The following is a 69,584-nucleotide window of genomic DNA, read 5'->3' as shown; positions in this document are numbered from 1 at the left end:
CCATAACTTTTATATTTCGTAAAAACTCGATATCCAAAAATACACATTAGATAAACTGGTTCTTTTAGAAACTTTTACCTCTCTAGCAATTTTCCTTTAAAACTTTTCGTTTATTAATAAAAAAATAAAATGTACTACCATTCACCTCACACCGTATATGATTGCAATCAATCAAAGAAAAACTAAGTGTGCTGCTGTCATGCCAGTTGTCACAATTAACTCTTCTGTAAGTTGTCACTGTTATCAGCTAAATACTTTTTGGGTGTAAATTAACAAGAATTATGCCAAATTTTACTAATGATGAATATCATCTGCATCTGTATTAGTAAACTACCTGTAAAAAATTTGTTATTTGTACCTCGTTCGGTTTTCAAATTACAGCCAATTTTCATAATTTTTTTGGAAACTTTGATGGCCCATATCTCTTCAGGGGTGAACATTTTAATAAGGAAATTTTTTGCAGATCGTGTTCTTTTGAAATATAGATTCACTGGTATCATTTATGCTACTCCATTCAAAAACACCCTGTATTTAGACAAAATTTAAAAAAATCAGTTTTAACCCACATTTGGTCGTTTTCTCCCAAAAATTTCACTTTTCTCCGAAATTCATCGGCAAGTCATTAATTTTTTTTGTATTTCTTCGTAAATGATATGTGGTTTTCTTGGATTTGAACTTTTTTTGTGAGCCCGTGTTATCTTATATTCTTATGTCTAATAACTACATCACTTTGAACAAAGATCAACAAAAAATTCTGCTGTGGTAAATAGTATATCCTATTTCCGCATTTCAAAGGTCACTTTTCAATTGGCCTCCTTTTAAGGCGCGTTTAAACTGAACGAACATAGAGCTAGAGCTAGAACAAGAGCATTCTTTCTCGATCTTTTAGTGTAAACGAAAGATCGTTCTTAGCGTTCACACCAAAATATCATCGAGCAAGAATGAAAACCAAGAACTAGAATTCTTGCATAGATATTTAGATCAGCCGAGCGAATGCTCATTGCTCATTCGTGTCAATTCTGTGGTTGGTAGTGCTTCGGCTCTGACAGCAATATTATAATTGCAAGTGCTGCATTTATCATTCCGTCTCAAAAACTCAAAAAGAAAAGAAGGAAGAGACGTTGGTTGGTGACAAATTTAATGCAGCGAAGGATTTTGGATAATGTAGGTGGAACAATGACGGATATGCAAGAACAAGAAGAAAGTGGTCAATTCCAAAATTTCTGTAGAATGGCGTCAGAAGATTTTGACCATTTATTATCTCTGATCAGCCACAAAATTCCCACAGACATCTGGAATTTCGGTAGGCTTCTATCATAAATAGACATTCTTCTTGAGACCAATCCATAGTTGAATCGATGAAATTCAGATCGCTCGAACACAAGAACACTTTGAAGAGACCGCTCCGGGGAGTGAGCACGCCCGAACACGAAAGAACGCTCTAAGCATCTGTTCGCACGCTCTAGTACCGCTTACATCAAGCCAGCGAGCATTCTTAGAATATTCCATAGAATCTTTGCGAACGCAAACAAAACAATGAAAGAATGCTCTACGTTTGTTTACACTAAATGAATTTGATACAGTGGGGATAGAATGAGCATTCGCTCGTCTGATGTAAATCGGCCTTTAGAATAATTGTATTAAATTATGCGATGAATAAAATATTGAAATCGTTCACGGAGTATCGCCGCTTCCCCACGTTTGCGTTCGTTTTCGATGATGTTGAAAGAAGATATTTTCTATAATCTTGCGAGTTAACGCGAAGATTTCTATTCCACCAGATGAATTATTCGATTTCTCGCGGGCATTTGCGCGTAAAAATTGAAAATTATGATAATAACAGTTTTCTAATGCGGCGCCCGTGCTCCTTAACGTTACGATTCCCGAGATAATGAACTGTGGAAGAGTAAAAACATTGCACACCCGTTCGGATGGATTGGTTTTATTAATTCGTGTTGCAAGATGTTTAACCGATGGGAAAGATAAGGATAAGATTTAAAAAGTGGCCTCTGGCTAAGAGCGTTCAAGCTTTTGTCACGAAGATAAGATTTAGGTGCTATTTGCCTCCACTTCTTAAAAAATTGTTGATAGTAATAATAATATTATTGATAATAATAATAATCTAATAGAAATATTCATTCCAAATTAAAAAATGGACAAAAGAAGATAGGAGAAAATAGAAAAATATATACAACAAGCAAAAGAAATAAAACAAATGTGTCACCACGACAAAGTAGAAAAATACCAATAGTGATATCAGCCACAGCGGTCATGCCGCAAACTGTCCACCAATCACTGCAAAAGTTAGAGCTCCCTCTAAGTATTTATCCAAAAATATCAGTTCGTATCAACTGAACACGATGTAAAATTTAGTCATGACCTCGATATTTGTCAGAAAATCCCTTATTTGGGTGAAAACTGGTTCAAATATGGATCAAAACTGACTTTTTCCTAAATTTTGTCCAAATATATTTTTTTGTAGTATTTTGGCCAGTTTTCACCTAAATAGTGGAAATGTGCTATTCTTAAAAAACACTACACACTTGCGATTTTTCAATACAATTGAGTTGTTGCCCTTTTTGCTTTTGGAAGTGTAGTATCCCTTTTTGACATCGGATTTATGTTGAGCGACCAAAAATACATAAGAAAACGCAGCTGATACTTATTTTCTCGATATAATTGTGTTTTTGCGCTTTTTCGCTCTTTTTGTCCTAAAACCGTTCGCCAAGTTTGGATTCGTGTTCAGCACCCAAAAATTCGTAGAAAATCAGTCCTCTGGGTTAAAATCGGGATAGGATCGGTATTCTTCATATTTGCCAAAGGTAGTATTGAGATAACTGCATATTCAATATACAGGGTGATTTACAACTTATCCAAAAAAAATTTTGGAAATAGATGCGTCATGGAGTCACTGTCATAAAAATAAAATTTGTAAAATCCTTATAGTTCCGTGAAAATAATTATTGAAGTTGTATTTCCAACCTTTACATCGTTGAACTACTGTAGTCTCTAGCGTCATTCGTCCATGTGGCCCAGGCGATTCCGAATACTGAAATCCGATTTTAGTATTATCGTTGTTGCGATAGTGTTTACAGTAGTTTTTCAAGTATCATGTAAAATAGCTTACGGAATTGATGGATATCGTTTTAATTTATGGTGAATCAGGTAAGGTCAGGTTTTACAGTGCTGTGCAGAAGTGTATTTAAATCGGTTTCAAATTGCTCTTTTTATTTTTATTTACAAAATTGTATTTGTAAAAATCCCCTGCATATTCAAACTTTTTTTTGATAAGTTCTGAATCACCCTGCAGAAGAGACTTGATTTGCTAATTTTACGTAGGCACAAAACGGCGAAATTCAAAGATTTTATTTCATATACAGAGTGATTCAGGCATAATGTCATTAATTTTGAGGGAAGATATAGAAAAATCAGTAGAATACGAATACGAGATTTAAAAAATTTGAAAATGTATATTTACGATGAAAAAAAATTTTCAATTCATTGTTAAACCCCTTTTCGAACCGCTCCTGACCGCTAACCCACAAAGGTTTGTCGAGAGTTAATACTGACCTACCGTATTATTTGCTCACTAACCTAGTTTTTATTGCGGTTTTAATAAGTAGTGAACGACAAGATGTAAACAGATCTTTTTAGACACGTGAATGAATAAGATATTATTTTTTACATTTTAAATATTAACAAGTATTTGTTAATAAAAACAAATGTAGATATAAGGATAATAATTGTTTTCGAATGTTAAGTTATTACAATTTAGACTTTTTAATATCGTTAACCTTTTCACTTTGTTTTATAATTGAATATCAGTTTTTAATATTATATTCAATTAATTATTCAGCTAGTAGTACATTTACCTAGTGACTTATTGCTTTTCGAAGAGTAGTATGGTACCTACCTATTTAAAATGCCAATACAGCTAAAACAACACTCAGCTGTCCATAGCACTCTGCTAATAAAGCTGGGATCCGCTACGCTTTGATTTTGAAACCAATTGCAAAAATCAAGACGGCTTGGGAAATCTGCTGTTTCGCTTCAACATTCGAAAGCTTTGTGATCCGCGCGTTTTAAAAGGTAGAGTAATTTTTTTATATTTTCTGTCTTTATTGCCTCCCAAATAAATACGTGGTTAAAATTAATGACGTTATAACTAAACCACCTTCTAGAGGTTTTAAAAACTACACAATCATCTTCTTGGATGTATAAAAAAAAATTATCTTTCAAAATCAAACCCAAATAAAAATGTAGGTAATTATCCATTTATCTTTTTCTTCAATTACTGTATTTGCCGTGTATTATAATCTTAATTATACCATATTGCCTTGAATTTTTTTATCCTTTATCCTATAGGTGCATGCCTATATCAATGTCTTATGGGGTCAATAAATATTGTTATTACTTATTATGTTTTTTTAATAGCAATCTCCAAATGGTGGAAACAACTGACTTATATAATTAAATAATATTACGTGGTATTTTTGGGACAATTCATACACCCCGTAGGACATTTAATATGAAATTAATGTTAAAATCGTATTTTCCGCGCCGATTGACATTCCTCCCAGAACGATCAGATAAAACGCGACTTGATTTTGTGTCATTTATTTCCAATAGATGTAATGACGCCTTAATAGCAATGTCATGAGACAGGAAAGAGGCCTGACTAATTTGGAATTTAACTTGAGGAGATAAAGATGTTGCTCTTGCGAGACTAATATATCAATTTAGGTAATTGCCGCTTAATAGGTCTAGAAAAGATTTTGCTTTCCAGGGGGATTCGTAACTAGACACATACACGAGAAAACGTCGAGGTAATTTGTTGGAAATCGCCAGCATTATCTCTTTAAATGCATCTAAATTGGTACGACCGCACTTGCGCAATCAAATTTCTCGTTATTTTATATCTCGATGTCATTGGCAGCATATCAGTTTATCAGCGCGATAGTTACCAGAAAAATTAGATGCTATTTATTTAGGTAGTACTAACAAATAATTGTTTACTTCAATTTTAAATCCGATTATAAAAATGTTTTTATTTTTTGTTGTTGAAATTGAAAAATTCGCCGGATCAGAACAGTGTCATTTTATCTACTGAACCAAATGATTTTGCAGTAAAGAATGGGCCCAATTTCGCCCCTAATTCTATGAAACACATTAACTCTCTGATTCCAAAATATAGGATGCTGAAGTTAAAAGAAAATCATAATTTTAGTCAACAGGAAAACCTACAGAGTATTTGTTTTTTTAAATTTTATGTATGAGGTAATAAAAGTAATAAATGTTATAAATAACAATGATAAACGGGTAATTTCTCAAATCTAGGAGTGCCGATCGCAATATCCCCTGGTTCCTGAGGGTCTGTAAACGTCAAAATTTGTAGGCCAGTGTCAGTTCCTATTTGACTTATTTAATATCGTGGCTTATACCTAGCGATGCAGAACGATTGAAGCTGTTAATATTACCAATGATATTAAAATTTACTTCCATCTGATCAAAATTGCTTTCCATTTTCTTATATTTCCGACCGACACGATCTGTCATCGTTCGTATTTTCCATGTGTTGCTTGCTGTTGTATTTATTTGTGTTCGCCGATTGTGTTTTTATTTGAATTTATCGTTAATTTTCTAAATAATCAGTGTTTTTCAACGCTGATCCTCCGTTAACTGTTAGTTTTGTGGTAAGAAAGCAAATACTGATGGTTTCTTCGATATGAAGGACTCAGGCTTTAGGTTACAAAATAGTCTTTTCGTTAGAAGATGATAAATTTAATGTAGAGGCCTACTTTGGGAGTGGACAACGAGATGAAAATGGATGGAATTATTCAGTCCATTCATGTTTTTTGTAATTCCAGGAAAAGAAAACATGAAGCAGCAGATTCAATAAGTCAATAAATTGTGATTAAAAATATGAAAAATTTGTATTAATTTCAATGTTCAAATAGTTGTTAGAAATTATGACTAATTAATTAAAAAATATAATAAAACAAATTGTTAATACTAGTAAGGACAGAATGTTGGTCAAAATTAAAAGTACATAATTCACTTTGTTTAACTTTAAACCAATGAAGCAATTATTTTAAATTTTCTTATAGGTAACACGTTCTTTTTATGTTATAGTCGTTACGATATCAGTTGCAACCGCATAAAAACATTTAACTCATAAACTCTACGGAATCCATAGGCGTTCAGAAATATTTTGTCCTGTCTAGGTCTAGAAATACTATATTCCGAGCTATATTCCTATTTAGTTGACGATATTCTCGAATTTTTTGTAAATAATCTTCCCGAAGCGCAACTATGCGTCGTAATTCCCTAAATACCATACGAACGTCAAGTTTTTTATGTTTAAAACTGCATTGTAATAAAACATGTTGTAAAGTATCTAAAGATTTATAATTATAATCAGGATAATCGCTTAATTTATCTCGATATGTTTAAAGTAGGAACTTTATTTTCTTTATATATAAAATTGCGTGCCGAATTACATCTCTGGTAAAATCGTCAATATTCTTGAAATTTGTATTTTTCCGTTTCATCTTTGTACCGTGATTAATAACTCTCGTTCTTTAATTACGCGATAAATTGTCGTTTTTGATATCTTCTTCTTCTTCTTCTAGTGGTTGGTCCTAATAAGTCCCATAGCACTGCGGCCTAATTAGGCCTATTGTGCGTCCCACTACTAGTCCTATTCAGCAAGTAGATTTGTTTTTTTTACAAAGTCCAATAGCTTCCTTGCTGACACTTCTCTCAGTTCCTTGGGTTCCAAATAGGGTCGCCCAAGGAGCACCATTCTGCTACGTGCACTCGCCCAGGATATGCAGAGAAGTTTCATCCGCCGATTCGCATCCTCGGCAGACCGGACTGTCTACAAGCTTTAGCTTATGTAGATGTTTCCTAAAGTGACAGTGTCCCGTTATGAGTCCTGTCACTCTCCTGAGCCCGATTCTGTTCAAGCTCAGTAGATCATTCGCTTTTTCCTTCGAAGGATACTCCATGAGCTCCTTAGAATGGCTATGCCCTGGCCTTGAAGTCCAGTATTTCCTGTGTTCTATCTCAGTCCATTTGCCCATAGCCCGCCTGACCACACTGGGAGATGTGCCACAGAAGGGCTCCGGGCCAATGAACTCTGTCTCAGATCCCTTCCTAGCAAGTTCATCTGCTTTCTCATTTCCACAAATGCCTTTGTGCCCTGGCACCCAACACAGTCTGACTGTATTGTTGGCGGCCAGTTCAGTCAGCATTTGTAAACAATCCCACACCTGTTTTGAACTTACCTTGTGTGCGGCTAAAGCTTTAATTGCAGCTTGACTATCAGAGAATATATATATATGAGTTTACGTCTATAATCTCTACGTACATTATCTGCCAGACACGCCATTATCGCGAAGATTTCTGTTTGGAATACGGTAGGGAACTCCCCCAGACTGTAGCTTGCACTCCATCTGGGTCTGAGTCCATATATTCCTGAACCCGTCCCTCTGGTCATTTTGGAGCCATCTGTAAACCATACTAGGCTCCACCTTTCCAGGGTATTAAACCTTTCCTCCCACTTGCTTTGATCCTCTATTCGAGTCTCAAATGGCTTGTGGAAGTGAAACCTTGGAACCATCTTGTCGGATACCATCCCAAGAGTTGGTTCCGACATAGATGTGTCTATGATCCTGGAGTGGGAACCACCCCTCCAGTCATTGTTATTCCTGAGTCGATATGCTGCTAGCCGCGCTTCTCTTTCCACCACTATATGCAGCGGTGGCAGATTTAGCATGACTTCTAGTGCAGCTGTCGGGGTCGATGCCATCGCCCCCGTTATACCTAAACAGGTCAATCTCTGAATTCTATTCAGTTTTTCCCTCGCTGTGGTCTGTCGTGTTTTTTGCCACCATACCACAGCGCCGTAAAGAATCCTAGGTCTTACTTTTTGATATCTTAGTTAATTCGCTAATCCGTTTCCTAATTTCTTTATCACATTGTTCACTATTTTCAAACATTCATATATATATTTACTGTGACTTTGTACGTGTAAATTTTTGTTTTTAAACTCTGAGTTTGTTTCGATGCTTTGGGCAAAAACCGGCTCGACTATTTGGGGATTTTCCCGGGTTATTCCGTTATCTTACGTTTCAAAGGGTCTCCAGAAAGTCATGCTAAATTACTAGATAATTACATATAATATTTATTTTAATAACTATTACCCTTTACTGGTTACGATATGAACAAATAATAAACTAACTAATAAATAAAATACGTATTATTTCAACAATAAATATACCACGCCAAGCACTGCTCTCCACGGCAGTGACAATTGACAAAGCCAAGTGAACCTCGTTCGACACCAAACTAATTATAGAATACCATGCAAAAAATTATTTACGACCTAGTGGGCCAATACAGGTTTGCTTTGACGACCAGCGCGCCGCCGTCGATTCTACATCTGGCAGACTAGTTTACCAATACCGGACTCGCCGAATTGCTATTCGAGTATAAATTACGAGACACATCATGGCTAAAGCATAGGAAGAAATTTCAAGAGAACTGCAGACGGTCCTGTAATTTATTAAGATATCGTAACAACTATAGAATTTATGAAATTTTAAATCGATTTTTTATTCTCATTTCTAAATGAGGAAAAATTCATTTAAAAATTATTGCTTTTACATTGAAATTCGCATAAAAAAGACAAGATAGATAAATAACTGTTAAAAATCGATTCTTATGTTAGTTGTGAGGTTAATAATAATAATATCTAAATCATTCCTTTTGCTAATTAATTAATACCAACATTCTGCTTTTTGTGTGGTATTTTTGTGATTGAAATGAATATGTGACCATATTGCTACTGCACTTAACCCGCCACTGAACGAAGTAAATCACTGTCAGTGTTGCCAACTACGAACAGTGACAATAATAGGATATAATCGTTCTGGATCTCTAGGTATAACCAACGGAAAAAAGTTCCTTTTTTTTCTTTATATTTCCTCTAGTCAATACAACAATTGAATAGGAATAGTCAAAAGAAAAGTACATAAAGACAAAACTAATTTACAACTTAAGATTAACTAACAGAAAGTTGATTAACAAAATATTCTTCCACAGAATAGAAACATTTATCTACCAAGTATTTTTTCAGAGTCTTTTTGAAGCTATACACAGAGGTACAAATTTTAATATCATTAGGTAATCTATTAAACATTCGTATACCATGACAGGTGAGTTAAAAGGCAGATTACACCTACCAAAAGGTATACTAAAATGGCAAGACTGCCGTGTATCAATTGAATGAATCTGATTTCTGTAGACAAACTGATTTTTGTTGACAAAAATATAAAGACACATTTCATACGACAAAATAGAAGGCATTGTTAAAATATTGTAACAGACGCCTACAAGATTCCCAAGCTGGCATTCCGAACATGCACCTAATTACACGTTTTTGAGCAACAAATACATTATCAGCGTGGCAAAATGGCCCCCAAAAACAGATACCATATCGCAAACGCGATTCTACCTGGCAGTAATATAGTTTCAATAATTATTCAATGGTCAGGACTTTTCTGATATTTCGAAATTTATATAATACTGAGTTTAACTTCATTACTAATTCGTTACATTGATTATTCCAAGTTAGACACCACCATATTGTGGATTTTCTCAAATATTGTATAAAAGTTTGATACAATTTGTTGCTATCACAATCCCAGGAACAAATGTGTGGATTTCTCGGTTGTTTTTCAGCATGTTGACTTATTATCATGATCGAAAATAGTTGTTTATGTCAACTGAGACGGTTTGAATCTCTCAAAGGATCAAGGATCCTTGTACCAGTGTATCGTAAAATAAGAACTGTTTTCTTTTCCTCTGTCGGTTCTTTATTATGGCGAGGAGGTGCGATTGGCCAACGGTTCATTTCGCGTGTTGTAGATGGAAAAAACTCAATTGGGTCACGTTTCCGCCCGCGCAGCAGTATCTCGCTACCTAGATGGTGCCTGCACTCCCGTCTTAACAGCCTACTAAAAATTCAATGCGTTATTTATGCGCTGTTTATTGTCACCTTATACGTGCCTGCCAGAGTAACTGTTATGTCTCTATTGTTTTTTTATATGATTCAAGAGATAGGATTCTAACGATACCGGCGGCCCTATGTATCTTTCTCTTGTTGTGATGGCAGGATTATTCGTCCCGATCGTAAACGGCGCATTGTTTAACGCCTCGACATGCGGTGAATGTCTCTTTCGACGGGACCCCCCGCGAAACGGGGCGCTGCATTTGGGGAAGCGGCCGCTTCGAAGGTTGAGGTTTTGGGAATTCGATGAGGTGGATACGAGATGCGAAATCTACGAAGGATTCACAATTAAGTAAATAGCTCGCTCTTTGCATGACAATCAGCGCGGGTGAGTCAAATTCGGGTCTAGGAAATCTTCGAGGTACGCAGAGTTGGACGAATGACGTTCGCGTTGTTTCCACTTGTTAGTTACGGTTTTCCGCGTCCAATTTTAAGAGACTGTTTTCTTTTATAAGCCTTTACCCCTGAAGTCCTCTTTCTTGAGATGATGTGGGGTATTAAATTAAAAAAAAAACGTAATAGATTAATCAGAATACATAAATCTTAAGAGCGTAAGAGAATTTGTGAAAAGCAGTAAATTGTTACAGTAGTTTCGATAACAGAACTTTATTGACTTATAATTCTATCTCAACAAATATTGTACGGGCTGTACTTTTATTACATTTTGCAGTCATTTTTAAATCAGCTACATGATGACGAATTGCACAATGGTTACTATCAACAAGATGGGGCAAACACTCGCATAGCTAACACAACACTGGAGTTTCTAAGAGAATTTTATAACGATCGCATTATTAGTCGAGGCTTATGGCCTCCAAGATCTCCGGACTTAACTCCCTTAGATTATTATCTCTTTGGAACATTATAAAATTCCATATATGGTAAACCGTTTACACACAGTGGATGAACTAAAGGACGCCATAAAAATAAATTGGCTAATATTACAGAAAATGAATTACATAATATATTTAACAGTTTATAAATAAATTGTGATTAAAAATATGAAAAATTTTTATTAATAATAATAACACTTTATTTGTCCAACAGTATAGGTAAGCATTTACAGGACAATCCAATACAAGTATTAAATTGAAGAAAAAAAAACAATACGTAACAAAATAAAACTGATGGATGCACCTAGAACACAGCATTACTCAAAAAAAAAAACAAATTAACAAAAACTAATTCATGCAAATATTCTAATAGCTACCATTAGATATAATAACAATTATAACAAACAACAAAAAAAACAAATTATAACATTAATTAAAAATATATAATAAAATAAATTATTAATACTGGCAATGGCTTCGTTCTTGGAATACTAAAATCTAAACGATCCTACTCAAAGGTCAAATTACTTGCCGTAAATGTCAATTTTTTTTTATCCTCTGACATTCGTAAAGAACTCTTAGTTGTTGAATTCAAAAGCGATATTTCGCATCCTAGAATAAAAAATAAGTATTTCCTGTGGCCTGCCATTTTTGAGGAAAATGTAACCAGCAGACCTCATCCACTGTTATGAGCTGGATCTTGGCTGCTTTATTCGCGTTGAACACCTAGTATCGTGAAATTTCTGAAGCCATAGAACTTACGGTTGATATATTTATACTCCAATTCCAAGCAGGTATTTATTTGTTAATTAAATAAATCATTATCCTAAGTTTCTTCACTTTAGATCAGACATCTTCAGACATATTTTAGAAAATGTGAAATATTTTTCAAATTTTGCACAGGAAAACAGCATTTCCGGATATCTCTTTTTGGTCGTACAGATTTTAAGTTTAACCAAATCTCAAAAACATCATGAAGAATTAATTGAAGAAAACTTTGCACCAGAAGGATCAATCAAAGTTTGGTTTTTGTTAAAAAAAGCTACTCAATCAATATGTCGCTCTACAAAAAACAGATGTAATTTTATGTAAAGTTTTGACAACGAAAACAGATAGTTTCATCAAAATAATGTCTTAGAAAACAAGCAATAACTGAGACTTTTGACTGAATATTTTCAATAATTTTTGCACAATTTTGAGAGTTCTACTTTATTTTCCTCTCTAGTTTGCATAGAATTAGAAAAACATTTTACAAGTTATAAAAAATTATGTAGTTTTTTCTCATCAACACTGTTTATACTGACAGCAAAAAAAAGAAGCAAGAAGCTCACATCTACAGATTTATTACGATCAAAACGTTCTTAATTAGCGCCTGAGAAATTAATTGGTAATTATTTATGAATAATTTTAAATATTACCGAGATAATTGCGCGTCATTAAAAATACGTCGCTAAAACAAGCAACAGGTGTCATTTTTGAGAAAAACGAAGCATCTGTACAAACCTTGGCCACTAGGTACGTATATTCGATAAAAAAATCTCCTTTATTAACATTGGCACGCCATTAAATGTTCTTAATTAAATTCATCTTGGTTAACAGCAATTTAAAAACGCCTTTATTAAATATCACAGTATGTACGTACAGGCTAATTTATACCAGAAGGCGAAAAATTAAATCATCCGGTTTAGGATTCCATTTAAAGCAAAAAAAGATGAAATACAATTGTTTATCTATCGGGCTTCTTTTTCAAAGTTGACAGCTTTAAAGATAAATTTCAAATTTTACGAAAGTAATAGTAGTAAAGAGAAAACATTATTACATTACAGGTTATGTTCCAGCCACAATGCATATCTGGTAACTCAATTCTATCAATTAGCACCAAGATCTTTATTAGTTTGAGATTGATGTATAGCATTCGTAATTCTGTTCTGTAGCTGTACATCAGTTTATTTTTTCTGAATAAACTACTTGTTTTATGTGACCTTAGAAGTAATAATCAAGTGGATTAATATCTGGCGCTCTAGCAGGCCACTCAATTGACCCAATTCTGCCTATCCAACATACACTAAAATGATGGTCTAATCATTCTACAATATATGCTGGAATCCCATCGTGGGTTACTTGGTATTAATAGTAGACGATCGTTGAAAATTCCACACCACGTATTAATAGAAAATCTCTGTTGAAAACTGTGTCTCAAAATGCGCGAGATTTTTGTATCGTAAATACATGCTCATTGTGAGAAGTCATTCGAGAAAAAATCGTAAAAATGCTGATTTTCGCACACCATCTCCTGGTTGTGACACGCTAGTATTGGTAAGGGTGCAACATTTTCCTAAGGTTTTTCAAGCGAAGTTTTGAGAAACTTGTTGAAGTATAGCAAGTTCTCCTTGTATCAATACCTAAAAATGGTAAAAAAATTTTTGATAACTTACATCAAACTTACTTGCTAAAAACTTAGTTTTTCTTTCACGTAAAAAACTATGACCTTATCAAACGCGGAAAAATTAATGAACTTGAATTATGCAAAGTTAACTTGATTCTTGAAGTTTTATATGCAGTATAGATGCAAGATCTAGAAAATTTTTACCATCATTCCAAAATTATTCTACACTATTATATTCTATTCTACTTATTCTACATGAATTGAGTAGTATTTTCCGAAAGGTTCATAAAATTTTATTAATTTTTAGAAAATTGACAACAATTTTAAGAAAAACATCGACTTTTGTCATTTTTTTATTGATTGCAAAATAAAATCGCTTTCTTCGCAGAGTGCGATCCAACCGAGATATTGAAGAAAAAAAAAGAAATCACTTTTTGGGACGTAAATTGTTAATAACATTTTTCCTTACTGTGTGACGCTCATGCATTTTATTGCGTAACAGATCTGTAGCCGATTTGTAAAAAAAATTGCGGTCTATGGAAATTAACCATAATTACGTTGTTTTGGGCATGACATATAGCACTGTTGAAGTATATGAAAAGCAAAAATACACTGCGAAATATTTTTTGATCTCCCGACATTTTTCTAAAGATTTCTGTGTAAAAGCCTTAAACAAAAATAATATTTGCTACTCTTTGTTGATGAACTACATTATCAAAATATCATTTCCTTTTTGTAGTAGTAGGTAACAATTAAAAGCGACAAGCGCAGTAGCGAGAATTGTCAAAAACTGATAAATAACAATTAGATTACTATGTAAATTCTGTGTTTTTTTATTATATAACCCTTACTTACGTTGATTAAAAGATTTTGTTTACATAACCTTCCGCAATATTTTGTTCTTTGAAAGCTCAATATCTGAAAAATAAAGCTCAATTGAAGAAATAGTTATTTATGTACCAAGGGAAATACAGGGATGATTACCGCCTAAGGGCATAATCATCCTAGTATTTCCCGTGGTGCATACAACGTTTTATTTTTTTACTTAGACATCTGATTTCATATTTATTTTAAATTTAATAATTAAATGTAAATGAGAATGAATATACAAACGATGTGTCCAAGATGTATCTACGACACCCGCAAATTTGTTGTTTTTGATAGTTTGATGTTTGAATCTCAGGAAACATATTGAAAAGGCAGAATGGATAATATTCCAGTAATAGTTGCTGATAGAGTGCTAGAGCCAATAAAGCCAATTACTGCCTAAGAAATCTAAATTACTTTATGATAAAAAATATAAATGTTTTGAGACTTGGACAAGCAGAAATTTATTGACAGCTGTTAGTGAAACTATATTAATGGGATATTGGTGTGTATTACAATTTATCACTGTAAAGAAATATTTATAATGTTTGATAATTTATATTTTTTATATATCTACCTTTTAATTAGAATCATTCAATACATTGTGGACAAAATATTCAATGTTGAAGACCACATTATTAGTACGCAGGAAAGTAAATGTAAGAGAATATCATCGATTAAAGGCTTATTTGAAACAAATATCGAAAGGATATATTAAAAAAAAAGATATTGACAAGAGGGATATTTTGAAATTTAGCATCAGCATCAAGTCATACATATGTATTGGAAAAGGTAGTAAGCAGGAAATAATTGGCTATATTATTGCATGTACTTAACAGATTTTTGTTATTGTAGGTTGTTTTGGTGATGAGTGTTTTTGGAGGACTAAGAAGAGATGAGTTGGTAAAGCTCTCGATAGATGATATAGATGACAAAGGAATCGTTGTTGTAGTAAAAATTAATTATACAAAAACTGGAGTACCAAAATCTTTTACTATTGTGATTTTTTCTGACATCTCGGAAGTATTGCGTAACCAGTAGGCAAAAATACTTTCGGTATAATAGCAGGAGTTGAAAGAACTAGTGATGACAATTTTTCTGAATTGATTATAAGGAAAAATGAACAACATTTATTCGATGGCAAAGAAAATTTAGGTAGTTTTTCTGACGTTACTGTAAAAGGTTCCTTCTCAAATTGCACTTTCGTTTTTAAAGACGATTGTAAATGATTTTTGTTATTAATTTAAAGCAAATTATTTTTATATATCAAATATTAATGTTAATAAAAACTTTGTACTTTCACTTGTCTGCTCCATTTATACAAGGCATATTTACCATTCTACCCTTGCAGAAAGGGTATTTTCATTTTTCGCCGCATTTCGTAAATCACCCTGTATCGTCTGAGTTACGAAGTATTACATAAATTGCGTACATTCGATGCAAATTTTTTGCAAAGTGTGCAACTTTCTAAGATCAAAAAATCCACGAAAATATCGCGGCGCGCGTTGCACAACGCGTTATTACACCAAACGCCACCATTATCATAATTATTAATTCACAATCAGCCAACTTTCCAAAAGCCATATTTCACATTATCATACGCTAACAGCCAGTTAGCGTTACGATATCTAGCCACCAGCCACCGCATCTAAAAATCCTATAAAAACAAAACGCTATCGGCAAACAGCCGCGCCGTTCTCTCTCGCATCCTCGCTCCGGCCCGTATGCGTTCTCTCTCCGTCACCTGTCTCTCACCTGTGCCCCCACCAGCGCGCCGCCGCCAATGGCAGCAGAGACCGCGGGAGCCAGCGAAGAGACTTGATCTTTTTAACTCACTCTCATTCTGTGTCACGACGTCTTGGCAGTGTTATCTTATTCTCCACCTTTGCTCTCTTTTGTTTTTAAGTTGAGTGACGTTTTCGCTTGCTTGATCGCAGACCGTTCAGTGACTCTTATCTGTTTCCGAGTGGCTTTTTTGGATTGCTTATCTGGCGTAGATGGCCATGCGTTCCTGCCGCAGTGATATGGATTATTTTCCGGATTGTTTAAGGTAGGGCTGGATGATTTCATCTGTTTATTTCGTCGAAGGGGCTGCTCAGACAGGTCACCGCTTGAAAATAAGATGAATTGACCTGTACGTTTAGATGATCTTTCACTGATGTTCCAAATTTTTTTTTAATACAAATTTGCGACTAGCAATTGCCAAATTTCTTTAAAATTCATTTTGTTCGTAATATTGTTATTGTTTTGTTATAGTAGAGTCAAGGCGGTTTCATTAAACTCAAATATAATGAAAAACTGTAGCCTGGTAAAATTCCTGGTATAAAGAAAAATTTTAAATGGAATTTTAACGTTTGAAGAGAAAAATGTGTTTACCTGGGATTCCCCTAATTAGTATTTTACATTGCATCTTCAGCAGGTAAAAGTACCTTTAAATAACACTTAATACGTATTAAATACCAATTTCTTAGAGTCTAGAAAGCTACAGTCGATTTTCTACTTTATCTTTAACGAATACAATAATCTTAATTCCATAAAAAAAACAATAAGAAAACAAAAACTTGAGAAGCACAGTATGTACCTACTAGACTTAAAGAAGTACAACACAACAGTGTGTTTAAGTTAAGAAAAACAATAAAACCGTAGCAAACCGTCTGGTGGCAAAAAAAATTTCTTTAAGTGATTATCTAAACGTATTTATGTGCAGTAGGTATAGTTTCAGTTTTCCTTTGTTAATTAGATATTTTGTCACCTGTGAAAAAACCTTAAATATGACTAAATCCATGTTCCGAAAATACCAGCTAAAAGATGTTTCTGCTCCTTTTTTTCCTTGAAAACCAAACGTCAATTCTGAAACGAAAAATATTTTAATTTTTGTCTTAACGACAAGTAATTAGCGATGCACGGTTTTTGTCTAGTTTTTTCAGTGTGAAGTTTTTTTTTAGGCAAAAGCTGTATACCAAGAACAATCCTTGACGTATCCTTATAGCGTAATGGTTGTTTACTTAATTAATTTTTTAATTTTTTTAAACGGGCGGGAAAAATATATTTAAATATTGTATTTATACAAATTTAAAAAGTGTATCCTTATATTCTAAAAAATGGATTTATCGAATAAATTTTTACATGCAAGGAATTTTCAGAAGAAAATTGGAATATGATTTAAAAAAATTGTAATAAAAATAAAATACATTCTATTTACTATTTATTATAATTAATAGCAAATAGTAATTTTTTTAAAAACCTTAAAACAAAATGCGTTTTAATTAGTTATATATATATATTACACAATATAGGTACAAGTTCATTGAAATTTTTGAAAATTTAATAGTTATATCAAGAAAGGTTTTCATATTAAGAAGAAATATTTACTTAATTCACACGAAAATGAATATAAAATGTTTGTTCAAAAGTTTTCGAGGCAACAATGTTCTTTGATACCAATAAATCTAGGTATGCGGGAAACCACATAATTGTTGTAATGAAAAAATCATGAAATAATGGAATATTTCAAAGAAATATAGGCCAGGAAATATAGAGTTGGACGCGACTTTTTGGTGCGGCAAGTTGAATTTTTCACTATAGATGCTAAATATTGTGTACAATAACATATTAGTTTCCATAATCAAAAATGAGGGGGAGATTGTTTACAGGGTGGTTAATTGTTTAATTTTTACGTATATTCAAGTTTTTCGCTTATAATTTTTTTCCGTTCACTTCCACGAGAAAACAGTAAAGTACTTTCTTTTCGTCTTCAAAAGACCTACAAAACTAGCCCTCGAGCGTCAAAAAATATTGATTAAATCAAAAGTTATAAACTGAAGAAGTTTATTTATGACTTTTGAATTAAACATTTATACTCTGCGTTATTACCAGAACGTTTTGGCATCGCATCCTCCAATTCCTTATCACTGTCTAATAACTAGTTTATAAGTTATGGCCTTATAAACAAATTATCTAATTATTAGTCTGGACGATCCCGAGCATCTTCCACGCAATCGCACTAATTTTTTTCATGGTAGATTTCATAATAATACATTGAAAACTTACCGATTCCAGATTTCGTGTGAGTTATTAGGCAGTGATAAGGAATGAGAGGATGCAATGCCAAAACGTTCTGGTAATAATAACGCAGTTTATAAATAATGTTTTAATTCAAAAGTCATAAATAAACTTCTGTTTATAACTTTTGATCTAATCAATATTTTTTGACGCTTGAGGTCTTTTGAAGACGAAAAAAAAAGTACTTCACTGTTTTCTCGTGGAAATGAAAGGAAAAAAGTTACAAGCGAAAAACGTGAATTTACATAAAAATTATACAATTAACGAGCCTATAAACAATCTTCCCCCCATTTTTATGATTGTGGAAACTAATATGTTATTGTACATAATATTTAGCATCTATAGTGATCAATTCAGCTTGCCGAAACAAAAAGTTGCGAAATGGTCATTTCCCAGCCCTTTTTCCTGGCCTAAATATCTTTCATCCTCGTTCTAACACCACCTTTGATAAAGACCAATACAATCTAGTTAACGATAGATAGATCCTAGCTATTCCTGCATTTCGAGCACTGCTTTTTCAAGTAACCTCAAAATTGTAACAAAGAAAAACAGTGACAACTCAACGACTAGCCCTGGTAAACGCATATTTCAACATCAGGTCTGCCGCGTCCACTAACCGACTCCAAAAACTCCTTGTCGGGGATATAATTCCCCCAGCCGTCCGGACATGACTAATAAAAAATTCAGCGCCGCTTTTTTCGTGGGTCCGCGCCACTCAGGGTGGTTAATATTGAAAAAGGCAATCACAATCCTTCTCGTTCGGGAGGAATTGACATGACAGTCGCCGAAAGAGACGCGGCCGCACCACGGGGTGGTCGCCATGGCGATAAGGACGTACACAGAACCCCCGCGCTTTTTTACGGGCCGGAGGGTGGGCGGAGGGGGGCGTATTTTCACACTCGTTGTTTTATCACGGCTTATCAACCCCTGCGATCGGCGTTCAGAGAAAGGCTTTTTCAATTTTTCAGCGACGCGTTATCTGCCGGTGTCGCTGGGGCGTATGAGTTTTATTTGACCCCAACCGACGCATTGTTAACTGATTTCTGATTTTTTTTTCCAAAAAACCTTGGAAGTTGTGATGTTTCTGTAATATAGAGCGTGCTTTTCATAAATAACCACCAAAAATATAAATATCTCAGATTCAGAAACTATTAACAACTAAAAAACAATATATTTGTCACTAATAAACGCCCTTATAATCCAAGTTAATTATTTTGCTAGACGGTTTGTCGTTGCATTAATTTACATAACATTATATAACGTTACAAAGTAAAAAATTCATCTGAAACAGGTACCTCTCTTCCAGTCACTTATTTTTGTTAAACANTTCAGAGAAAGGCTTTTTCAATTTTTCAGCGACGCGTTATCTGCCGGTGTCGCTGGGGCGTATGAGTTTTATTTGACCCCAACCGACGCATTGTTAACTGATTTCTGATTTTTTTTTCCAAAAAACCTTGGAAGTTGTGATGTTTCTGTAATATAGAGCGTGCTTTTCATAAATAACCACCAAAAATATAAATATCTCAGATTCAGAAACTATTAACAACTAAAAAACAATATATTTGTCACTAATAAACGCCCTTATAGTCCAAGTTAATTATTTTGCTAGACGGTTTGTCGTTGCATTAATTTACATAACATTATATAACGTTACAAAGTAAAAAATTCATCTGAAACAGGTACCTCTCTTCCAGTCACTTATTTTTGTTAAACAGCTTTAAGAACTGAATAGTTGCAAACTTTTGTATATCTAAAAATGCGCACAAATTTATTAAAAAAACATTATTTTCCATAAATAACCACCAAAAATATAAATATCTCATAATCAGAAACTGTTAACAACTAAAAAACAATATATTTGTTACTAATAAATGCCCTTATAGTCCGAGTTAATTGTTTTGTTAGACGGTTTGTCGTTGCATTAATTTACATAAAGTTATATAACGTTACAGAATAAAAAATTCGTCTGGAAAAGGTACCTCTCTTCCTGTCACTTATTTTTTATACAGCTTCAAGTACCGAATAGTTGCAGACTTTTGTATATCTAAAAATACGCACAAATACTAAAAAACATTATTACACATGATTTAAATAAATAACCGGTTATTTCCTTCAAAAATGCATTTATTTATAAATATATTATATTGGAAAGAATTAATTTGCATGTGACATAAACTTTTTCATGCTAGTCAATAATGTCTAAGATATAGTGATATAAATCAAATTTGTATTCACTAAAAATATATATCTAATTTTAACATAGAATATGCAATTTTTAGGTAACTGTATAAGTTAATGTCTGTTTTCATATAGAGTCATATCCAGCTTTAATTTAGGTATTTATAAATAAGTATTACAATTGAAGACGATTATATAATACTAAATAAGCACACTGCAGTAACTAACACAAATATATATATTCTTGGTTAACCAAAACTATTAACACTTAAAAAATAGTATATTTGTCGTTAATAAACGTCCTTTTAGTCGGAACTAAACATTTTGTAGTAGTTACAACAATTTACGTACAACTAACTAGAAAACTTTCTTGTAGCTATTATACAATGAAATTGCTTAATTTTGCTTTGGTAAGATCAATTTTAGAGAAATAACCAATAATATTGGTGCTATATTATAAAATTAGTACTGCCAATATTGAATACATGCAGTGTAGTTTAGTAAACAAAGTGTTTATCCTGCTGTTGATTTCTGTTAATTTTTCTTCTTTATTTTTTGAGTATTTTGCTACCTTTGCAAAAATTTTTAAAAATAAATAAACCTTTACGCCAAATGGATCAGAGTTTATGAAAATAGTTTCGCCTAACCAAAAATCTCACACTGAAAAAGCAGACGAATATAAAATAAAAAAGCTAGCACTATAATATATCGCGTAACTTGAAAAAGTTGTTGTCATTTCGAAAATCAACCTGTTTTCGTCTTCTGAATTTATAACTTTTGTTTTAATTATTTTTAACTAAAATAAAAAAAATACAAAAATAAAAATGACAAAATAACCAAAAAATCAAGCGAAAAACGAGGTAGCAAAATACCCAAGAAATAAAGGAAAAAAAACCTAAAAACTATTCCACACATAAATAATTTTATACCATATCTGCTGTTGATTCACCTTAAACTGAACGTTTCGTCTTTTCTATAAGATCGTCGCGAAATCTCTTACTTGGTATTTCTTTACAAACCTACCTATTTGTAACATCCGTTGACTACATTCGAATTTTAAATTTGGTCAAATTTTATGAACACAGACTTGCATCGCATCAAATTTAATTTTCCAACAACAGCTAGAACTTTTATTAGAATGTACTAATATAAAAACATATGTCTACTTTATAAAATGAAAGACATAACTTTACTGATATTTTAACTAAAGTGTGACATGTACAAAAAGTTAATTTAATATTTTTGTGTATTTTGTTTATTTATTTATACTGCTTTGTAAGTAACTTATTTTAATGTACTCCTGTATTTGGGCTTAACCTGCAGAATAGTGTATTAAGAATAGTAGAGAGTAAAAATTTGTCTGAAGATACTACTCCTTTAGTGTTTCCAGTTTTCAACACACTTGTAAGATAATAGAAAGGCAAAGTCCTTGCCACAACAGTCTATACTAAACACGCATTTATTTGCCACAAAAATGTTTATTTAAATTAACTATACAATTATTAAGCAGTAATAAATGTATGTTTGGAATAAATGGATGGTTATTTCTTACAAAAATTCATTTATTTATATGTTTGCTGGAAATATTTTGACGGTGTTATAAAGATTATAAAATAATTCGCATATACCCAAAGTATTAATTTTTTCGCGGTAAAGATTAGTTTCTTAGACACAGTGAATCATATTTTTATAATTGTCGTAATTAATACTTCACTATTATGGACAATATTTTGTTTAAAATCATTGATTAAGCAACTCTATGTGGATGTAATGAGGACTTATAACCGGGTGGTCGTGTACCAATATTAGAAGCAATTATCTTACTACTTTGAATCTTGAACGATTAAAAAAACCTGTCACACGTTCATAATTATTCAAATGAAAATGTCACTGCCTAGAATAAAATATGCGTACTAAAGTTCAACTCCATTTAAAATGTTAATCAGCTTTTTTCCGATGGTAATCGCATCAGACTCATCACATTATACATAATGGTAAATAATAACAGCCGATATTTCCAATGTTTTCGCAACTCTGAGATAAGCGAGCAATGATACATCTCTGTGTGTACCAGGAATTTAGCAGGAATTCACATCCTTTGGTTAAGACGAGTACGTGGGTGGGAAATAACGTGAAAATACACACCTTTGTTCCGGTTTAACTGGAAGTAGTTTTAAGTATTCCCAACGTTTCGAATAAAATTTCGTAGCAATGGAAGCTTTGAATTCCCCCTTTTAAGCAAAACTCTTACCTGACTAATTTTGTAAAAAAAATCGATTTTTTTACGAACGACAGCACTCGCAAGTAAGTAAAGTTGATTTTAGAAAGAAAAACCGAATTTTCAAAATATCGCCCTTTCTCAATCGGTCGCTGTTGTCACTGGCTGGTTAGTAAAATCACATTTTAATGATTCAATAGTAACTATAACTCTAAGATTTTTTTAGTAATATCGAAGTTATTCAACCTAAGCATTGTGTTCTTCCTACTGCGACTGCACGTACACTCGACGCAAGATAAAGGTTTCCAACCTAAAAGGCATACTACTTTTAAAGGGGCGAGCCGGTCGACTATTAATAGGAATTTTGGGAGGCATCAATAATTAGGGGTGTGTCATATTTTTTTGCGTAGGCACGTGTGTAACGACGCATAACAAAAAATTGCAGGCTTGAAGTAAATGCATTATAAAAAGAGAAGAGTATACAGGTTTTGAAATAATTTTGTCTTGCCACATTATTTTTCTTGTCCCTGAGAAAATTAATATTTTGAAATAAGAGTTTGTGTCATATTCTGCAGAAAGTAGGTAGGTAGGTAGGTCATGAAGGCAACAAAATAAAAAAATATTGTAAACTACAGTTTTATTATAACTTATACAGTTTCGGGAGGAAAGGGAAATATTTAAAGGACGTGTTTTGGAAGTGAAAATAAGTAAATAAGTTCATGACATTATGGGTCCGGAAATGTTTCATTTCTGAGATAGATGTTGAAAGAAATTTAAAATCCGTTTCTTTCTAAATATCTCGAAAACGATTTAAGATAATACACTGCCACTGTACTATACACCAAAGCTCAGTGTAATATCTTAAATCGTTTTCGAAATATTTAGAAAAACAGGATTTTTTTAAATTTTACATCTATCAGAAAGGAAGCATTTCCGGGCCCATAATGTTATGAACTTATTTACTTATTTTGACATCAATTTATAAACAATGAAAAAACAAAACAGTCTAATAATACAGGGTCGGAAAGTACCGGCGGTCCATCTGCCGTTACGTGAGAGCGATAAAGTAAGTCATAGAAATCCATGCGATAGAGAAAGATGGCTATAATGAAGGCGTCTAATAGTCACCGCCCATTTCTGGGACCATGGATCTTATTTGTGGAAGGGCGGTGACTCTATCGCATGGATTTCTATGTCTTACTTTATCGCTCTCACGTAACGGCAGATGGACCATCGGTACTTTCCTACCCTGTATAACCAAATGCTTGCTTCATGATTTTTTTAATTTACATACCTGTATGTCCAAACACCATCCGAATCAATAACGGCTTGTAATCTGTTTGGCATAGATGTAACAAGGCGTCGTATATAATTCACGTTTATAGCGTTCCCAATATTTTGTATACGTTCCTAGAGCGTATCTCTATTTGATGGAATATCCTCATACTATTCATTCAACTGACGCATTACATAAGCTCATAAATGTTTTTTTATAAGAAGTAATTTCCATTTCGTTTCATTCCAAAATATTGATTAGAACCCGAGTTATCACGGAAATATTATTTTTGGGGGTGAACATGAGGGTTAGTTTGCATCCGTTTAAATCCGTTTTAGGCTAAAAGAAAAAATATTAGTCCTTATTAACATGTATTTACCTTTTTGAGATTAACAATGGATATTGAGCATACAATAATTTAAAGAAACACGTTTACTGACGCACGCGCATTGACAATAGCGAACGAAGTAATCTATTTTTGTCATAAGCATACGAGTTGTCCACAACTTCGGTACCATGAGTGCGACAAAGCGGACGTAATTTTTTATCTTTGTCCTGGCAGTGTCGTAGGAGCTAAATAAAATTCAAAATATAAAAAGGTAAATAATTTTGTATCTGTCTAAAAAACAAACGTAAAAAAAATTCAAAGGCAACTTTTCATTATTTTACATAATCAATCGAATAGTATAGAAAAAAAATTGTTTTAATTTTGTTACATCATTAAAATTAACGATTAAAAATTTGAAATTGTTATAACTTTCGTATTAAAAATTAAAAATTATACCTATCTATTTCTCTGAAAAGAAAAGTTACATTTTTTAGAGTAGATTGAAAAGAAAATTACAAAATTGATTCATTTTTCTGCTTGTTATGATTTTCTTAGGCATTGATCTGTCAAAAAGCCAATTTGAACTTGAATTACGATTAAAAACAGTAAAAAGAATACATTTTGCTGTAATTTAATAGAATAAGTTGTAATGTGTTTGTAAGTACCTAATATTGTTCTCAGAAAAATTAACATAATAAGTATCTTGGATTAGATACACTAAATCATAAGCTGAAATATATTTAATTATCCTCCGAATCTACTCTCCGACGTCCTCCCTATAATTTAGTCAAATTAGGGCCCATTTACAGCCTCAAATGTAACGCATGGGAGCTAAAGTGGGCGAGGGTAATGCTATTACCAAAACTTATCAAAACATATTGCGGTAGGGGACTACATCATCAGGAGGGGTGTATGTTTAAAGAATCATCTGTCTGTTATTACTATATGGTTTTAATATAATCCAGAATGAATACCAATTTTGAGATAAAAGGTATAGAAATACGATTTACAAGTGTTTTTTCGAAGATTGAATTGCGCAACGAGAACATAATTATCAAAAATCATCACGTTTTATGTTTCTTTCGATAGTGTAACGCTAGAGGTTAGAATATGTAGAATCTAACAGTATAAGGGTGTTCCGTGGCGACCGCTGGGCGCGGGGGAGGTCCGATCGGAATGATTTTGTTGTCGTTGTGTAGGTTGCACATCTCTATGTCGAATAAAAGGAGTCCGGGCATTTCACGATTAGAGGAGTAGTAACGGCGAGGCAAAAGGTGAACCTCTATAAGTGAACTTAGCATTAAAACTATATTTTTCAAGGCACATAGATTGAGGGGTAAATTTTTGTGTAAGGGACACAAAATATGGTTTTTAAAAGCAGAAAAAAAGGACAATTTATGATAGTGATTTGGTAGTGTCGCTGATATGTCGACAAGTAATGATATAAATACATAATATACTGATAGAAATTAACCCTTGACTTATCCCTTTTGTGCGAGTATTCTTTAGCTATTCTTTTTCAGAAGTGGGATATGCCAAAATAATCACAATCACTGTAGGACTTACTCTTTCAGCGCAGTGTTTCCTTTGATTTTTCTTTCTATTGCAAGATAATGTATGTTAAGCAGAATAAATGTTCAACTTATCCTTCTAGCGCAATATTTCTTGAACATTGTCTTTCAGAAATGGGATAATAGAATCAATATTTGACGTATCCTTTAAGCGCGCTATGTTTCCTTTGAATATTTTTTTCTGAAACGAGATAATGTCAAACTAAGCAGATTAAATGTGTGACTTATAGTTTTAGAGTAGTATTACTTAATTAGTTTTATTCAGGAGTGGGATACTGCTCCCAATAAACAGAATAAACTCCCGCACGACTTTTTTGGTCGTTAGACACCTCGGTGCTTTTTAGAAAACTTAAAAAAGCACTGTAGCCTCGTTCCTCTTCTCCACAAAGAAAACAAGCAGCCTTCGCGAAACACAAAGCGCGCTTTAAATTTATGAACCTGGATATATTAATTTTCCACGTTTCGCCAGCTACTTATCGACACATAATAGACCCTATTACGACCCCGGGGGGTGTAATCTCGTGATTGCCGTGTCAGATGCTCTTTTTCGCATGAACTTTTCATCCCCCAGGAAGTCAATATGTTTAGTGGCGGTCGGCGGACAAACAGTACCATCCCCGTCCATTGTACGGGGAGTCATCTCGCCAGCCAGAAAGGGCTAGAAAGGATCTATTCATCACTTAAATTGGATTGGCGATTGTTTGCCTTTTTCAATCAGGGGCGTGGGAGGGGGGCGGCGGCCGGGGTTCCATCGTGTAATATCCGTTATTGGCGTCGCGACGACACAATGCTGGGCTCCTGGCTGAAAGGCCCGGGTAATTTTTCATACACGCGTTCGGTCAATAGGGTTGTTAAAAAGTTACCTAACCGGCGAGGTTGATGAATGGAGGTCATGATAATACGTCAGCCTTGTTTGTCGATTCGGTAGGCGATATTGAAATGTTGTTGCGGGCTCTGGAATAATGATAGCTCCCGCCTCCCGCTTTCCGACAGAATGGATTCGTCCTAAATGGTGTGTGGGAGCCGCAGCGGCACGCTATTATTCGTTAGACCAGTGGTATTCAACTTTTTCGCGGACTACTTCAAAGAAAAATATATTCAAGTGAACTTTATCTTAAATCTAAATATTATTTCTTTTTAATTATTTATTTTAGTGCATAAGTGTCTAAATTACCATTACCACAATTTTTATTTGTTATAGCGTCGGTTAGTTAATGCTAAACAAAATAATAAAGAATTATACAGGGCGTCCCGCATAAGAACCGACACAGGGCAGGTGCATATAGGGGTGTCCAAAATATTGTAATTTAACCAAACTTACATATACAGGGTCGGAAAGTCCTCATGGTTCATCGGCCGTTACATGAGAGCGATAAAGAAAGTCATAGAAATCCGTGCGATAGAGAAAGATGGCTATAATGAGGGCGTCTAATAGTCACCGCCCATTTCGCCCTTCCACAAATAAGATCCATTTCTTATTATCGCTTTATCGCTCTCACGTAACGGCCGATAAACCATGGGGACTTTCCGACCCTGTATACGAAGTTGTACCCCTGAAGAGTTATTAGCCCCCTAATTTCGAAAAAAATTAATATCTCTGCAACACTACCGTAGAAGAACCAAATTTGGTACATGATTTAGGTTTATTACTGGTCTTCTTTGACTATGATTTGAAGTTAATTGAAGCACTACAAGATGTTCATTGGGGATGACTCACCCCTAAAATTGTACCGATTTTTTTTTCATTGACCGAATTGAAAAATAATATTAATTCACAGATTTTTTTTTTAGATTTGGGGGCATTGAGGGTGTGGGAGGAATCCTTACGTCAGAAATTTTTTCTATTATTTTNAGCGATAAAGTAAGTCATAGAAATCCGTGCGATAGAGAAAGATGGCTATAATGGAGGCGTCTAATAGTCACCGCCCATTTCGCCCTTCCACAAATAAGATCCACTTCTTATTATCGCTTTATCGCTCTCACGTAACGGCCGATAAACCATGGGGACTTTCCGACCCTGTATACGAAGTTGCACCCCTGAAGAGTTATTAGCCCCCTAATTTCGAAAAAAATTAATATCTCTGCAACACTTTACCGTAGAAGAACCAAATTTGGTACATGATTTAGGTTTATTACTGGTCTTTTTTGGCTATGATTTGAAGTTAATTGAAGCACACAAGGTGTTCATTGGGGATGACTCACCCCTACAATTGTACCGATTTTTTTTTTCATTGACCGAATTGAAAAATAATAATATTAATTCACAGATTTTTTTTTTAGATTTGGGGGCATTGAGGGTGTGGGAGGAATCCTTACGTCAGAAATTTTTTCTATTATTTTCGGATTCGCCGAAAATTTTACTAAAGATAGGTAGGTTGGATGGCCAGTTTGGATTTTTTTAATTTTTGGGTAGAATTGAGGGTGTGGGGGGGGAAGAATCCATACGTCAGAAATTTTTATTTTTATCATTTCCAGATTCAGCGGAAAATTTTACTAAAGATAGGAAGGGTATCGTCTCAAAAACTGATTTTATTAATTAATTAATTAACTGATTTTATCGTCTCTATGTACGTATCTATCCTAAGGGATTTCTTTACGTACCCCTGGTTGAATACCACTGGTCTAAACCGAAAGTTGACAAATTATAGTCCTGGATAAAGAACGGACAGTATTTTTATAAATGTTTTAATTTAACTAAATGATTTATATTACTTGTTGACTTGCACTGAAAGAAATGCGTTTTATTCTTTATTAGAATTCTATATACCATTATAAGACCATTGTATACTATATGTGACAGTTAAACAGGTGAATATTGGATATAAAACGCGTATTGCTAGCACAGTTGTATAGTGACTATAAACCTTATTCTTTATTAAATTATTGTATAACTAGTATACAACGTTTTTTATACCCTTTACGAAATAATAGCAATAACTGTTATTAAAGTGTTCCATATCGTTATTAGAACATCTAGTACTGGTTATAAGTTTTATAATAATAAATGTATTAAACTGTTGTATACTCTGTATGAGTTAAAAACATATGTCATTAAGTTTTCAGAAATTTTATTGGATAACTGTAATTACAAGCTAAGGTTCTAATGTAAACATACATAAAACATACTTTTAAGCATTAAAAATGATGACAAATCGCTCCCAAAACTGTCCAGTTTATTTTCTTAGCAACGATGCACCCGTATTTTCTTGTATTACATGAGAATTTGCACTATAACTCTTCCACCTTAAGAATGAAGCATCCCCAGAAAGGTTGAGCTTCTTTCCATATAATTTTATTTCCTCTGGTTGATTGACTTTATACCCATGCTCTTCTTTGTCACCGTTAACCTTCTGTTCCTCCATCTTATGTAAAACTTAACATCAGCGATTTCTAATAGGACCTACAAAATAATAATTTTTAAGATTTAGACAAGATTTACATTTGAAAAAACAAAACAATTACAAGCCATAAAACAGTTAGATACTTACATAATAATTTTCCATTTCACACAACGCGATATGATCATGTATCCCACAAAACATGTGCATATACTGTCCATTTTCATCAAACTAGACGTGTGTAAGTCGATGCACAGCGGACTGTCGGAAATTTTACGATTGTTGTATTTTCTCTTCTTGAGTAAAGATAATAAAGACGTTGTGGTTTTGTGTGTTTATTTTGACAATGATTGAACATGTATGGACAATAAAAGTGGACTGTATAAGATAGTTGAGTACCGTTCTGCTTCATGCATAGCATGCTACTGAAATCTTAGAAGGGATGAGCTCGTGCGGCGAACCCTAAATCAGCGGCTGGAATAGCCAGGTTTCTTATTGAGTCGGCGCACTTCGCTCTCGGGTCTGACATATGATTATTATTACAAGACTATGAATATAACTTAACAACGATCATAACCGATTATGCACCGAGAGGTGACGATCACTTAACCATTATAAGATGCGTTTTACACGTTAAAAACGGAAACATATTCAGTATAAGAACGAATAATTCTGTTAATACAATTGTTATATACAAATTCGGATACTGGTCTTTATACAACAAATCTTCCCTACTATACAACTGGAATATAAAGTCTATAACACCTAATAATGTATAAGTAATTCATTATAACCTTTATTTCATAGATGCATAAGGTGTATTAAGCACCTTCCAGTTAAACTGATTGAATAATGAGTATGGAGATGATTGCTTTTTTTGATAAATGTTGTATATTGGTTATAAAAGTTTTAATATGCGCTATACACATTATTAATATACCTTTCAATAATTAAGGTATGTATTTGAAAAATATATACCTTTGAACATACTTTTAAAATTTGTGATGTGTATTTTTTCAGTGCGAGATTTTTGGTTAGACAAAAATAACTGATCCTTTTAGCGCAAGGTTTTATTTTATAATTTTTTTAAATTTTTTTCAGCTGGCAACATGCCCAATAAATAAAGAAAAAAAAAAGAAAGAAAACTATGCTACAAATAAATAACTCGGACAATATCTAATTATAAGCAATTCAATAAAATAATAGTAATCTGTCCAAATAGTACCTAGGAAAAACATACATATCTGACATGAAATTATTAAATAATGTAATAACGTTCAAAGAAATTATTTCCTTTGTAAAAACGAGAATAAGTCTCCTATTCTCGTTTGGTAGGTTTTTTTTTCATTAGTAATATTATTTGAAAAGGTCGTAATTTATTAATGTTGGACTTATCTAGGAGATATTTTTGTGTCATACAATTTCATGTGATGAGAATTTTGAAACTTTTTAGAAATAATTTGAGCTTTAGCAATTAAAAAATTATCTACTTACTCTCGATATGGGATTAACATTTTAAAACCATCGCTTAATAGTAGATATATTTTGCAACAAGATATGAAAATGCTGTCTTTTTCGTGAGTTTTCCAGTTCACGAATGAAAAACGTATTTCCTAGAGAATAAGAAATACCATTTTTGATGCTTATACAGGCTGTTACAAATTTGCTCCTCACTACAGGGATCTCGGAAACGGTAAAAGATACGAACTAGCTTAAATGGGGGCAAAGTTGTATAATCAGGGGACCAACATAATGCCACTAAAAAATCAAGGCTAACATGATTAGTTTTCGAAATATTTGAAAAAAACAAAATTTTGGAAAACCGTTTTTGTTTCATTTCGGCCTTGTTTGAGGTGATATTGAAAAAATCTCATGGCATCTTTCTGCCCTCTATCGAATGGCATAATCAATTTTTATATGTAACGTTTCGTCTCTCCAGGACCATCATCAACTTCATTTTTTAAATACGACCCTGGAAATTTTTTTTGCAAGCCTTCATGACCCCCAATACTGTACAATAAAGTGCAAGTGCAATAAAGCCTTTTATTGTTCGCTTTTATTACTTTATAAGCCTTATCCCAATTTTGAAAAAAATTAATGAAAGAAGCAGTTTGCTAAAAAGAGAAATGTTTAATGTTTTAATCACAATACTGACATTTTTATTTTCGTCTATAGATAAAAAAATGTTACTTTCACATCAGATAATAAAAAAAACCGTTTACTTTTTTGGATTCTTGTAAAATCAAATATCAAAAACAAACGAAGGCGAGTTTATCCTGTGACTTACAAAAAGTTTGTAATAGAGCTTAAAATTAATCTCCCGCGGATTATCTTTGCTGTTTGTTCTTATTCATCTATCGACTACCGAGAGACACAAGATTTGCTGAAATTGCGTCAAGAATACTTAAATAAACGGCTTACGTCTCGCGGGAGCATTTCCTGCTACAGATTCAGCAACGGCAGGAAACTATCACGGCATTATCGGCGGCAGATAAACGCCGCAGGAATTACGCAAACGCTGAATCACCGACGGATTTTCGGAAGAAGAACCGAAATCCGTCACTTCTACCTGCTCTACACTCGACGAGTTACGTAACCGCGATAAGCATCTCTATTAAAATAAATATAAAATCAAAAGTGACGTTGCCTAACCGCCTTTTATACGAGCTAGTTTGTACAGCGATTCCGTCACAATAATAAAATTTAGAGACGGCGTGTTATGAAAGACAGTCAGTTTGGTCGACCTGCCGTGACGAGAACGCTTCTTTTTAATGAAATCTTCCTCCCCGGAATAGTTCATCTCCAGCCAGTGGAACTAAGGAAGCACATCCATGCGCTTTTTTTTCGGGTAATGATGGTCGTCGCAAAACAGTAACGCGAGAAGGTACAGCGTGTAACAAATCTGTAACAACAGTAACTTGTCTTATCAAAAGAAACAATAACACAGGAACAACTTTTTTTCTCTAGAACGATGGACAATTGCTAAAAAACGCTTTTGGTACCATCGATATTTCCGATTTAATGTTAAAAAGATACTGCAGCTGATTTATTAACCAGTAACTGACATACAGGGTCGATGATATACAGTGGGCCCCGTTTTTCAGGTTAACACCTCTAGAAATGTGAGAAGGCTATGGACTTTGCGCAAGCCAATTTTTTTTACAAATAGTACCCTGATAGGAGGTTATATTCTACTAATCATTTTATTGATGTGACAAAAGCGAGGCCTGCTACGATATTTTAAAAAGGTCGTATTAGTAGTATTAGGCGTTTTTTTATTAAAAAGATAAAATTACCGTGCTATTCAACACCCATTAAAATACCCACATACCAAATATGAACGACAAAATGTCTATTGAGTGTTTTTTATGTGGTGCCAAACTTCGAAAAATCAGACAACTAAAAATTATAATAAGCAGGTCAAAGATTGCCAAGAAAGTGAAAACAAATACCAATCGGACAGAGAAAGAATATAGGCACTATAAGTCTAATACTTTTAATTATATTAATTCATTATTATTAATTAATTATAAACATAATAACTTGCAAAATATGTATTGAATTATAAATACTAATAGAAAATAATTGCAAAACGTTAATCTAAATTAAGTTTTAGTTTTCTCCACCAAACCTCCTTCCAACCCTCTTCTTATCCAAATTCCTTGGTCTGTTTTTATAAACTTTTTGTTTTATAAAACCCCAAAAGTTAAAATCCATAGTTCAAGAAAACTAAAGTTTAATTTAGATTGTTTTGCAATTTTTTATTTAACAATTTAATATTTATAATTCATTACCTACATTTTTTGTACGTTAATTATTATTTTTACTATGGCCGCAATTAAAAGTGTTAAATTTATAGTGTCTACATTTTTTCTTTGTCCGATTGGCACTTGTTTTCACTTTCATGGCAATCTTTGACCTGCTTATTATAATTTTTAGTTGTCTGATTTTTCGAAGTTTGACACGACATAAAGCAACACTCAATAGATATTTGTTGTTCAAATTTGGTATGTCGGTATTTTGATGGGTGTTGAATAGCCTGGTAATATTATTTTTTTGATAAAAAAATGCCTAATACCACTTTCCGGAAAAACGACCCTTTTAAAAAATCGTAGTAGGCCAGACCTTTGTTACATCAATAAAATGATTAGTAGAATATACCCTCCCTTCAGGGTACTATTTGTAAAAAAATTGGCTTGAGTAAAGTTAACAGCCTTCTCACATTTCCAGAGGTGTTAACCTGAAAAACGGGACACACTGTATATGGAATCGGTCGATTATACTAAAGTAAGATTGCTATCGAAAAAAAAATCGTAAAACGCAAACGTTTTAAGGATTTTTTTGTACGTAATACAGTCAGTCAAAAAGTCATGACAAAACAAAGTTTGCTTTTTCTTTAATGGGACACACTGTATAAAATTCCATATTTCCAATTCTTCTCGAAATTCTAAACAAAATTTGACATTTTGGACGTGTGGTACTGGCACATGTAGATGAAACTTTTCCTGATAAATGGATTGAACGCAGAGGGACAATTGAATGGCCAGCTAGGTCTGCCGATATGACCCCTATTGACTTTTTTCTGTGGAGTCACATAAAAGATGTAGTCTACAAAAATAGAATGCAAAATCCTTCCCTGCAACTCTTCGAGTAGGCATGGGATTTGACTATTCTTCCCAACACCCTTTTAAATTCACTAAAAAATTTTGTTCAGCGAATTCATTGCTGTCAGGAAGTAAATGGTGAACTTTGAGCACCTTATAAAATAGAATTCCAAAGAAAATACATATTTGTTGTTTAAAACTCGTTTTCTCTCTTTTTTTTTATTTTAGCATAACTATTTTGTTTTTATAAAATTTAAAATATTCAGGACATTCATTAAAACATATTTTTTCGTTTCATGTATTTTTATCAAATTGCTATTTTGTTTTTTATTTTTAGTAAAAAACTAATAATAAAAATCATATCCATATGCTCCACCTTGTGTTATTTAAAATTAATATCCATAATTTGAGGACCTTTTTCTTCTATAAATTTGAGAGTAGTAAAAAGTTACTGTCAAAGTTCGATATCTCGAAAACGATTAAGTTTAGGTACATGATGTGTTATATGAATTTTTGTTTAGAATTTCGAGAAAAATGTAAATATAGAAAAGCAACTTTTTGACTGATCCTATATACTTACCTAGTTTTTCTTTATTGTAATAGATTTTATGATTGTCTTTATAGTTATTGAATTTAAAGTTAAATAACTCACTTTCTTCAAACTATACTGTACTGTTTTGTAATTTAACAAGTTTTCATGAATTAATTACAACAAAATTAAAAGTTTTGTTTGCCTGAGCCGTCAAAATTTATCAAAAACAAAAAACAGTCAAGAAGTTAAAAATGCGGTAATCAAAATCGTCGTTTTAAAAAGTATGACATTTTTGTTTTCTTTGCTTACACTACATCAATAATACACTGGATTTAATAGCAATGAAATTTAATTCTGTTAGTATTGCCTAAATCATAAGTTAAATGGTTATTATTTGTTTCAAAATTTACAGGAAAAAAGAACACTCAAGATTTTATATTAATCTTTTAAAAAAAGTGAATCTTATTTAGGGGAAACACATATCTTCAAATTATTACAAGATTCTCTCCGATAACGTGCCTTATATGTGTTAAACAAACATATAGGCGTTTTTTTCTGGTGAAAAATGATGCTGATTATCTTATCAACGGCTTAACTAAATACAATATTTTTGCAAATTTATCAAGTTATGTAAAAGCCTACTTAAGATGTCGCCAATTCTGTACCAAACAGGGAGCGCCAAGCGAGATTACGATTTCTGCGAAATTTTGCACGCTGACGGTGTTGCAATAGTAATATCATGTCGAGTACGAGTATAGATCTGATAGATTTTCTAAATACCGATCGTAATCGAGTATACTGAAAAAATTTCCTCTATAAAATGTAATAAACTTTATATATACCTGATATTCTTCTAACACATCATTTTAGTAGCTTGCGTTTAGTGTTTGAAATGATATACAATTAAAAAAATTATACAAATTATTGTAATTTCTCCAACCCCTTGTTTATTAATTTGTTAAATAATAAGTAAACAAGCTTGAAAATAGTCTAAAAATCAACCTTTCGGAAACAAAGTTGCCAATAGTCTATTGCAGAAATATTTTGAAAAGTTTCCTTAAAATTTGGCATCTGATAATTAAATTTGATCATACGTTTCCATTATATACATGTTCCTGCAAAATATTTCACGTTTTCCTGCTACTTCTAAAAGTAATGGCATATTTCAAAGGTATAGTTCATTCTAATAATTAAACTAGTGTGGTCTCTTAAAATTATCTAATAATTCAATTTGAGCATAAGACACTTACCGTCATCTACTCCTGCAAAATATATTGAAATTTCCTGCTATACTTTTATCACACCTCAAGAGCACAGTTAATTCCTGCAAAAGGTTTGCTGTTCCTATGTTCCTTAAAATTATTTACCTAATTATTAAATAAATATGTACACTTTCCTGCAAAACATTTTCCTGCTACTTCTAGCGCGATTCAAAAGCATTACTCATTCCTGCAAAGAGTTTGTGGCTTCCTGTGTTATATAAAATAACTAAATTAGAAAATACTCTTTTTATCATATCTATACTCTTGCACAATATTTCGAATGTTCCTGCTACTTTTATCGCACTCCTGCAAAATATTTCGAATTTTCATACTACTTTGGTCATATTTCGTAAACATAGTTCATTCCTGCAAAGTTTACGGCCTTACGTATTCTCTTAAAATTGTCTAATTGAATTTGAGCATAAAACATTTTCCGCCTTGTATCTACTCCTGCAAGATATCTAATTTTCCTGCGATACTTTTAACACATTTCAAGAGCACAGTTAATTCCTGCAAATAATATTTTATTTTTCTGTATTCCCTAAAATTATTTAATAATTCAGTTAGTGTATATTTTCCTGCAAAATGTTTTCCTGCTGCGTTTATCGCATTTCAAAGGCATTGCTCGTTCCTGCAAAAGGTTTGTGGCTCCCTATATTATATAAAATAACTAAATACACTTTTCTGTCTTAACTGCAGATTCCTGCAAAATATTACGAATTTATATGAAAATTTCATGGCTTCTTGCGTTCTCTAATACCTAAATTAAAGCATATCATTTACGATTTATGTCTACTGCAAAATATTTCTAATTTTCATACTACTTTTATTATATTTCATAAGCACAGTTGATTCCTGCAGATGAGTTCTCTTAAAATTGCCTAGTAATCGAATTTCGGTCGTATATCGACTCTTGCAAAATGTCGAATTTTCCTGCTATCCTTTTATCACATTTTAAGAGCACAGTTAATTCCTGCAAAAGGTTTGTTGTTTCTAGTGTTCCCTAAAATTACCTAATAATCAAATTAAATCGTACATTTTCCTGCAAAACATTTCCCTGCTGCTTTTAGCGCATTTCAAAGGCATTGTTCGTTCCTGCGAAAGGTTTATGGCTTCTCTTTTGACAGAATGGGACTTATTCTGAGGCTCGAATGTTCGAATTTGCGCCGCGGTAGTCAGCAGGACGCGGTCACTCGTGACGGGACGAAATCCTGCAACCCTCCGCGGGTCGAGGGGGGTTTCGACGGCAGGTGTCTGTGTGTGATATGTAGCCATGGATACGCAGGTACAGACTCAGATCAATACAGGTGGCGACGCCATCTTGGCACGGCTGCTCTCAGGAGATCCTGCTGCGGACGTCACACCCACCGCCTGGCAGGATTCCTGCCGGCGAGGTGTGCGCGCCCGGGGCCCTACGGAAAGGGCTTTGCCTACTTCGATTGCATCGTTTAATTCAGAGAGAGTGAAAAAATAAAGCACAATTTTTAAAATATGTACTGTGTGTCCCAGAAATTAGTGCCAAAATTTTAATCACATATTTAACTTTTGCCTAATATCTTTTTTTAGGGTCTCTTAGTTTTTAAGATAACATACTTTTTTATTTTATATTATTGTTGTATAAATCGAAACTCTTAGTTCTCAGTTGATTGAATAATAAACATAAAAATGCGGAATTAATTCGCCAAAAACAAATCAACGTTATATCGGTAGATTGGCTATTTTACTAAATTCAGTTATTACAAATGTCAAAATGTCCTCCGATACTGTCAAGGCTTAATTGTACACAGCATTGAAATTTTGCTTTCACTCTTACTAGGATTTCTATTATTCGATATCGTAGTTCCTAGTTCCTAATTGAAGTTTGAAGTGGAATATACTAGCAGTTTAACAACATAAACCAAAAGGCCTTCTTATACAATGACACTAAGATCACTCCGATCGAACCACGCCTGCGCCCAGCGGTCATGACTGAACAATTGTTATGCTTTAAAATTTTATACCCTAAAATACACATATATACTGATTCCGTAAACATTTTCAAGGTTAAAATTAACAGACACCTTAAGGACTTGAAATTTCCTATATGGAAGCAACTTAAACTATTTTTTTTCAGTTGGGATATTTAAAATTGTGTAATATCGCAAAATGAAGTAAACAGAATACTAGAATTTACTCCAAGGTCCCCAGATTTAACCCCCTTTGATTTTCTGGGCTAAATTACACTAAATTTCAGTTACACCGTTAATTTCACTTTCAGGACTGCTCCTGATTTTTGCTTCAAGGTGTTGGGTTTTAGGCAACAAGAAATAAATGTAGCACGTAAGTCGTGTGCTAATTCGCGGCTATCAATTTCAATATTTTCTATTAAATAAATGTGCGGTCTGCCGCGCAGAACACCCGTGTTTCATCTCTGAATCAAGAAAGCGTGCATAACGCCAACTCTCCTCTCGCTATTATTATAATAAACAACAAAAACAGTTCCACTGTTTATATAATTACTTATATGAAATCGGAAAACGATGTGGATATCCAGCTAACTGAGCAGAACGAACAAATATATGTCATATGATAATTTTATGCTCATTATAAACCATCGGACCTTTATTTGGTAGAAAGTTATTTATAGGGTTGTTATATTTATAGATTATTATTCTGCAAATCGGTAAGTTCTATTAGTACAGGAATTAAGTGTAAACAGAATAACGAAAAATCATTATTAACTGGTAGCCGACTGATTAAAACCAGCGACATGTTACTAGCGCCATCTAACGACGAAGCAACGGCGGCTCGTCCTATGAAGCAACTGAGGCCGGCCCTCACTGTAAAATTTGGCTCTGACACCGTATATTTTAATACCTACTTTTCTACTATTAACCTAAATAAACAGTTAGGTAATCTAATTTACAATTACCTACTACATTTATCAAAAATCAAAATAACAGTATAAAATAATTATTTGAATATTGAATATCTCTCCCTCCCCGTTCCTTTCGACGCGGCATTGGATACTGTTACTCCCGACTAGTCCCCACCACAGTGAGGCCAGAAATTCTTTGCTTGTAGGCGCGTTACACTTGCCTACAATATGCTAAATCCCCGCCAGGCGAGGCGGTTAAACTAACGTGATTTAGGAAGGAACTGAGGCCGGCTCAAAGCTGCTTATAGTTTCAGTGTTTCAATTCGCGGTATATGTACGCGTCGCATAGTACGCCGGTAGTGAATCATGTCAGTGTGAGGGATAATACAAAATCTCTAAGGATAAGGACAAGACAGGTTTTAATATTGTAGTATAACAACCCTAAGTTCGATCGAAAAAAAGAAATAAACGTAGTTGTGGCCAAAACATGTGATCGTCATAAGGAATCCCTACGTTGTGTGTATTTATTTTTATTTAATGGACCGGAAGGCGCTGGCTACTAACTTTGTAGAGGGGATGTATGGTTTAATTATATAAAAACAAAAGCAGAGTAAATACACCTAACTTTTATTTACATACAACAATCTTCAAATTAAACATGTGACAAATATAAAGAACAACAAAAACATTAACAATCATTTGACATAAAATGAGAGTGCCAGGCTCACCTAGAGCTCCTGTGGGGAAAGAGCATGGCAGAGAAACCCACGATCGTTGCTCTAACTACCCAAATATAAATAAAAAACAACCGCTAACCAAAGGCATAAATTAAGAACCTTTGCTAATGATAAATAAGACCTGTCTCATTTAATGTGTCACTAAATGTCATCTGTTACCTCATATTAGTCATACACACTTCCAAGTAAAACTGAAGAGGTTTGGTGTTAGTTAGCCGGCAGAGCCGGAAGGTACTGGAGTCCCATACGGGAGGCAATCCAGCTATAGTTGAGATTTCGGAAGATCCTTCATAACACTGGAGTCCCATACGGGAGGCAATCGAGCTTAATCCAGATTCGTTCCGCACGGGCGAAAATGTTAGTAAATTCAACAAGGCTCGTATAGACGTATGACATAAAGTGAGCACAAGAAATCAAAGAACAACCTAATCATGATAAAACAAGTTAAATGTGAAACAAAGAGGTCGTTAATGCAATATCTGGGCAGTCACGACAATATACATATTTTAACATGTAATAAATAATGAGCAATCTGTAATAATAATTGTAACAATTTTATCTTAGAGAAATATACGCCCCTGAGCGTAAGACAATGAAGGCTAAACATACACTGAATTCTTATCATGAAACATCTATGTTTTTCGAACTACGCAATCATGACAAAAACAAGTTAGATGTGAAATAAAGAAGTCGTTATTGTAATGTCTGGGCGCCTACACAGTATATATATTTTAACATGAAATAAATAATGAGCAATCGTTAATAATAATTATAACAATTTTACCTTAGAAAAATATATGCCCTTGAACATAAAGCAATGAAAGCTAAACATACAAAGAATTATTATCATGAAACATCTATAACCATCACAATCATAAGATTACATAGAACAATTAACAACAAAGTACTTAAAGAATATTACCTGCTAACTAATAACACTTTCAACACTTAATTTTCCACTACTTTGACACACTGCCCGCCGATCGTCTTGCTAGCTATCTGCACACTGTTCTCACTTCCACTGCCTATCCTCAACTAACAAGGCTTCCTTCCAGAATTCCCTACCTAAGCGCTTGTTTATTTGTGCTTCCTTCTACCGACCGTTAATATTACTTTTTCATTATTGTGCAACATCCATGTAACAGGTGACGTGGAAGTTGATAAGATAAGTACGGTTTTGCACAATATAAACATTTATAAAAAACAACTTTATAACAAAATAAAGTAAGACTAAATTTAACGTAATTTAATAGATACTTATATTATCAAATTTAATAGATTCCTCAAAATTTCCCAAATATACAATCAAATTTCCCAAAAAATCGTTTGAATGTTTATTACAATTTAAAATAGACAGGTTGAAAAACGAACTTACAGAATCGAACAATTTCGTCATCTAGAAGTTCAAAAAAACGATAGAAATATTATACGGGGAATTTAAAATGGTATTTTCGGAAACTTTAACAATACCTGCAACAAGTGTCTCGATAGAAAGAAACTTTTTTTTGTCTTAAACGTATTAAGACTTAGAAATGCGATGACACTAGAGCGCTTAAACAAATTATCAGTTGGCGATAGAAAAAGAACTATCGCAAAGTTTTAGTGCCGATCCTCAATTTTATGAAGACATTGTCAGTAAATTTGCAAATTTAAAAGACGGACGAGTAAACCTGTTTATAAAAACATTCACTATTTTTTTTAAATATTTTGTTAAAAGTGGAGGCAAACGAAAAGCTGGCGGTGCTGTTTTATATGTAAGTAAATAAGTTGGCTGGCTACCTTATGAAAATATTCACAAACCAAGATTTCAGAACAAAAATTGTGTAGGTACTCGAATCTACAATCTGGATCTGGATAACTACTGGATCTTTTCAGAAGTACGTGATATATCCATACTGAGGTATTTTTTTTCGTTTTACATAGATGGGATGGCACTCTGTATAATTATTTCGTGATGTCAATCAAATTAGAATTCTAAGAAGAGATAACCTGCGTAAGTGTAAACTACTAAGTGTAAACAAACAAACAAACATCAATAAGTACAGACAAAAGTTGATAAGTACACAGATCTCGATTAATTTATCGTATGGATCATTTTTTGCATAACATTTTTCTCGGTACCTATATTGATAAATCCTGGTACTTAATAGATACTGTATCAGCAGCTGCATATTGCATAAGAAGGTCGAAAAATATTTCCAATTTCGAAAACAGTGTCGATTTTAAGAAAAATTTTGTAAAAATAACAAAAAATGCGAGATATCTCCCACGAAAATTATTTTCATAATCGATAAATATTGATTTAGCAATAATTTTTTATTTCTCTAGTTGTACATTCACCTTTAGCGTTATTAAGCAAAGGAGAAAATAAAAAACAAATTTCTAACACGCGCGTATTTCTTAAAACATCGCCTTTGCCCGGCGAATAAAACCCAACAAATATTCAAATATCGACTCCACGTCACGATCTCGCAATTGTTTTTAATGTTAAACAATTCAAACATAGATCGTCACTTAAGTTACATCTTTTAATTTATATTTGTAGCTGATAATGCGAGATTTATCTATAAATACACCTTGGATATTAAATGACATTAAATCACGTAGTTGGCCATGGAAAAAACATGTGTCCACCTATTTTATTTATTTTTATGTGCTCATCTAGTTGGTAGACGTCAGAAGGTTCATTGAAATAGTCTTGACTGAGCGCTAGATTTCTATTGGTGGTTGGTATGGAAAAAAAACGGGGTAATATAAAAGATGGCGTTAATAAATTATTATTTTCATCACTTGCGACTGTTATACAGGATGATTTGAATAAAACCATACAATTTTTTGCGTGGAATATCGATTGATACTTCTCCGAGTTCAAATAAATTTAAAGTTTTGTCACACACAAACTCGGTGCACTTGTGCCGACTTATCATCACCTCGTTTTTCCCAGAGATCATTACCTGGTCGAAGATACATTAAATAATAGTTTTCCTTATCGTTTTTATTCCAGTCAGACCTCATAGCAACTGAATTTCCCAGAACATAAACGCATTTATGCCTTCTCTGAAGGTATACATATAAAAATAAATAACTGAATTCATCTCTGCAGGTAGAGTTCTAGATTCAGATATTTGTTTATTACTTTTGCAATTCCAATTATAGCTCTTAATAACAAACACAAATAAAAATTCTGAACGGTACTTTAGATTATGCAGCAGATTTATCTAAAAAAAATTGCAATATCTAATCTGCTTCGATTCAGTTATCAAACTAGGAAACAAATTGATTATTGTTTATTAATGCTGTGCAAATAGTAGTAGATGAGAGCAAGTTCAATGTTATTATACTGGGTGATACGCGATAAATAGTTTCCAGTATCAACTCATCTATGGAAAAAACAAATACACCAGAATATCTGTTCTATAAAAGTTGTAGTATGCGTTGTATTATTATTTTGTTCCATAATTCAATGCATACAGATAACTAAAATGTTAACCATTATTTTAGTTCGAATAATTCCGTCAACTGTCAAAAATGCCAGTTGAAAACAATTGATAGTTGTAGCACAGCACGATTTGATTTTGTTTAAAGTATCACATAGATACTTTCTTTCTGCTGAACCTCGTTTTTTCAGTTATCAGATTGAATTATAAATTTAACGTCTCGGAAAACTTCATTTCAACCACGACCTTGAGTTGTGCCATGAAACAAAGGAATATACATGTAGAATAGGCACACTTAGATAAGTGTGTAATGTACCACACTTTTATGTATGATATTCGTTTATAATTGTCTTATTACTATGAAAATTAGCAATTTGTTTCCTTCTGCACATTCGGAATATTAAAATTTTCAAAACTGCATCAAATGGGGATGTCCCGCTAATATAAGAATTGAATATACATTGATGAATAAAGAAAATAACAGAGGGCTAAGGACAGAGCCCCGTTGTACCCCAGAAACAGTCTGAACTTTTACGGACGCGAAGTTGTAATGTTCCACAAATTATTTTATTAAAAGCTGAGAAATGTTAAAAGTGACGACGAGAGACCAGCATTCTAAATTTACAATACAACTTCCATGAGGTAGGAGTTATAACAGCCATTATATAGCAGTTTACTTTTCAATTCTGGATGGACAAATATACATGTTCGTCGCTGTGCAAGTTCATATCCGTTGTTGCGCCTCAACATATTGCCGTGACGTCACTCAAAAGAGCGCTGCGGCTTTGTCTTTTCCAGGACACCTTTTCGGCTCGATTAAACGAGTCGCAAGCGATACCTATCGCCGCGTTAACGCTAACGCCGCCCATCGATCGGTGGTTTTTTTGGTGGCACCGTGTACATAATGATAAATACAAAGTGCAAGCGGGCACCAAAGTCGATTTGAATGAAATATCTGTCAGATAGGGCATATGTTCGTCGCACCTGTCCCGTCTCCACGGCAAAACACCTGCCCCGGCTCGTGCTGGACCCCTTTTTTATCCCCGCGATACGGTACAATTACGATTTACACAATATACTCGTGGTGGAGAGAAAAAAAAACGGACACACACATCCGCCGCCTATTAATATACGGGTGAAAACCGAAAACCGTTGGACGGAGCTCCAGAATGCAGAGAACAGTTTCTGTCTGATCTGGACTTAGACCCATGGGCGCCGGAACTTTTTAATTCCTTAGGGTTCTGGAAACATACGAGTAATTAGTAGTAAAAATAGATGGTCATAAGGCATTAAACCAATTTAAACAAATTTAAAAAAAATGTCAAATAAAGTCAAACATTGTTCTTCGATACCATATTGAGGAAAACAACTACCCACATGCCTCAACTATCAAAAATGATACGTCTATACAGGGTGGTCCAGATTTTAATAGACAAACTTCGAGAAAGTACTAAACAGCAAAAATTAACATCACTGCTCAAAAATAAAACAATTTTTTTTAAATACCTGGAAAACCACTTCATCAAATTTATTCAAATTTAGTACACATTTTTTTTCAAATATTTCTCCTAGTTCTGTATGCATACAGTCCAAATTCAAAAACCAGTGGCGGAGAAATAAGGATATTGTTTCCCTATTTAAAGTAAAACTTCTACGCCATTGAATTAATTGAATGAATACATTTTCTAACGGTCTGAAACATTCCAGATGAAAAAACATTGTTTTATATTTGTCGAAAAGTGAATGGTTTACGAGTTATGAAACATATTATCCAAGTAAACATCTTGCCACCTAGACTAAATTCTGATTTTGAATTTTTTGGACAATAGCGTCTTCCAGTTAATGGAGGACATACCTTCGCATCAACGAATCGGGAAATGGTTTCAAATGGACGGAGAACCAGCACATTCTGGACAGGTAGTTCGTGAATGGCTGACAAACAACCACCAAAACAGAGGGATTGGTCGGAATGGCCCCATGCCTTGGCCACCTAGATCACCTGATCTAAATATTTTGGATTATTTTAGGGTAACCTAGAAAAATAACGTTTATGCCGTTCCTATAGCAAATAGGGACCAGCTAGTGCAAAAGCTAAATGGGGCCTGCACTAATTTGAAGTAAAATCCAGTTTTAATCAGAGCTGCTGTGAATTCTATAACAAAAGATGCTGAAAGTGCATTGGGTTTGGAGATGCACACTTCAAGCAATTCATTAATTTATTTGTTTTTCATATAACTTTACTTGTTGTTCGTGTTACTTGAAAGTTGAGCTCGATCTGTTTGCTATGATAGTGAAAAATGTGTATCAAATTTGGATGAAGCGGTTTTCCAGTTATTTAAAAAAAATGTTTCATTTTTGATCATTTCAACGCCCTGTATCTCATAAACGGTGGCTTTCTGCGGCTATGTGGATAGACTAAGGTGATATTAATTTCTGTTGTTTAGTAGTCTTCCAAAGTTTGTCTTAAACTCTGGACCACCCAAATTCGTTTTATTTTTCCCTATTTCAACGTTTTGTTTAATTGGATAATTTGTTTCATAACTCGTAAACCATTCACTTTTCGACAAAAATAAAAGACTGTTTTTTCATTAGGAATGTTTCAGACAGTTATAAAATGTATTCATATTACCAATTAATTCAGTGGCGTAGAAGTTTTACTTTAAATAAGGAAACGATATCCTTGTTTCTCCGCCACTGATTTTTGATTTTGGACTGTCTACATACAGAACTAGGAGAAATATTTGAAAAACAGTGNATTTCAGACCGTTATAAAATGTATTCATATTACCAATTAATTCAGTGGCGTAGAAGTTTTACTTTAAATAAGGAAACGATATCCTTGTTTCTCCGCCACTGATTTTTGATTTTGGACTGTCTACATACAGAACTAGGAGAAATATTTGAAAAACAGTGTGTACCAAATTTGGATAAATTTGAAGAAGCGGTTTTCCAGAAATTAAAAAAAATTGTTTTATTTTTGTTAATTTCAACGCCCTGTATCTCATAAACGGTGGCTTTCTGCACCTATGTTCATAGAGCAAACTGATGTTAATTTTTGCTGTTTAGTACTTTCCCGAAGTTTGCCTATTGAAATCTGGACCACCCTGTATTCATTCAGTGGACTATTGGATTTTTCCCCTCCAACAAAATAAACTACAAATTGTAGAATTTTCTCCGGGAAACCGGAGTTTCCATCACTATAAAAATATGAAATATTAATTTCTTATGATCCTATACTTATTTTATTTCATACACTGAGTGAACCTAAAATTGTAATAATATATATTTGAATAAAGAAATTACATTTACATACAACTTTTTTTAAGTTAATATTTTTTAAACATTTTTTATCAAAACGACAATTATTACATTTTGTATGTAATTAATAGCGATGATTTAAAATATTAAAAAAAATATGTTTGACAATAGTGTCAAAAATGCTGAATATAAGTAAATTTAAAAAAAAATTTAAAAAAATGCCCTTTTTACAAAATTTGTTAAAAAAAACATATATTCTCTATTATTTCCCGTATTATTTACCCCATTTTAAAGGTAATTAAAACAAATTTTCCTCTAAAAAATCATCAATTGAAGTTAATAATAAGATTTATTTCCAACAAATTAGACCCAGTTGCAGGAAATAATGATTAATAATAGAATATAACTGTAATATCACAATAACAATGCAATTAAAGTATAATATAATAAAAACACTTAAAATACAAAACAAAATGAACAACCATGATAAAAGTAAAAAACAGATAATTGAATTAAAACTAGACATACGGTTACGATAGCCTAGATACCTATCCCAATATTTAAAATAGCTATAAGATATTCATTACGTGTATTACAAGAACCGTAAAAATTATTTAAATCATGAAAGATTGCATATACAGAGAGTCTACTAAAGAATGTGACATACAAGGGTAGTATGGGAAAAAAATCAAATTACCTTAATACTATTTTACTTCATTGAGAAGCTGCGGGTCTTGCTGAAGATTTTTTTATTTTATTCTTTTCCGGATAACTCCGTCAATTTTTAATATATTTCAATGAAATTTATTATAGGAGAGTTTCTGGGGTTACCAAACATTAATTTGTAGTTATTTTTTGCGTAGAACATGGATGGCGCTACTAACGAAATTACACGTTCCTTTGGTTACCATATTTTTTTCGATGGATATTTTCCGGAATATTCATACTTTTGGAAACGGCACTCGATTTGCTTTAAAAAAAGGTATAATTATTAAATGTCGCTAAAATAAGCTGTATTTTAAAATTTATGCTGTAGAATGCACATTTCTTATTTACATATTTATTAATCTAGTGGTCTGAGTCCGCTACTTTATTCAGTGGTCAGTTACACTCATTTTGATGTTTCATGCACCTTATCCTAGCAATGTTTTAATCGCACGGCTGTTTGTTCCAGATTGCCATAGTTTCGATATGCAAGGGGCCGTTTTTATGCCTCACAACCCCCAACAAGGCTTTCCGCCCCCAAGCGGCCCCATAGGTGAGTATATCAGTTTCAGCAATTAGAAAAACTTCTTTTAGTAGTTGTTAATCAATTTAAATCGGTAGTGTAGTGTCTACAGGGTGTCTCATAATTAGCTGCCAACCCTAAACAGGCCGATTCTATGATCAAAACTAAGTAAAAAAGTTCATATGAACATGGGTCCGGAAATGCTTCCTAAGGGCATAGGGACCCATTGAAGAGGGAGGAATGGAAATCATTTTTTTGCAATATCTCTCAATCGCGTTGTGATAAATGAATGAAATTTGGTATACACAGCTAAATTTTGATGATCAATTTGATGGACTAATCCATTTATTTCCACAAGGTCCATTGGGGTGGGTACGGGGGGGCCCTTGGTACTTTGCGTGTGTAACTTTTTCATCTTTGACTTTTTAACAAATTGGACAGCAAATTCCGTTTTCCCGAACTGTTTTACGTTAAAAAGGTACTCTTGTTTCAAATCGTTATCTTTAACGGTTTCTGAGAAAATCGCTCTTGAATTAATCCCACTTTGGTCAATTTCATAGTAATTTAAACAAAAAAAATTTTTTTGTTTAAATTTAATCTAATTTTAATAAAAAAATAATAATAAAAAATTAAATTAAATAAAAATTAATCCTTTAAATGGAAAAGAGAGGAAAGGAAAATTATTATTATTATTTTTTGTTTAAATTACTATGAAATTGACCAAAGTGGGATTAATTCAAGAGCGATTTTCTCAGAAACCGTTAAAGATAACGATTTGAAACAAGAGTACCTTTTTAACGTAAAACAGTTCGGGAAAACGGAATTTGCTGTCCAATTTGTTAAAAAGTCAAAGATGAAAAAGTTACACACGCAAAGTACCAAGGGCCCCCTCGTACCCACCCCAATGGACCTTGTGGAAATAAATGGATTAGTCCATCAAATTGCTCATCAACATTTAGCTGTGTATACCAAATTTCATTCATTTATCACAACGCGATTGAGAGATTGCAAAAAAATGATTTCCATTCCTCCCTCTTCAATGGGTCCCTGTGCCCTTAGGAAGCATTTCCGGATCCATGTTCATATGAACTTTTTTACTTAGTTTTGATCATAGAATCGGCCTGTTCAGGGTTGGCAGCTAATTATGAGACACCCTGTATATGTAGTTTTAGACAGTTATGACAAAATAGTCAAAATTCAGGGGATAACTGTGTCATACATACACTTTCAGTAAAGACACTGTGTACAGCATTTTTTAACTAAAATTAGCATTCCTAGGGCATAGGATGATCAGAAATGTGATTATCAAAAAAAAAATTACACATTTTTTCCACTATAGTCTCGAAAATCACAAAATGAAATACCTACTGAAGGTACCTACTAAAGTTTTAAGGCCAATATTATGAAAAAAAAAAAATTGAAAAAAAACGCAGACCATTTTTGAAATCAGTAAATAAGTATTAGAAACACATTAGTTTAAAACCTGTTGCTTTACGGTAAAAATCATGATATTTTTGGATTTGTCTTTCAATTTTCTACAAATTACTACCCGCTTATGTTTTTCGAAAAAAGCCTGATTTTCGAGTAAAATTTAAAAAAACGAACTGAAAACAATTTAACTTAAATGACATGACAAACACTAATCATTTTAATGATTTTATTTGAGTAAATGCTCAAAAATACAGGCTCGACATTAGTAACGAAAATGTAATTTGTTCGAAATTTATTGTTGCTTAAATCTGATGGCAAGCATTATTTATTCTTTCTTCTAACCGTTCAAGTGTATTAATTTGATCACTGTATGCCAGCCGTTTAACAACGCCTCACAAGAAGAAATCCAGTGGGTTCAAATCCGGTGTTTTCAGTTCGTTTTTTAAGTTTTACTCGAAAATCAGGCGTTTTTCGAAACATATAAGAGATCAGTAATTTGTAGAAAATTTAAAGACGAATCCGAAAATATCATGATTGTTACCGTAAAACAGTGGCGTACTATGTTATTTAGAAAAATATATCACCGATACTCTGTATTTCCACCATTGGAGCATCTGAATTTTAGGAAAAGGCCTTAGGAAATAATTTTTTTACTTACTAAAAATATTTTTTTAAGTTTAGTCTTTTTAACGAAGCATCTTAGATAAAAACTTTATACGAATGACTCCGCCTTAAGTTGACCAAAGAATACGAGGTTTCATTTGTGGCCAGCGTTTGTGGATCACCCTGTATATTAATTTCTATTAATAACAAAAATAAGTTAACTTTTCTTAATATAGTGATTAATTTTTCCTCGGAGACGGCGAAATACCAGTGATTAAGGACAAGTATAAATAGGAGCTGTTGGAAAAAATTATAATAATAAATTACGTTCCTAGAAAACATCGTCGCAGATCAGTATATTTATTTTTGTTGAAAACTACGATATCTGACCGCAACTCCATTCAGATATCTGTAGTACACAAATATATTGAGAAAAATAACTTGGATTTGTGTTTGTTGTGCAAAGGTTAACACTCCGCCGACGGTTTCTCTAGAGGAAACGAAACCTGGGTGCGGTTACGGACTCCGGCTATATCTCTGTGGTCCATTCTAATCGGCGTTTTTCCGCTTGCAGTTCCTTTCCCAACAACAGATCGCATCCGCCCGTTTATCTCGGATAATTTCAATTCGTCTCGTATAAGTCGAGTGTCGTCAGGAATCACACTCAAAACCTCGCTCTTAACTGGGTTGACGACCCAAAAAAGATCCAGATCGTCACTTTTCTGCCTTACAGTCTTTGAAATTTGGTCAAAGTGGATCTCACATTAGAAAAAGGATATTTTGAGTTACACAGAACCTGCATATGACTTCATAGCCATGTTTTGTACAGAGTGCGGGCCACTGAATAGGTCCATTAAGCCCCATCCATTTGTCTAGGAAATTGTTTTCTAAATATTGCTGCACAATCCTGACCTTGTGGGGTGGAGCCCCGTCGTGCTGAAACCACAGGTTTCTCCTTAGCGGCAAAGGCACATTCTCCAAAAGTGCAGGAAGTTCTTCTTATAGGTTTAGGTAACTCACGCTGTTCAATGTATGTTCATAAAAATAAGGCCCAATTAAATGCCTACCGATGATGCCGCACCATATACGTTTACTCCAAAATGGCCTTGGTTTTGGACTGGATTTACAATGTGGGGATTTTCAATGGACCAGTCCAGTAGTGTTCGCTCCGCCTGTTTGGCAAACCATTACTGACAAACCGACTTTCGTTCGTCCAAAGAACGTGCCGAAAAAGGTTCTGATCAACAGTTTCTACATTTACTACAATTTGAGCTATAAAATTAAGTCTGTTTTCAATGTGACGCTCAGGCAAATACTCCAAATTGTGAATTTTGTAGTCATGATACCCGTTGGTCTTTAAAATTCGTTGAACGGCTGATTTATCCAAATTCAATTCCCGGCTAGCCTACCGTATAGAATTTCGTGGATTTTGAAACTGCAGAACGGTGCTTAAATAGTATAATAATAGAAATTAATCAAACTTATTGAGAACCTCTGGAATCCTCTCCCGCATAAAAAGAGCTGAATCGCGTTAATCGCAGACAGCGCGTCTTATGTTTTTTGACCCGTTTTTTTATAGTAAACAGAAGAATTGTTAGTTCAGTTTTAAGTTATCATCAGTTCTATATCAGTTTTCATTGCCGTATCATGTATCTTTTATTGTTTAAGTTTTATGCGCGGTTATTAATAAGCAAATGTTTAAATTAAATCATTAATTTGTCTGGTATTCTTATTTTTTAACTGTTTTATTTTTGCGAAAGACTGTCTGGGGCGTGTGTATGTGTTAATAAGTGCGAATAAAATAGTAAAATAGCCCATTAATATGGTAACAATGAATTAATGGGCATATTAACAGTATTAACACCAACCTATGGAACCGCTGATGAAAACCGTGAGTCAGTCGTACATCTGATATATAGAGATTTCTGTCAACGCAGCCAATCGAGCTATCGATAACATCAGCGGTTCCAAAAATGTTTGCTCTTATCATAGTGGTAAGTTAGTAGGTATTAAAAAAGTATGCTATTTGCAAAAAATATTTGTGTCAATCGAGTTTCGCACCTCAATTTTTAAAAGACCATAGGTTACAAGAAGTTATAATAAAATTAAACTCAATACATACATAAAACTAAACAAAAAATAAAAAATTGGTTAAATTCACCATGTAAAAATGTCGCAAGTTATATCTCCGCTATTTTTTCTCTGATTACAGGATCGTTGTCAACGGTTTTAAAAATACTATTTACAATCTAGCACTTATTCTCTTTTCTATTCTATTTTTTTTAAACGCCTACCTTTATGACATGCGATTATTATTATTATTATTATTTTAATTGAACAATACATTTTCTTAATTTAATTTTGTATTTTTTTTTCTAAATCCAATGATACATGATTGATTTTCGTGAAAAAATACGGGGAAAATACGCAAAATGCTAGTAAATATTAATTTGAATGCTAAAAGAAAATTGTCAAATAGGCCATGAAACTGGTCAAATCAGTATAAAGAAAAATGCATTTATGATGAGAAATGCATCATTATTGTGTCAACAATGTGTTTCTGTCTTTAAATATAGCAAAAAAGTTTTGGTAACAAAAAAATTACAATCTCAAAAACAGGCTCGGAAAAGGATATAGTAGGTAAGTGTAGCTTATTTTAAAATTAGATTCAGAATGGCGGTTTTTACGAAATAGGTACGTGCTATAAACACTTTCCAAAGACAAACCCTTTAGTAAAAAATTGGAAAATCACGTTTATCGTGCAATAAAATATACTGACGCACTTTTGTAGTAACCTGAGCTCTCTGTTTTTGACAAATACAATTTCTATAAGAATTTTAGGTTTAAAAATGCTGTGCAAATTTCTGTTACTTTAAGTTTCGCTTCAAAACGGCAAAGGCTGTGGTTGTTAGGGACGTAGACTTATTTGATAAAAGTACCTTATATGTCAAAATATTTAAAATTTCAAAGTACATTTAATAGTATAGTTTGATCTATTTTCATTTATTTATTGATAATATCCTACCCACTTGATTAAAAATGACTACTATTCTTCTCCTAGTTATTTCTACTGATCGAGGCATCAAATGTACTTCATTTTTCTTGCCCCACTGGGAAATCTTACGAGATCGAATTCGCGCAAACAAAAAGTTCCCCGAAGCTGCGATTTACTGTTCCCAAACCTAGTTCTTTTCGCGAGAGGACGTGGATGCGATTTTTATGAGGTACGTGATACGGCAGATGTCTGAACCTTTAATTTATATAGCTATCGCGTGTAATTGTGTTTAACGGCTGCTTAGTAGGCCATGAACGAAAAACAATTGAAGGTAAAATCTGTTTAGAACTCCGGTAAATACCCCCGCGACGACGGAATCGTCAATATAAACGTCAAATTGAAATTTCGGTGTATACGAGATGTCCCAATTTCATCTGATCACGACCTGTTCTTTTTTCGTCGTCAGTATAACTGTTTGGGCAATAAAACTAGTTTGTGTTGTTAGATAAAATATTGGAATAGATAATGAACAAATTTGAAATCAATTAATGCCCTAGAAAATAAAATATAAGTGTTTATATCCGATAAACATTGTCAAATTTGTTGTGAAATATAGTTATGAAAATATGTCATTACCTAAGTTAAATAAATCAGAAACAAATTCGGAAAATATTGCTGTTTGAAATCGTATCAAGTCTAAAAACTAAACGTAAAGTTAATTTCTAACATTGCGTCGAGATGTCTGTTCAGTCATTTCTAGGGAAATTTATTATTACGGCACCATCGAATATTAAACTTTGGCGTCTGGATCAAAGATGGCGCCTGAGCATTCAGTTACAGAAAACAGTAAAATGAGTACCGCTTTTACATCGCGTCTTTTTAAGTATAATATATTTTGATTTTGCGTTAGTACTTTATATATTCGACGACAGAAATAGATTAAATAAAATTAAGTGCTTGGTAGACCGCCCTCTTGATGTACGACGTAATTTTCGTCGAAAGTATAGGTTTTGTAGAGATACTTAAATTTTCATTGCCATTACTACTTTTACAAGATTGTGAAAGACAACGATAAATATATTTTATTATTGAATTGAAATCATAAAAATATGTTTATTTTTGCCTTATAAAGTGAACTTATTAGCTAGAATTGCGCCTACGAAATTTCCTCTTGAATTGAATTTCCGAAATTTTCACAAAAAAATGTTTTAAAAAACTTAATATTCAATAACCATCTCACTATCAATAACAGTTAGTACTTGTTAAACTGTTAAAGAAACTGTTACTTTCAATTCTTAGGAAGTGACAAGAGTTTTTAAATGTATTAAAACTTTGAAATGCAGTAGCAGTAGCAGTACCAACGCCATCTAACTGTTACTAGAGCTACTGCTTTGTAAATGGTATTTTTAAGAGGTTTGATAAAAAAGTAAGGGGAATTTTCAAATTGCGCGTGTTGTAGCTTGTCCATCGAGTTGACTCTTTTTTTCCGTATTGGTATCACTCTGTAACATACCTATTAAAGAAGGCCTTTAGCGTCGATACTATGTCACACAGCCACGAGTTTATCAATGGTACAAATGTTTTCAGGAAGGCCAGGAGGACATCGAGGATATAAATAGACCCTTTGATTTCTCGTTTTAAAAAATGTCAGTGCTCTTTTATCTAGACAGTTATTCTACTCGTAGACTCTTATAGACATTACTTTTAAACAGTATATCCCTAGATGGCACTAGTTCCACGATACCCATAGTACTTATTCCAAAGTTAGATATATACTTTTCAACATACTTTCGAAATTCACTGCCTCCAAAAAGGTTTTAAAGCTTAACATTGAGTTTTGCATCAGTAACATTATATTAAATTATGAAATATTATAAATAGTAGCAGGTGTGAAGATGAAATTGGACGATCCCTCGTAGTAGCGTAGCCAGAAATCGGCAGTACCAAGAATTGGTGTGGGCAGGTTTTAAAATACACTAATCGAGTTCTCAGAACGCCTCGCTGGTAAGAGAGAACGCCACCCCCCTACACGAAATTACCGTGACGACGTCTCATTCCATATTTTTCCAAACGGAATTCCAACGGACACGTGACCACGAATTTCCATACAGATTTGCGTAAGACCTCTAAAAACAATAACCGCACAAACCGGGTCAAGTAAACGAATACGTCGTGGTTACCAATAAACACGCGGGGAGTGCGACGAAGAAATTTTTCATTTATCAATGATGATTTCACCTTGGGTACGCATACTTTGGCGTAGAGGTTTATCTGAAACGTACAGGCGAGAAATGAGAACGCCAAAGTGTATAGGGTGTCTCAAGTCTACTCTTAAAATCCAAAGAATCATCTCGTCAGCGTATACCTATTAATTTTAACTTCAAAGGATTGCGTTTATTTAGATATTTTTTCATTTTAATTAATAAAATGGTAGAACCCATCTTTTCTGTAGAGAAATTTAATTGATTGAAACCGAAATCATTCTGTTTTTAAAAACATTAATTACATGAACATCCGTAAAACTGTATCAACATGAGCTTATGTTAAACAATGCCGTGGAAAAAATCCGAGACGTAATAAAATTTCTAACCCATTTACTCCATTTTTCGGGACACCCTGTAAGGGTTGCGCCTGTTTGCAGTGTTAATCATCGGGCATTCTTCTTCCGCTTATTATTTATCTTTGGCCAGCCCAATTCCAGTATCGCTTACAAATGTTTGATCACTGCTCCGATCTGTTGTCTTTCAGATAATTTAATTGGGTTCCGATTTTTCACACGAGATAGAGAACAAATAGAATATAAAACAAAGCAGGCGTACGTGGTTGTCATCAAACAAATGTTTTACGTCAAGTAAATGTCGGAAGAACTGTTTCTTAAAATCTAGTTAAATCTACTATTAAGTTATTACTATTATTATTATGTTGCGTATTATTTCTGTTGGTTGGTAGGTGTTACAATCTTTTAAGATACAATAAAAACCATTTTAGAGAAAATTGGACGAGGAAAGAAGTCTGAAAAGTTCGAATTCTGCTTCGAGTTGCTTATATTTCTTTCTGCCTACTTCAAGTTTGATTGAAAAAAAAATAAAAAATTACCGGTCTTTTCAATTTTCCATAATAGCAAAATTTCGAACTTTTTAGTTCTCACGAGTAGGTATGCCATTAGTGGGGAGGACAACGAACGATTTAGCTCTTTAGATGTCTATTTAAGTATGTAGGTTATATCTCGCTCACACTGATTTTGTTTTTTGGTTGATGCGATTAAAACTATCCGGAGACACCTCGTATCAAACATAGTAAATGTTGAAAAAGATTGGTTATTTATATACTGCTTAGCTGATGTAATTAACGGTAAAATCAAGTAGGTATCTACTATATTTTAAATCATTTATTTGTAAGACACCATATATGCTGGTCCACTTGAAACTACATTTTTGTACATTTAAACACAAACGGAATTTTTCAACAAAGATAACTTTTTTTCTTAAAATGAAAAACAAAAAACTACCTGTAACAACACTGATATTTTGTAAATTATCAACACCGAATTAATAATAAATGTAGGTAGATGTATTGGTTTATTCAATAGACCAAACTTGTACTGTGTGCAAAGCACAGTGTACTCGGCAGTTTATAAACGAATTTATATGATAAAAATTTAAAACTCTTGAGGGATATTTTACTTAACTCCCGAATACATTGTATCCATCGTTTATTTTTCGTATTGCGACTTAATATTTCCCTTTCTGCATTCCAGTTACCGAAATGGAGGCATCGCCCTCGCCCAACCAAATGACCAAAGAGGCCTTAGCCAATCGCAGCGATTCGGGTATTTTCTCGTCAACCACCAACACCACCATTGACCAAACCGACCTCTCCAAAAACTCCGATTCCGACAACAGGAGCGACTGCTCCTCGCCCGAAAGGAAGTACGTCTGTCCGATCTGCGACCGAATCCTAACATCCCAACACGAATTCACTCTACACATCCGGTCGCACAATAACGAAAACGAAGTGCAGGACACCGAAAAGGGCTACACCTGCAGGATATGCCAAAAGGTACTCAGCTCGAATAGCAGTCTGGACCGCCACGTCCTAGTGCACAGCGGCGAGCGTCCCTTCCACTGCAAATACTGCGGGGACACTTTTACCACCAACGGCAACATGCACAGACACATGAGGACGCATTCCCATAAGTCCGATAACAACTATGAGTCCGACGGAAGCGTGGACAGTAACAGTTCTAAGAGTACCGAGTTCAATAACAATAAGGTGGAAAAAGTGAACAGCAATAAAAGGAAAATCGACAGTCCGGACGGTAGCAGCAAAAGGCTACGAGACAACTGCAGCGACAGCGAAACATCGCAGTCGTACAGGTGTCCCGTATGCGAAAGATCGGACTTTAACACCTTGTCCAACCTGGAAGCCCACTTAGAAGACAATCACCCCGATTACCCCGCCAAGTGCAACCAATGCAATAATGTTTTCCTCAACAACAAGCAGCTGACGGCGCACAAAGCTACGAACCATGAAAATATCGTTTCCCGACACTCCGTGGTCGGTTTCAAGGACCTCACCTTCGTCGACTTTTCAAGCGAAAAGTTTCCCCACATCGCTCGAAGGGAATGTGAGTTGAACCTTCATAAGGTGTCTGGAGGGTTGAAGTTTCAATGCAGGAAATGCACCAGGGCATTCCCTTGCAACAACTCTCTAGAGATCCACGAGAAAAACTGCATTCCCGTAGAACACGCCAACGGCTTGGACCTCAGCACCATTTCCCAACCCGAAATTAGACGTATGGAATTCTTTTCCAGGCTCAACTTGCTAAACACATCTCCTGAGAAACAAGTTCTACCTCTTCAACAAAACAAAACTCCGAATAAGCTGCAGGAGCACCTAGCGAAAGCGATGGACAATACCAAAGACTTAGCAGATATCCAGTCTATCCTATCCAACATTAACCTGCAGCAACTCCAGGCTAAACAGGGTGAATTGAGGTTACCGACTTCAAAGTCACAAATGGAGCACTCTCCCGAGTTTCAGAAAAACGAACAAGAGGAGGAGTCCCAGGATCTGTTCGCCGTGGAGTTTAGAAAAATGAAGTTACGGGGAGAATTTCCTTGCAGGTTGTGCACCGCGGTGTTCCCCAATTTGCGAGCTCTGAAAGGGCACAATAGAGCCCACCTCAACGGGAATACCAACGGGACGTACCACTGTAACATGTGCCCTCATTCGTCCATCGATAAAGCGGCCTTGATCAGACACATGCGAACTCACAACGGAGACCGACCTTACGAATGCTCATTGTGCAACTACGCCTTTACCACCAAAGCTAACTGCGAAAGACATCTGAGGAATAGGCACGCCAAGACCACGAGAGAAGAAGTGAAAAAGTCTATAATCTACCATCCCTCGGAAGATCCTACCAACGATGACCTCAACAAATTGGCGGCAAAGGAAGAACCAAAGAAATTAAATATACCGTCTTCTTCTGAAGCGAACGACTTACCTCCGGACAAAATGATATGCTCGACACCAAAGATTTCTGACGCCTTACGGAGCCACATGTCCGATATAAAGACGGACATGAACCTGCTTAAGCCCAATGTAACACCCTTGGTACAAGAGTTGCCCGTATTGAAGCCACAAAAGATTTTCCCGAATATTAACGACATCATTCGAAATGAAAATCTGAGATCGTTAAAGGAACATAAGATGTTACATAACGGAGTAGTACCTTTGTTACAGCCTAATTTTGGTTACACTCAACAAAAAATTCAAGTCAAAAGCTTAGAGGCTCTAAAAGAAAACGTCTACGACGAGTCCGAAGAGGAGTACGTCGAGGAAGAAGAGCAACCCATGGACCTAGTTTTGGATTTGAGCAAAAAGAAATGCGACGAGGATAGCAAGCGCCACCGAGAGGAATTACCTCAAGATTTAACCAAGAAAACGCCGCCACCACCAAGTCCTGTAACGCAATTACCACCTAATATGGGAGAGTTGTTCGCTCAGCAACTCCTTAAGACACCTCCAAAAATAGACCAGGCAGCCTTATACGCAACTCAGCTAGCCCACTTTTACCGTAGCGGCTTCCCAGCTTTGTCCAACTGGACTGGCTTTCCTTTGAACCCTTTGCTCTTTCCCGCTTTAGCTCCTACGTTGCCCCAAAATTCACAAGATCTTAAAGAACGCATGCAGAGGTTTCAGTTATGCGGTGGGTCCATGATAGCAGAGGATTTAAAAAACCTGCAGAATCTACAAAACCTACAGCAGCAATCGCTGCGAAGCCCTACGTCTAACTACAACGGATTTAAGATAGAACCCAAGCCGGAAATCAAACATTTGTCCACACCGAAAAAACCCGAGGACATGAAACCGCTAAGTTTGGACGTGGATACGAAATTTGTTGATAATACATCTAAAATGCAAAGTCCTATTCCGCAAATAAAAGACTTGATGCCGTCCCCTAATTCTGTAAAGATGGTGATAAAGAACGGAGTGCTGATGCCGAAACAGAAGCAGAGGAGATACAGGACGGAACGACCCTTCGCCTGCGAACACTGTTCGGCTAGATTCACACTGAGATCGAACATGGAACGGCACATTAAACAGCAGCATCCCCAATTTTGGTCTCAGCGCCAAAGAGGCAGCGTCGGAAATCCAGGCCGTAAGGCCCAGTCCCTGCCCATGAAGCCGAGCTATTGCGACCTCAGCATTCCAAACTATGAAGCAACGAGGTCGCACGAGTACAACGATACCAAAGAATTACTAAATGAAAAGATTAAACTAGCCATTTTAGAGCAGCAACTGAGAGCGAGTCAAAACGTTAATCAGGATGAAAAAAAGGACGAGGATGAGGACTGTGAACTGGTCATAGACGAGAACGAAGAGAAACCCGAACCAAAGACTGAAGAAACCAACCAAAGAAACGAGTACGACAGGAGTCGGATCTTGGAGGGGAAACTGCAACAATTTAAATCCGAAGTCAAAAACGTTAGGAACGAGGAGAATCAGGACCTAGTGCCCGTCTCACGACTTCTGGACAATGCTTCTCAACAGCAATTCAAAGAGTTCTTTAAACGAGAAGGTGAGGAAGCCGAAGTTGGCGGTGCGAGCGAGGAAGATGAGGAAGGACTTGTGGCGAGCGGCAGCACCAGTGAGGGAAATGTTTCTGGTACGGACGAAAACAGGTAAGCGTTTACAAGTGGCTAAAATACACCATACAGAGTGTCCGAACTTCTGCAATATGTTTCTTGGTCAAAATTAACACAATTAGTTCAAATAAAGTCGTGTGTAGTAATTGGAAAAACAAGATCTGTTTTTGTTTAAATTTATTAAATAACGATATTGACTTTGTAATTGTTACATTACCAAATTAAAATAATAGAGTCGGAAGTGAATTTAAGTTGTTTGTGTTGTTTTGACCACGGAACACACTGTAAAAGATTGGAAGTCAAAATTAAGGGATAACCTCTGTATAAAACACGAAGCAGTAAAAAATGTTTTCTAAATAATGAATTCTAAATATTCCGTTACAGATCAGAATCCGAGACGACTCAACCGGTGAAGAAAAAATCTGCCTATTCCCTGGCACCGAACCGCGTCAGCTGTCCCTACTGCAGCCGCAAATTCCCGTGGACCTCTTCCTTACGAAGACACATCCTGACCCACACCGGCCAGAAACCGTTCAAGTGCAGCCACTGTCCCCTCCTCTTCACCACCAAATCCAACTGCGACCGTCACTTGTTACGCAAACACGGCAACACTGCAACCACCATAACCAACGACGCCGGCAACAACAACAACGCCAATTATCTGATGAGAAACGTCCCCGAGCGACCTTTCAAGTGCTCCAGCTGCCCCAGCAGCACATTCTCAACTTACTCGAACCTAAAAAAGCACATCAGCTGCAAGCATTCAACCAACGCCCAAGGAGACGACATCAAAGCTCAGGGATACGAGGCTGGCAGTTCCGAAGACGAGAAAATTCCTACCACTGAGGTGAAAAGCGATTGGGAGAACCAATTAGCGTACAGCAAGTTAAACGTGGATTTATCCCAAGCCGTACAAAACTCTGACCTGCCGTTCAAATGCCACCTGTGCGAGGGCTCTTTCTCCGAGCGCCAAGACGCCCTCGACCACATCAGAGATAGACACGCCTCCGAGTACGACTTGCTGATGTCCAAGAATGCCCTGGACACCAACGCCACCACTCCCGACGACGCCACCCACCAGGACGACGAAGAAAGTGAAATACGCGGTAAATTTCCCGACTACTCCAACAGAAAAGTGATCTGCGCGTTCTGCATGCGCAGGTTTTGGTCCGCGGAGGACTTGCGACGACACATGCGCACCCATACCGGGGAAAGGCCATTCAGCTGCGACATCTGCCGACGGAGGTTCACGCTGAAGCACAGCATGCTGAGACACCGGAAAAAGCACAATGTGAACTTCGAAAACGACAACAACAACAGCGACGAAGACGGAAACAATGTTCCTCCTGGATTCGAGAAGCATCCCAAAGAGGCGCACAAGAGCGAAAAGTCGGAGGAGTCGGATGGTACCGAAGGGGGAGACCTAATAAGCAACCTCTTAGGATTAAGAGATAGGTCCATTATAGATAAGGTTTTAACTGCTTCCGCAGATGACGCTGCGAAGCTCTTAGGGGTTAAGAATGGGGTTAAAGAATAGTCGTAATATTTATTTTTTATTTTTCCTGTTAAATCTCAAATTGTTTTTAAAATTAATTCAAGGAATATTGTATATTTTATACATTTTTAAGTGGTAGGTTTAGTTTGTAACATATTTCAGTCTAGTCAGGTTGATTCCAACGAATATAGCATCAAATGCTACTTGTATAAAAAAAAAGGAAATGAGTATAGCCTAGTTACAGTTGTATTATATTAATTTTATTACCTAAACTTAATCTTAAATTATTATTTAATATATTTCTTTGTATATAACAAAAAACGATACGGTCTAGGTATACCAAAAAGTAATTTATTTCTGGTAATTTTCGAACGCGATTTTAGAAATCGTACCGGAGATTGCCACACACCGAGTCTAAACGTACTTTTTGCCTTAAAATATAAAAATGTGACTTACCCTATTGCCTTTAGGATTATCAAACACTGTACACTAAAAAGCAATATATTTGTACTCTAGAATTGATTTCGAGGAACTCTGTAAATATTTTTTGCCCAAAGAAAATTGATGACGGATTTAAATAGAAAATGTGCCGATGGTTGAAGAAGTTTAATAGGTTTATTATTTTGTTGAATTTTTACGAATTTTATTTTTTACTCGAGCATATTTTTTCTTTAAGTCGTCGATATATGTAAATTTACTTAGGGGTTAATAATCAAAATTAGATTTAAGAGGTTTTGTTTGAGCAAAAGCTTAAGCAGAATGCGAGTGCTAACGCCTAGTTTTGCTGTGAAACTTATATAACATTGACACGATTTATAATTTTCTTGTGCACTTCTCGATTAGTATGGTATTTTTCACACATTCACGCTGTGTCTTAAAAATTCATAGCAAATGATATGAGCCGTCGAAGCGCCTCCTTCTTTGGAGGAGGCGGAGGTTATATCAGAAAGCGACTTAGCAATTTTCAAAGCAATTTGAGTGAGTAAAGTAGATTTAAACGTATTAATTTGTAATGGTTACTGTTAATGCGGATTTTTTCATAATTTTAAACTTATGCCATATTTATGTAGAATACTGAGTTTAGTTATGAAACATATCCATTTTATTGTATTGTATTTGTTTGAATAATTCATTTATTTCAATAAATTATAACTTTCACAAAATATGGTTCGCTCCTGGCATTTGATATTTCACTATAATCTCCCAATCAAATCTGATAGATGTCTTTATCAAATCAAAGTTGACTATGTATAGATTTTATGGCGCCGCCGCCGCCTCGAAAAATGTTACGATGAAAATGTTGCTGTTGCAGTAGCTGTAGCTAAATAACCTCATTTGAGAAACTGCTCAAATTTTAAGCAGCAAGATTAATTTGTGTAGAAATACTTTCTATATAACAATTTGGAAAGGATTGACCAGCTAGGATTGAAGCTATTAATATTCGAACTTTTAAGTTTTTCGTAAGAAATGCGGCACCGTCGCACATTGAAGAAAGTTTGCTCGCGCCCTGACATTCTACAAAATTTTGAACTAAAGCCTTTTTTGTTTAAAAGAACTAGGAAAATAAAAATGCAAAATATTTTAAAATTAAAAACTTACCAAACGATTGGAATGCATCCACTATATTTAACGGTAACTAACCTAACCTTGTGCCCCGTAAATATGTTTCCATCTCTCTCTCGCACAACACAGCTGCGATCTGTACGACGCCGACGTTGCCAATTATCGAAATTACGTGACTAATATCAGAGCGCTTTCACACTAGTGCGCCGAAACGCGGCGTTTGACGTAAACGCCAAATTTGAAAACTTGTCACCTCCCACACTATTCGCGCGTAATCGAAAATCGAAATAATTAGAAGTTTTCAGGTTATGTTGTATTGTAATTGAAAGCAGTGAAGTATTTTTTAATGTGGTCCCAGTAATTTTGACAATAGTTATTTAATAACCCCACAGTAGCCACACTATAATTCTAGAAAAATAAATGGAAAAAGGATTATTTATAATACCTATAACTCACCTCCTCCATTCCAAATTTTCACGTTTATCAAAATTTCCAGATAATAAAACACCCGCTACACAAAATTAAAATGATGTAGGTATTACTGATCTAACTGATGACATAAGACATAAATAACGCTTATTTTTTTACGATTACGCGAAAAAGTTAAAGTTAAAGCAACTTTCAGCGTAGTGACCTTGACTACGTTGATTTAAGAAAATTGACCAATCATCACTGAAAACACCACACAAGTGGCGTTTACGCGTATTAGTGTGAGAGCGCTCTGAGACTTGCTCCAAAGTTTCTACTTGAACTCCGTACTGATCGAAAGAGCAATACTGGCAAACTGGCAAAGCGCCAGTCGCAAATCTACAAAAAAATCTAGACCGCATAAGCTGCTCTTCCAATTGTCTTGGAACTGCTCCTAAAGTGTTTTTCTACTGTTCTAATATTAAATACCCCAAACTTAAACAACTGGAGCAACAACCTTCGAGAGAGTCACATAAATGTTTTTTCAATTATCTGTTGTGAGTCAAAAGCTAGACCCAAATATGTATTTCAATTAGTAAAGCACAACGGCATAAATAATTAAATTAAAGCAATGACATAATCCATATGGCAGTAAATAGTCTTCTTTGTGAAACATTCAAAAACTTCACAATTAAAATGTGTGGAAACAGTTTAAAAGTATAAAACTCCTGTTAAAGATGGTGCGTGAATGTACAGGGAAAACAAACAAAAACACTTTTGGAGTAAAAATGTTTCCGCTTATATTGAAACGCAAAAAGTCAATCTCCTAAAGTACGTTTTGGCAATTGGAAAGCAGCTGGCTATAGTTTGTAATTACTGGAGCATATAACATGTAACATGTATATCAACAGGAAAACCGAGTTCAAGGATTTTGGATCTTTTTAGCTTCATTGGTCATCCTGCAGTCGCCGGTATACGCAGATGACTCTGTTTAGATTTTTTCTAGGTTTATGGCGCCAAAATAATTGAAATTAAAATCTGTCTATGTTGAATATGCTATGGTCTATGATTAAATACTAGAGGAATATCTTGAATCTATGGTTAATGGTAGAGAATGTCGAATGTCAGATCAGAATTAATTTCAATTGTCAATTGACAAATGTCAAAAAGCTTAACAATTAACATTTGAGGTGTCCGTAAAGTAATTAACATTTGAGGTGTCCGTAAAGTTTTATTTACATTTCTAAAATTCTAAAATAACTCATAAATATTTGTATTACAATACTTTATTATCGAAGTGAGTTTTTGTTAGTTGTTGCTAGTTATATTTGTTAACATTGTACGATATTTGCTAATGTTTTAAAATCGTTTGTTACAGAAAATGGCAGACGTAAGAGATATTATGGAACTGGAGAGGCCTCCAACTCCAGAAATAACAAGAGAAACTATCTTAGGGGCTGATAAATCGAAAAAACGAGCCTCCACAGCTCCGAAGGTTCCAAAACGTCCAGAAGGAATGCACAGAGAAGTTTTTGCTTTATTATACAATGACAACAAAGATGCGCCTCCTCTATTCCCATCAGATACAAGTAAGTATTCCATAACTTCAGTGTTTCTCATTCTTTTTATGATATCACCACTTCAGTTGGTAACAACGGATATAAACAGACGAAAATTAAATTGGGAATGCGGAAACCAAGAAAATGGAAATGGATGGCATTCACAAATCCAGCACGAACCGATAATGCCACATTTCATCACTGGAGGAGGCCATCTGATGAACCAAAAGAATACCCATTTGCCAAGTTTAATAAGGTATGTAGATTTTTTCTCTTTTTGATGTTTTTTAATTAATGTTTTTTCAGAAAGTCGACTTACCAACATATACAGATGTAGAATATCAACAACATCTGGTATGCGAGGGTTGGACGAAAGAAGAAACAGACCATCTTATGGACCTTGCCCATAGATTTGATTTAAGATTTATCATAATGTCTGACAGATATGATTCTGAAAAATTTTCTAAACGATCTGTAGAGGACTTAAAAGAGCGGTACTACAAAATATGTGGTATTCTCGCTAAGGTAAGCAATAAGAGTTGATTCCCAGCACTACTAAAGTCATTGATTTATAGTTAAATGGTGAAAAAAAAATTTATACCTACGATGCAGATCATGAACGTAGACGAAAAGAACAGCTAAAAAAATTGTACGAAAGAAAACCAGAACAGGTATGCTAATACAGTGTATAAATTTCTTCAGCGCCTTAAAATATTTGTTTTAGATCGAGGAGGAACAATTCCTGCTTGGCGAATTGAAGAAAATAGAGGCCCGTAAAAAGGAGAGGGAACGCAAAACTCAAGATTTACAGAAACTGATTAGTCAAGCCGATAATCAAAATGAGACTCCAAGGAAAACTGACAAAAAGCTGCCCAAGAAGAAAATAACGAATCCTACAAGACCTTCCAGAATAGACACAAATGTAAGGATTTTTATTTTTATTTTGGTACCAAGACCTTAGCAAAATAACTGTCGTTGCCATACTAGCTTTTGACCAAAACTTTGTAATACATCAAGAAATCATAGAAAAATTATTGTGAGTGTGTTCTTTGACAGAGTTTTTGAGGTAGTATATTAAGAAATTTGCTTTTCTTTGAGCAGCACATTTTACAGGCTCTAGAGAGCGCAGGAATCAAATTTCCAGACTATAAGAATAGCGGTGTATCGTTGAGGTCTCAAAGGATGAAGCTGCCAGCTAATGTAGGCCAAAAGAAGTCGAAGGGTGTGGAGCAAATACTCCAAGAAATGGGACTAGGTAAGAAAATGGAAAAAATATTTTTTTTTAGATTAATTTATATTCTTATACAAATTTGTAAACTTGTAATTGGTATGGAAAAAACTATATTAAAATATAAAAACACATACCTCATATAAAAATAAACAATATTTAAAATGCAACTATAACTATAAAAATATTGAGGTTAGAATAAAACTTTTCGATCCAATTGATCCAACTAAATCCAAACCAAAGTGAACTGTGATCAGATAGACAAAAAAATGTTTGATTTAAAAAAAAAAACAAAAAATTTTTCTGGCTTACTACTACTGGTTTACTACTAAACCTGTTATAGTTGCTACTACTCGTAAAAGTAACATGAGGCAGGTACTTTTAAAGTATTATAGGAGAAAATAGTTTGAATACGTTGAATTTTGTATTTATTAATCGTCTCAAAAATAACTTAATTTGTTTATAACTTTTAAATTTTTAAACATAAAATAAGCAACATTATAATTATTTATTTGAAACAAATAATAATTTACATAATAATAATAACCATTTATAAATATAAATTTTTGGAGTGAAAAAATTAAATTTCATCACGATTATTGATTTATTGATTTTTTAATAATTTGCGGACATTAAATCGTCGGACACATATCACTATTTTGTACAGTAAAATTAAAAGTGGAAAAAATTTAAATTAGATATATGGTATATAGATTATGTGGTAATCAATTTATCATACCCCGTGAAAATTCCGATTTCCAGCTGTCGGACTGAAAAAACGCGGCTTGAAATTTGTTGGACAACAATACTTTTTGACTTAATTAATTATACTAAAAATTACCTATGTAGTAATTGATTTTCAATACCCTATCATTTTGGCATGTTTCGGCCGGTAGACACGTCAATGTCGGAAGAATGTCTGTCGGACAAATTTAAGTCGGCATTTGCAATAAAATTTCCAGTAACTTAAGCTAAAAAAAAAGGTATGGTCTTGACTTTTCAGGACCCCGGGAAATTGACATGTTTTTGAACTTTTCCGAGTTGAAAAGCGGAGAAATCCAGAAAAGTCGCAAAGAAAAAGTGTGGTAGACTTGTCAAACACCCTCACGAGTCATAATGTATGTGGAAATCAACTTTCCGGGGTGGGGGGGTGGGGAGAGGGCTTGTACTGTGGACTATATGGATCAGGGATCATTTTTAGGGAAATTTAAAGATTTTTCAGAATATATATTAGCATTTTTGTTTGAGCATCTAGTTATACTGGGTGTTATTATAAAATATGAAATATATATATTCAAAAAATATATTTCTAACAGCAAATATCTATCGGAAGTATTGGTTCATAACATTTATTAATTTCAATGATTATAGTTTTACAGTACAATTTAGATTTATTAACTCTTTATAGAACTGAACCCAACACCAACGGAAGACATCTGCCAGCACTTTAACGAGTTAAGAAGCGACATGGTACTACTGATGGAACTTAAGACTGCGCTGGGTACCTGTGAATACGAATTGCAGTCTCTGAGACATCAATATGAAGCCCTAAATCCTGGAAAAGTAACCATTGTTGGATTACTTACTTCTTTTCATTTAATATTTATCTGATTTCAGACTTTAGTCATACCACCCCAGCTTTTGTCGAATAACGAAACTGATACCAAAGTGGGAACAGGCGAAATTATAGACGTTGTTGGGTCTCCAGGAACCCCATCGAATACCTAGCTACTAAGGTTACGGATATAAGGAAGACGCAGTATTTCGGTTTTGTAAATAGAGTGATGAATTTAAGGCCACCATAAGTAGCTCTACTATTTGTAGCATTTATCTTGAGTTGGATGAAGAAAATTACAAATTTTGTCCATGTTTATGAAGAGAAACCTTTTTCATTACATTTGTTGCTCCCAAGTGGGACGGAAAAGCTTTTTCCGTAATAACGTAGGCTTGAGAAAAAATTGTACATATAAATATTAGCTGTAGTTGGTGTATTAAATGAGAATAAAATGTAAGAAATCCACTTTTACTTAAAAATAAAATCTGATAATAATTATTTCATTGAGTTTGTTAATATCATTTAATTAATCATAGTCATTAAGGAGATAAACTGTTTCTAAAGACAACTTTTACTGACAATCAAAAAAATCGAAAATCGGATAAATCTTTGATCATACAGGGTGTTACAGAATGACATTTTAAACATTTGCGAAATTGTAGAGGATTAAATTCGGAAAATTTTTTTTTCAAGAATGAAAATAAAGATTTATTTAAAAAAAAGTAGATATAAACACATTTATAATTTCAAAATTTTCATTTTGTTTCCCTTGTAAAATTTTACCATAATTTATAATTCACATTTTGAATAAAAAGTAGTTCAAACGTGAAATCAATAGATTTACCCAAGAGAAAGTAAATTTGGTAAAACTGGATGCTATTTGTTTTCCAAAAAAAAAAAAAAAATTGTTCAATCACAAAAGTCAAGAATTACATTAACACGTTTATTCCTTTATTTAAATACAAAACAAATAATACTCTTATGGAAAAATACATGCACACTAAGAGTAATGTATGGATTACATATATATTCATATATTTTGAATTTATACAAACTGAAAATTTAAATTGACCTACAACCAAAAACTTACAAAACGTGGGAATACTCCTACTACATGGGTTTATGAACCTCAATTTTAGGGTACACCGATTTCATGAGACGGTTAAAAGTCCAGCAATAACTTAAAATTGAAAAGGAATTACAAATAACAAATCTTAAATATAATTAAATACAAATAGCGGCATATAAAAAAAGACGAGTAAAAAAAATGTGCACATGGAAGAGATTTTTCTCAGATGGGGTTGCCCGATTATAAACTCAAAAGTCATTCAGGGTCCTTACATTGTCACGTGAATTATCCCTACTGCATTCTGTCCTTGGCCTTTTCCTCGCAGGCTCCTCTGATTGAGGAGGAACGTCACGTTTCTTAACTGAACTCTAAAATAAAAATTTAACTATGAAACAAATATTTAATTAACACTGTCAAGTCACTGGAATTGACAACTTAGTGAAATAAAAATACAACACTTACATTTACCTTTTTATCCCAATGTTGCTGCATATATTTTAGTAGTATACTAGTCTTCTCTGTTACGATAACTGAAAAAGAATAATAAAAATGTTTTCCTACCTACATTTACCTACTTGAAACTTACTCTGCTCAGAAGGATAATCTTTTGTGGGGATATATACTGATGGCCTTTTCAAAGGCGATCTACTGTTTGTGTCCACATGAAATTTTGTAAAATTATTCTCATTGTAGGAAGGTAAGCCCTCCAAAAACTGAGCGACGGACTGAAATCATATAATTTTGTGCGATTAACTTATACCTAATACATACGACTTTTCTTACCATTGTTGCTGAGACCAGAACTTTTTCTTTGCAAAATCTTACAGGGAAATTTCCATTAAAGGAAATACTTTTACTCGAAAAAAATATCAATAAAGACGAGAATTGTGATGTGAAAATACCACAAATGTCAAAAGCCAGTTAAAGAATTTTCTTCATATTGGCAACATTGCAAATGAAAATAAACAAATATCAATAAACAGCACCTACCACCCAACTATAGTTGCCATGCACCCAACACCCAAGGATATTTATATCCTTTCTCACTCCTTGCCTACTACCACAAAATATATAATAGACCTACCACTATTGAGCAGTTCAGTGCGAACAGCCGAGCTGAGCGGACGTGTTTGTTTGTGAGGTGAAGTGATTGCAACGAGCAAAATCTACCTGCCTTTATTAAGGCTACCTGGAAAGAATCCCTTTCTTTCCTTTTAATCACCGACCTAATCCCCGGCTAAGCACAGAGGCCGTCGGCATCTTTGTTGCAGGCACCTGTCCAGGGGTTATGCCCAGGTAAGTTTTTACTTATTTATCAGTTATTTGCATTACTTTAAAATACATTTCTTTCAAATTGCGACCCCCGACAAACAATATACCAGACAGACAAATACACCAAAAGACACGTACGCCCCCGTAAGGGGGCATCCCCACACGACTAACACTTACACACCCACCCACCCACACACACACACAC

General features: G+C 34.2%; 3 protein-coding genes across 6 annotated transcripts; 2 read left to right on the top strand and 1 right to left on the bottom strand.

The window, feature by feature from the left end:
* Window positions 1-16,018: 16,018 nt before the first annotated feature.
* LOC108908138 lies at window positions 16,019-61,823 on the top strand. Its single transcript, XM_023454676.1, has 4 exons — window positions 16,019-16,211; window positions 46,994-47,077; window positions 55,834-59,266; window positions 59,615-61,823. The coding sequence occupies exons 2-4, from the start codon at window positions 47,011-47,013 to the stop codon at window positions 60,765-60,767; spliced, it is 4,653 nt and encodes a 1,550-aa protein (XP_023310444.1). The 5' UTR covers window positions 16,019-16,211; window positions 46,994-47,010; the 3' UTR covers window positions 60,768-61,823.
* A 2,039-nt stretch (window positions 61,824-63,862) lies between these two features.
* Window positions 63,863-67,541, top strand: LOC108908126 (DNA methyltransferase 1-associated protein 1). Of its 3 annotated transcripts, none has more exons than XM_018712052.1 (9): window positions 63,863-63,993; window positions 64,075-64,285; window positions 64,342-64,511; window positions 64,562-64,780; window positions 64,831-64,926; window positions 64,980-65,177; window positions 65,369-65,510; window positions 66,892-67,046; window positions 67,101-67,541. In XM_018712052.1, the coding sequence occupies exons 2-9, from the start codon at window positions 64,078-64,080 to the stop codon at window positions 67,209-67,211; spliced, it is 1,299 nt and encodes a 432-aa protein (XP_018567568.1). In that variant the 5' UTR covers window positions 63,863-63,993; window positions 64,075-64,077; the 3' UTR covers window positions 67,212-67,541. The 3 variants fall into 3 exon arrangements, with proteins under 3 accessions (XP_018567568.1, XP_018567565.1, XP_018567567.1); XM_018712049.1 differs by having other exon boundaries at window positions 65,357-65,510; XM_018712051.1 differs by having other exon boundaries at window positions 63,896-63,913; window positions 65,357-65,510.
* Window positions 67,542-67,967: 426 nt separating this feature from the next.
* Window positions 67,968-69,077, bottom strand: LOC108908127 (DET1- and DDB1-associated protein 1). 2 transcript variants are annotated; one of them, XM_018712053.1, is made up of 4 exons: window positions 68,891-69,077; window positions 68,694-68,832; window positions 68,570-68,637; window positions 67,968-68,475 (listed from the first exon to the last, which is right to left on the bottom strand). In XM_018712053.1, exons 1-4 carry the CDS (start codon window positions 68,891-68,893, stop codon window positions 68,356-68,358), a joined length of 330 nt encoding a protein of 109 aa, XP_018567569.1. In that variant the 5' UTR covers window positions 68,894-69,077; the 3' UTR covers window positions 67,968-68,355. The 2 variants fall into 2 exon arrangements, with proteins under 2 accessions (XP_018567569.1, XP_018567570.1); XM_018712054.1 differs by having other exon boundaries at window positions 68,576-68,637; window positions 68,891-69,076.
* Between the last annotated feature and the right edge of the window lie 507 nt (window positions 69,078-69,584).

Source organism: Anoplophora glabripennis, unplaced genomic scaffold (assembly GCF_000390285.2).
Source record: "Anoplophora glabripennis isolate ALB-LARVAE unplaced genomic scaffold, Agla_2.0 scaffold254, whole genome shotgun sequence".
Classification (NCBI taxonomy): Eukaryota; Metazoa; Arthropoda; class Insecta; order Coleoptera; family Cerambycidae; genus Anoplophora; species Anoplophora glabripennis.
Note: the sequence above shows the minus strand (reverse complement) of the source record. Positions and strands in the feature narration are given on the sequence as shown.

Bases quoted from the DNA above. Each gene is read 5' to 3' on its own strand.
- LOC108908126 (XM_018712049.1), top strand. From the start codon at position 64,078: ATGGCAGACGTAAGAGATATTATGGAACTGGAGAGGCCTCCAACTCCA. The intron at 64,512-64,561 runs GTATGTAGATTT...ATGTTTTTTCAG, and splicing joins CATTTGCCAAGTTTAATAAG to AAAGTCGACTTACCAACATA. The intron at 64,781-64,830 runs GTAAGCAATAAG...ATTGATTTATAG, and splicing joins TATGTGGTATTCTCGCTAAG to TTAAATGGTGAAAAAAAAAT.
- LOC108908138 (XM_023454676.1), top strand. From the start codon at position 47,011: ATGCAAGGGGCCGTTTTTATGCCTCACAACCCCCAACAAGGCTTTCCG. The intron at 47,078-55,833 runs GTGAGTATATCA...TCTGCATTCCAG, and splicing joins GCCCCCAAGCGGCCCCATAG to TTACCGAAATGGAGGCATCG. The intron at 59,267-59,614 runs GTAAGCGTTTAC...ATTCCGTTACAG, and splicing joins TCTGGTACGGACGAAAACAG to ATCAGAATCCGAGACGACTC.
- LOC108908127 (XM_018712053.1), bottom strand. The intron at 68,638-68,693 runs GTAAGTTTCAAG...ATTCTTTTTCAG, and splicing joins AGATTATCCTTCTGAGCAGA to TTATCGTAACAGAGAAGACT. The intron at 68,476-68,569 runs GTAAGTGTTGTA...TTTTTATTTTAG, and splicing joins ATTGGGATAAAAAGGTAAAT to AGTTCAGTTAAGAAACGTGA.